Genomic DNA, 72,089 nt, shown 5'->3' on the forward strand with positions numbered 1-72,089 from the left:
ACCTACTTCCATCCCTCTCTCAGTTCCCCTGCAAAGCACTATTGATATCACCCTAAACAGGAAAAGGGTTTACTGTTCCTTGGGAATTTTGAATACAAATGGACTTTCTTTAAGCAATCCTAGTTTAATTAATACACCACAACACTATTGACTCTGATTCACTTAGAATCTCTTCAAACACTCCAGCTACTTTTATAGTATGCAAAGTGAAAATTCCTACTTAGGAATTGTAAGAACCACAGACACATAGGCTGATCCGAAAGCAGTCAAGCTTTATGATGCAGTGATTTAGCATTAAAGTGAACTTGCAGATACGCTCTGTTGAAGGGAAGGATCAAAGGACAGGACCAGGGTGATCTTTCTCCAGTTTTGTGCAAGACAGAGGCAGTTTATGCTTGCTGTCATAGTCCTTTCATTCTCAAAAAGTGTCCTCATCTGGATGATGAAATAGATGGTTATCTCATTTAATCATTCATTGAATTTGATGGTTTCTCAAGATATGGTAGAAGGAGAACTGAAGCAGAATCAAAATATCTAGCTTCAAATCTCTACTAACTGAGGAACATTAGGCAGTTTGCTTAACTTCTCTGTGGCTTTTTCTTTGTCCCAAAAATGGAGATAACAATCTGTACCTCACAGAATAGTCTAGATGTTTACATAATAACCATGTATGCAAGAGCACCACTGTAATGCTTGGCTAGTAGTGGACACAAAGTGTTTAGTTTGGTTGGTCTGAATCTACTGCCCATTACTGAGACTCAGGGCACTCATATGTTGATTCCTCTGACGTTCTGGGGAGAATATAAGTTGTTAATTCTTCTTCCTTGGACAGAGTTCCATGGTTGTTTAATTCACAGGACTCAGGACTGAGAGACCCAAGTTTCAGGTCTGCCACTGTCTCCCTATTTGACTGTGGGCACATCACTTTAGATTTCTAAGATCTCTCTCACTTTCAACAGTTATGAGGATTGGCTAAAATGGATACACTATAACATATTTGACTTCAGATTTTGATGAGGCATTCATTCATTCAACAATTTTTTTTTTTTTTTTGTAAAGAAGATCAGCCCTGTGCCAACATCTGCCAATCCTCCTCTTTCTTTTGCTGAGGAAGACTGGCCCTGGGCCAACATCCATGCCTATCTTCCTCCACATTATATGGGACACTGCCGCAGCATGGCTTGCCAAGTGGTGCATCGGTGCGCTTCCGGGATCCGAACCGGTGAACCCCGGGCCGCCGCAGCGGATTGCGCACACTCAACCGCTTGTGTCACCGGGCCGGCCCCTCAACAAATATTGTTTGAATGTCTGTTCAGTAAATACCTGTATGCCACATACATTCCAGTTACTGATATATCAAAAGTGAACCAAATAAATATGGAGCCTGCCTTAAAGGAACTGTCAGTCTGGCTGTCTTGCATTGTATTTTCTAAGCAATCCTGATAGATAGCCATCTCTCTTCTTATATATCAAAAGGAAAGAATATTTTAGATTTCTTCACCTAATCCCATATAGTAATTTCTAAATCTTTAAGTCTAACTAAGCCTCCTCTGGTTTATACTTACGTATTTTCCTTTCTGCTTTTTCTCAGTGGGAAAGGAGAAAATCTGTTCTTCTGACTGCATGAATATCTTCTATGTTATTAAAAATCTACCAGACTTTGTCAAGGCACTGTACAGTGAAAATACCATGTGGTTACCTTAAGTAACATAATGAACTCAACTATTAGGTTGCATCTTTTAATTTTCTTCATGCTAATATAAACTTTTGTATTTAGAGTCTGAGACTGATTTTGTAAGTGCTGTATTATAACATTTGCAAGGTGGTTCCAGTTAGAGTGAGAAATTCTGTTAGGCTGAAATATCAAAAATTGTGTGTGTCTGTGTGTTTGGGGGGAGGGAGGTTGCAGTAGTCACATTGGCCCTGCTGGGAATTTGGTTACTTTTGTGATGAACATGTGAGGACCTTACTGATAGGAAGGAATGGATATAAAATAGATCTGGGTATTGAGGCCATGAAAGAGCTCAAAGGAATGGGCTTATCAAGGGAAGAGTTAGGGGTGGAGAAAGAATCAGGCTTTGAGACAGATAACCAGGTGTAGCTGGGCTCCCACCATTGACCCGAGAACATAGTCTGGTTGCTCTTGGCTGCATTCTGATCAATCTTGCTGGGAGGAAGGGATTGTGTGCAGAGAGCCAGAGACCAACAAGGTTTATGAGATGATTCTCCAACTGGCTGAGGTAGTTGATTAGAGCAGAGGGGCTAGGCTCGACAAAAGATGAAATCTAACGTAGCTGTATTTTGAACTGCCAACAATTACCTACATTTATCAGACTGCAAAAGACATCAGATAATCTTGCTTATCCCCTTGCTTCCTGGCAAAATTGCACATTAATGATTCTGGGTGGAGGTGTGTCTCACATATCAAATGACTTGAGAACAAAAGCTCAGGTAGAGCTAAAGACAACTTTCCTTTGGATCTAGAATTCACTATATTATTTTCTCAATTCCAACCTGGTGCTACTTCTAGGGAGTGGACACAATTTTTCTATTATGTATTATTTAAATAATCGCAGAGATGTACATTTCTGAACAGGCAGGACAAATGTTTCATGGAAAGCAGCACAGTGGCTCCCCCCCGCCCTGCCTCGGGGTTCAGAGATATCCATGCTTCTCAGTTGTATGCATGAGGCAGTCACATTTTATGTGAGGAATAGGTTCATAAAGACCTTGCGTTTTTCAAAACTCACATAATTCAACGCTAATTTTCCTATTGTAATAAATCATAATGCAGGGGGATGTGTTCCCAGACTTCATAAATTTACCACAATTGTAGTATAATTTTACTTTTAAATATACTTTTTATGTATATCAAATAACATAAAAATAACACATGAATAAATAAACTATAAAACTTTGACCCTTTTCATAGCTTTTTGTCACATCTGATTTCACTCTGTGGCTTTTGATTTGGGGGGCACATTTAACAGCATCACTATTCAATGCATTTTGGGATGTTGTTATGGTATATAAAAACAATTATAGATTATAATAGCGCTGAACATTAAAATAATAGTACAATAGTCACAAAATCATTCAGGAATGTTCCTAGGCTACAAAGCCCCATGTGTTTCATGGGATACTTTCATTTCTGATATTTCTGCTTACCAGCCAAAGTGCTGCTGCCTTGTAGGAATGAAAGAGATGCTGTCTGTGGTCAACTTATTCAACTGCCAGCTTTGAAGGGATGTGATTCATGGATAGTTTTTAAAGTGTGTGTGTGTGTGTGTGTGTAGGGTTATATTACTTCAAATTTTTCATGTCGTTATATATAATATACAAGATGTAGTATATATAACATAAATGGTATAACTAAATTATACCATTTCAAGTTGGAATATTTCAGTTTTGTATAATAGAGACTATCTTATATCCATATCCAGTAATGGCTACCATGATTATTGATGTAATTTTAGAAAGGAATTTTTTGTATCCTCGAACAAAATATCTGATATATGTTCTTATATTAAACCATATTGCTATGGACTGAATTCTGTCCCCGCTCCCACATTTACATGATGAAGTCTTAATCCCCATGTGACTATATTGGAAATAGGGCCTGTAAGGAGGTGATTAAGATTAAGTGAGGTCATGAGGGTGAAGCCCTGATCTGACAGACAGGGCTGGTGTCCTTATAAAAGAGGAGGAGATATGAGAGATCTCTCTCTCTTTGTCCACTTGTGCACACAGAAGAGGTCCTGTGAGCACATGGTGAGAAAGCAGCTGTCTACAAGCCAAGAGAAGAGGCCTCAAAATGAAACCTACCTTCTAGTACCTTGATCTTGGACTTCTCAGCCTCCAGAATTGTGAGAAATAAATTCCTGTTGTATAAGCCCCTGGTCTATGGTATTTTGTTATGGCAGCCCAAGCAGACTAATACACATATCATCCTTTAATATTTTTGTTTAAGTTGAATACATTCAAGTTATTATTTAAGTTTTGGTTTTTTATAACTTAAAGTTAGTGCTTATATACATTAGATTGTACCTTTTCACTTAAAACCTATTATTTTTGCTTAATTTAATTAAATAAGTTGAATTATGAATTTAATCTTCATTTCTGGGGATTTGACTATTTATGTTTACTGAGTTTAGTGTTATGAGGATTCATTCAATCATTCATTTAGAAATATGATCAGGGTATGTAAGGAGCTGTGGTAGGCACCTGGCAATGGGAAGATAAAGAAGACATGATCTGTCTTTTACCAAAATTGTTTGTTGAATGACAGGGATAAGAAATGCACAGATAACAGCACTGTAAGGCAGACCATGGTGACTGGCAAGACAGGAAGGTTGAACAGAATGGAGCTAAGTGACGTACACTCTCTCTTTGCATTTGATCCCTGTCAGCTTTTCAGTTCTTTGCCAGGACCAAGATCTTTCCCTCCTCACAGAGTTTATATATGCTTTTCCTTTTCCCAGAATGCTCTTCCCTACCCCTAAACCTAACTCACTTGTGTATCTCAACTCAAGTATCACTTCCTTCAGGAAGTTTCTTTGAGACCCCTGGTTGTGGTGGAGTCTCCCTGTTTTATGATAGTATGTACTTATATTTCTGATACTTATCACAATTACTAGTGATGTTTTGGTAAATGTTTAACAAGCAGCTCTGTTGAGTAGGGGATGCCCTGATTTGTAGTGTTTACTGATTTCAGTGGTGTAAATGCTCCCAGCATGGTGATATCAAGCTACCAATGTGACATCATTGAATGCAGAATTGAGAAGATGCACAGTAGCAAACTGTTATATAGGATTTGCACCATAAAGATGCAAATATGTATTTAAGTAACTTCAAGAGCATAGAAAATAGTAAATTAATTAGGAAATGGTGAGCTTAATGTATTTATTACTTTTGTTTTTCATATAATTAATTGAAAGTTTATATAATTTAATTTTTAGTGTTGACTATGTTTAATGACTGGCTTGTAAAATTCTGAAAATTTAGCAAACAGCTCTGATAACTGGTAAAAGCTGGCTACCACACACCACTGACAATCGCATAATTATGTGTGTAATCAGTTATTAAATGTCTGTCTTCTCCGTGAGATGTGAGCATGTAAAGGCATGGACTGTGTTTGCCTTGCTCTATCAGTCATTTGGGGTAGGGGCAACAGAAGCCACCCAGGTGATCCAAATAGGAAGGGCTTTATGCAAGGAACTAGAGGCTTACACCACTCTAGAAGGTCGTGGAAGCAGATGATTGGGTGCTGTTGACTTGTAGGAACCTACCCAGAAGCTGTCTCCACAAATCTCCCAGTCTCAGTGGGAACTGCCTCTGCTGATCTTAGGGATTCTCAAGAATGAGACTTTTGCCCATGACTCTGCCTGCAACTGCCACCAGAGATGTCCAAATCCCAGTGGGCACCTCTCTTTGGCTGACACTAACCTGGTGCCATACTGGGAAGGGCATTCTGAAGAATCTGGTTTCAGGGTTCTCTGCAATGCAGAGAATCTGCAGAAGGGAGCAGAGATGATACCAAGTTGATGATAGACAATCTATCTCTCTTGCTCATTAACATATCACTAGCACCTAGAATATTCTCTTGCTCATAGGAGGTGCTCAGTACATGTTGGTTAAATGATTGAGGCCCAGGTGTTGAAAGTATATAACACAGCCATGATAAAGAGTAATGCACTTTAAAGAAAGGATTTATTTGAACATCTCACCCAATTATCCTTATCTAGTACCTGTAGAATTCAGATGAACCAACTTATGAAGTAGTATTCTGAAAGTCAATGTATAACTTAGTTGCTTGGAATTTAAAACATATTTCTGCCTATAAATGGTGATGAGGTCTCTAGACTGGTCCATAAAAGCCCATTTCACTCATAATGTTGTTAAAATATAGCACTAATAATGTAACAGCTTACCACCTTATAGAATACTCTGCGAAAAAACGTACTTCAAGTTCCAGTTCTGACACCAGATGCATATTTTCTGCTTTTGCATCTCTGGCAAGAAGTGTACGAATTCCTCCGCCCCAATTCCTGTTTACAGTTTACGCAACAAGAATAAGAACGTCTTGAAGTAGTTTCAGCTTTAGTCATAACAAGAAATGTTAAGTTTTGAGTGCCCTAGTAGTAGTAGACAGAAAATTCTGGATGGGGGAGGGAGTTCCACTAGGTATAATGGAAAAGTCAATTCTGTGTAAGGGACATTGAAAGCGCTTTATATTAGGATTTTTTGTATTATGATTATTTAATTAAGATAAGAGTTTTCATTGTAAAAGAATATAAGCTATACAGTTAAAATTAAATTAGGAGAATAAACTATATTAAATTTGCATAGAGATTTTCTTTAGTAAGTCTTACCAGGTGAGTGAACCATACCTTGGGGATATTAACTCTGGCAGTTCATAAAGGAATCACTTAGTAAGTTACTGGTATAATGAACTAAAAGATACTCTAAAGAATACTAAAAAGTGCTTTAAGTTTCTGGGGGCAGGGATCATGTCTTATTCATCGTGTTATCCTTCAAGGGTTAGCACCATGTTTAACAAAAAGGCGTCCAATGAATGTCATATGAAATAATGCAGGTTGTCAAAGAGATAAATTTGGAAAAGGAAGTATAAGTTAAAATAATCTAATCTAATCTAAGGACCCACGTAATAGTCCATTAGAAAAAATGAGTAAGAATTGTAGATTTAAAAATATACAATAAGAGGGAGTTTGAGTTTGAAAGTCATTAGTACTGTTCAACAAATAATTTGAGTTCTTGGCCCCTCACGATGAGGTGGTGCTGTGACTAGCTCTGGCCAATGAGTTGTTAGCGGACATGATGCTTCTAGATGACATTTCTAGTCTGGAGCATTTAATTCTAGTTTAAGACACTAGAACTCTCTTTTCCCCCTACTATGTGGACTGACAATATTCCAGATAGTGACCATTCTATCAGCCTGGGCCTCGTGTATTGAATACGTAGGATAAGAGAGAAATAAATAGTGTGACCATATAATTTTTCATTCAAACCAGAACACTTCTGAGATTTAGAGGAGGCTCTATTAATAATTTGGTTGAGACAAGAGGCATAAACTAGAACTGTCCTGAGCAAACAGGGACATATAGTCACTTAGAACTAATTCTTTGTTATTTTAAGCTACTAATATTGGGGTTGTTTTTTACTGCAGCGTAGTCTCCTATCCAGACTGGTACATGGAGTCAATACCAGAAGTAAAAGTGACATTCTCTTGTTTTGATTTATTGCCTTTAGATGAGTGCACACTATTATTTGGATTGCAAGTGACAGAAACTCAACTCAAACTCATTGAGGCAAAAACAAAGGAATTTAGCAGCACTTGGAATCCAAGAAATGTTATAAAATAAAACAATAGGAGGGTACAGATGGAGCCTGGCCTCAGGCACAACCAGAGCTGGGGGGTCCGTCGAATGCTGCCAGGCCCTTTGCTTCCACCTTCTGTCTCTACTTCTCTCTGTGTAGAGGCCTCACTGCTTCTCACTAAAGCCAAATTTCCTCCATAGAGGGGCAAACTATGGCCACGAGCAGCTCCTAAATTCTAAGTCTGACTGCTTCCATCACCAAGAAGGACAGACTTACAGGTGTTCTCTGAATCCAATTTCAAAAATCCAAGGCAAGGATTTTTGTTTGGCTCAGTTTTGGAAAGGTGTTGACCTCTTAACCAACCAGCTGAGACCAGGAGGTTGAGTCATTTAGGACCAAGGACCAATGTTCCCAGGGACAGGGCAGTGTCCCTGGGAAGTACATTGGGATAAGGAGAGGAACAGCTTTGAAAAGAAGAGTGGGGTGGTAGGAAGACAAAAAAACACTAGATGTTACTTCACATGTGCTCATGGATGTGGGCAGACACCACTAATAAGGCAGTTGCTCAGAGCTTTTCTGGAGGTATTGCTGGAATTTGTAAAAATTTATAACATTCTTTTTCTCTCCATATTCTCTTTTGTGATTCCTTTTGGATAAAAGCCTCACATTTGAAAATAGCTGGGTGGAAAAATGATGAGTTGTGGGGCCAAGGGACTGAGTATAGCTAACCGACCCACCTGGGCATTGAACCAGAAATTCTGCTCTCTGTAGAATTATTTTCTAATCAACCAGGCTGAGCTGTGGGAACATAAATGACATAATGACATTCCAGGTGACTTTTTAAAGCTGGCCATAAACTTCCATTATCTGCAATTAGCTAACTTAGTCCTTTAAAAAAAAAAACAAAACAACTAAAGAGTTAGAGTACATCATCTTAAGCCTGCCTTCAAGGGTCAGATTGCGGGGTCTGTGATTCGGTTCCTGGCTCCAGCACTGGGTTCATGCCCCACTGTCCTCCTCTCCTGAGCGCAGTGTCTCCCATATTTTCCATGTAAACTTGGGGGGTATAGTAGAAAGCCCACTCCCAACAAGGTTACCAGCCAAACTCTCCCACAGCTCTGAAGGTACCTATGATTAAGGGCTGTGTCATGATGAAAATAATTGCTTTAATTAGCCATTAAACAGGCTTCAGGGTCAACATGGCAATGGGTTTCTTTCTGTGTTTGATTTAGTAGAAGCAGTTAATGATTTTGTTTTTATTATCTTTACCCCCTGCTTCAGAATTATTTACTTAGCATGTGGAAGGCAACAGATATGTATTATTATAAAATCAATTTCATGCCTGACTAGACCATCTCTTCCACCTTTGTCATTACTCTTTGAGCTTTGGGTGTTATCTTGGGCTCATTTATGTTTACACAACTAGATGGCAATGGACCCTACCAATAATTATTTGGGGGAATTTGAGTCATACAGTAACAGGCAGTGCATTTTCAGAGAATTTCCATGTATTCGTTTTTTCCCTATTTCTATTGAAATTTCTAATGAATAGAAAAATGTTTCTAAAGTAAAAGTATCACATTTTCTCTAGTTACCTACATGATGTTAAGAATGGATATGTATTTAGAGTAAAGATTCAGTATGTAAAAGGACTGAAACACATCCATAAGCTATCATTTTGGTTAAAAGCATTCTTCTTTGAAATCTTTGTTTACTAAAGTTGTGTTCCTTTGTTTTCTCTAGCTTTTATGTAAGGCTCAAGGTGACAATCATGGCTTTTCTGAAATGTCAGTAGCTGTGAAGTTAAATAATCTAAATGCCAGTAACAGTCTTCTTTTTTTGTGTGTGGTGGTGGTGGTTCTGAATTAATTCCCAAGCATACATATTATTAGGTTTGCAAAGTTTCTTCATGCCTCTTTTTTTCTTTTTTTAAGGAAGATAAGCCCTGAGCTAACATCCAATGCCAATCCTCCTCTTTTTTTGGTGAGGAAGATTGGCCCTGGGCTAACATCCGTGCCCATCTTCCTCCACTTTATATGGGACGCTGTCACAGCATGGCTTGATAAGCGGTGCATCGGTGCACACCGGGGATCCCAACATGCGAACCCCGGGCCGCCAAAGCGGAGCGCGTGCACTTAACCGCTTGCACCACCACGCCGGCCCTTCTTCATGCCTGTTAAGCCCAGCCTGGATGTAGCCTTGTGGATGTGGGGTAGGAGTGAGTTGGCTTGCTTCCATTAGGATCAGCCGACGGTTCCGTCATGCCTTGTTGATCCCATCATGCCTGGATAGCCTCTGGCTGCCCTCAGTTGCTGGCAGGACCCAGAACACTACCCTGACTGGTACCCTGCTCCCAACAGGCCAGATATCTGGAACCATAAAGCCACTCTCTGATCCCATTGCCTAATCTTTCCCACCAATTAGCTTTAACCTTCAACACCCAGCAAACATTTATTGAGCACGTACCTAAACCTGGCCAGGAGCTCTATCTAGTTCAGCACCTTACTGGATGTGTGATGCTCAGAAAGTTTCCAACTTTCTGAGCCTTAGTTTCTATATTTAGAAAATGGGACTAATATAAATATTCACCGTATTTACCTCACAGTTGTTGTGAGGACTCAATATAGTAAAGCATGTGAAAATATCTTGTATAAGATGCTGTATAGAGGTTAGTTATTTCATTTCATTGGAGGTATACATCGAGATTTCTATCAAAAAATAATTTCTATAATCTTGATCAACCAATTTATTCTAGAAAATACTATACTGGTGTTATGGCTTAACATTTGGCATAGGTTACGTAGAAGGTTCTTATGCTTTTAAGTGTATCATAATCATCTGGGATGCTTTGTAGAGGTAGGTTCCTGGGTCTCATACCCAGAGATTCTGGTTTTAGGTTTGCCTTTGGGTTCAGAAACATGCGTTTTTAACAAACACTGTGGATTAGTTTCCTGGGGCTGCCAAAACAGGGTACCACAAACTGGGTGGCTTGAACAACAGAAATTTATTGTCTCACAGTCTGGAGGCTAGAAGTTTGAGATCAAGATGTTGGTAGAGTTGGTTCCTTCTGAGGGCTGTGAGGGAGAATCTGAAGAATAAGGTCTCTCTTTATAGCTTCTGGTGCTTTACTGGCAATGTTTGGTGTTCCTTGGCTTGTAGATATATTACCCCAATCTCTGTCTTTATGTTCACATGCCATTCTCCCTATGTGCACATGTCTCCAGATTTCCTCTTTTTATAAGGAGTCAGTTATATTGGATTAGGGCCTATCCTAATGACCTCATCTTAACTTGATCCTCTGTGAAGACTCTATAATGTCACATTCTGAGGTACTGGCAGACTTCAACATATGAATTTTAGACTTCAATATATGAATTTTGGGGGACACAATTCAACTTGTAACATACTATAAGTGATTCTGATCCAGATGTGTGTTGCATTCCGTTTTGAGAAACACTGGTCCTTAGGGATTGCTTCTGAGTAACTATGAAGGATGCATTATTGACACTTCTGTTAACTGTGAAAGCTGCTGGGCCACATTCTCAACCCTGCAACGGGGCTGTGATCCTGAGCAACTTAGCCCCGAGTCCACACTCAGAACCTCAGACTACTCAGATAGTTCTTCTTCTGAATTCTTCTTCTGAAATATTCTTCTGAATTATTTGGTAATTCCTCCCACAGCCCGATGTTTATTCCAGAACCTGCAGCTGCAGAACCTAAGTGTAGACCTTTCCAAAAATATCATCTCTCTACTTGATCCTCATAGATGAACTGCTCACATGAAAATCTGAGTATGTGGTAGCCAACCTAGGGCTTTCCTCACTACATCAGTTACCTCCATCCTTGAGCTGAGCCTGGGGCGCGAGTTCTGAAAGATGCCTAAAATAATCAAGGAATGCCTTACTCCCAGCTAGTATCTGTTTGGAGAACACTGCTTTGTAATTTGGAATTTATAATGAAATTACATTTTAGCTCTAATATTGCAGGGCATATTTTCAGCCATATTTACAATAAAATTAAAAAAAAATTATGAGTACTTTGGTCTAATATTTGAAAGTATTGTGTTCAGGATTGTGTTTTTCCTTATGTACTTCCTCATACCCCATGGCTGTGCCTGGGCCAGGTAACTATAGCCTTCTAGCCCAGTGCCTCAGGAGAGGGATGTTACAGTTGAGGGGAGATGACACATAGGCATTGGAAAATTGTGGAAGATATAACAGTTAGAGAGACTTGCCCATAAATGTATGAAAGAAACAGTAGATTTGGAAAAAATGCATTATGATATAAAACCAAGTTTTTCCCACCCCAGAAGTGATGTAGGTCCTATAGAATGGGAAGAGGAGGAAAGGATTGGGGAAGAATCAAGGTAGATGGGGGTAACTCTCCATGAGAAGGGGGCCTCTGATCCTTTTACCTCCTTCCTTAGGTTAAGTTATAATCCAAGACCCAAATATAGTCATTTTTATTTTTATGTCCGTATTTGCTTTTATATGGTAGTGGTTTAAATGCAATTTTATATTTGGTGTTCTACTTAACGATATATAGTGAATATTTTCCATGTTGTGATATTCTTCATATTTTAATTCCTAAAAAATAGACCATCAAGTGGTTTTACCCTAATTATGTTGTGAGCTACACCTATGTATTGCAGTGATTTTAATGAAACTACATGATGAAGGAAAAGAGCTAAGGGACACATTGGTAAGAGAGAAATTACCTATGAGTCTTTGTCTCCCTCCCCACTCTTGTTGGACAAACACTGCCAAGAGAGTGAGTCACCTACCCAGTTCTCTGTTCCTAAATCCCATTAGCCTCACAACTGGAATGGATGAAATGTCTACAGGTCTAATCCTGCTGCAACCTGGGGAAGATTTCACCACTCTTGCAAAAGCTCCTGTTTTGACATATTCAAATAACCTTTTTCCCTTTCTAGAATGTCCTTCCTACATCTCTCTACCCATCCAAACACTATCTCTTCATATTTCCAGGCCCCACACAAGTTCAACCTACCCGATGGAGCCTTCCTTGACTAGCTCAAGGGATCTAGCTTTCCCCTGAAGTCTTGCTTGAGTTTTATCCTCTGCTTTTGTCTTATCTCATCTGCTGTATAACTTGGTTGCAATCAGGGATCATGTGTTATCATTCTGGGTATTTTTCACCACTTCTGTTATAATGTGGAGCCTCGAGTAGATGCTCAGCAAATACCGTCTTTCAAAAAACACAAGTCTTCAGAAAGGTGACAGATTCTCCAAATGTCCCTGAAAGAGTGATGGTTAAGTATATTGTACTAATTAAATGGAGTATATGCATTCATTAAAATTATAACTGTGATGATTATATATCAACATGAAAATGTCACAAATTCTATTTTAAGTGAAGAAAATAGAACATAAAATCATATTTATACTATTATAATTACAGCTATGGAAAAACATGAATAAAGGCTAGGAGAGAATGCAAATATGAAGACAGTTATATTTAGGTGATAGACTAATGGGTAAGTTACTTTCCTTTAATTCCAGAATACTATTTTCATAATAATTGAAAAACATACAGCAATAGACTGTTTGGACTGTGGTCAGCTATGGAAAAAAGTACTTAGTTTCTGGGAATGGAAAATGAAATGACTTATGTAGAGACTTCAAGAACCTTCAGTGCATGGACTAATTCTGATAGCCTTGTGCTTTTAATTTTTCTTAAATAATAATGAATTACTTAATATAGGAGATATTCTAAAGACATGGCTACCATGTCTTAGGAGATCCCTCTTGGAATCTGCCATTTATATAATAAGCTCCATATTTCAATTTCCCCCCAAAAGTAGAACTGCCAGTAGGATGTCTGGAATTCAAGACCTACAACAATCTTAATGCTCTAAACTTGTTTTGTTCAGAAGCCTCATCTTTTAGGGGCTCTCGTATTTTGTTTGTACGACAAGAAACAGTTTCCCGTGTTTGAATCATCATGTCCTTTTCCCGTGTAACAGTGCCCTGTGGGGTTTTCATCAGGGAAGAAAAGGCAGCACACTGGAGTGAGATTTTGCTATGATTATCTCATCATCTCTTTTCATTTGCGTTGCCACTGGCAAAACTCTTTTTTAAAGAAGGTTCAGCAAAATGATTGGCAGTTGGTAAGTGGTTGATATTGAAAAGGAAAAGCCAAGAGCTAATTTGAAGTCTTTATATAATGTTCTTTGTTTAAAAAAATGAAGACAAAAAAATCCAAAATTAGAATACTAAAAACTAGAGCAGTCTTGCACCATACTGTTTTAATTGGCTATTACTCATGAGAAGAATCAATAATTTCTTTTGAAGTTTCACATCAACTGCTTAATTTTGATCAAGTCTTGTAATTAATCAGCTGTGAATAAAACGAATCAGCTGTAATTTTAACCTTAGTTTTTTTTTAATGGTTACAATGATGTAAGAAATAGGTTATCTAACCTTATTCAAAGCCTTATAAATGATTTTAGCTGTATTTAGGAGGAACTACAAGTTATCAATTTACTCATGAGTTTCAGTAATCACATTTTCAATACCTTTTCAGAACACATTTATTGAAATGTTAATGTAATTTTGTGTTCTTCAGGTATTTTACCTGTTTTACTTTAACCATCAAGTAATAATACAGTAGTACCCAGTATATTTCCAGCACTGTCCCAGGCACCATGGAGGCAGTGAAGTGAGTCGAAAGCAGCCTAGGGTATGGATTCTATTCTCAAAGACCTTACAACATAAACGGAGGAACAGACAGACTAGACATGCGTGAAACAATCAGAGAATAACTGACTTTCAAAGTGTCATGTTAACTGATTGTTTGTAGAGTAATTTCAGAAATGTAAGAAAGCTTGAGTAGTCTTTGAGCTCCTTGGAGGACATGGAACTTGAGTGGAGACTTGAGGGATGGTGTGGCTGAGACTGCTAGTGTTCCCCAATATCTGTTCTTCCCTTGTTAGGTAGGAATAGAATTTAGCTGCCCAGTTGACAGCTACACTTCTCAGGCCTCCGGCATCTACATGTGGCCATGGGACCAAGTTCTGTACAATGGGTTGTAAGTAGAACTGTGTGTGTAGTTTCTAGATCATGTGATTAAGCCGAAAAGTATGCCCACTCATTACTACTTTTTGTCAATCTTAGTGGGTGGGACACAGATAAAATAGCTAGGAGGTGGAGCAGCGATCTTGGGCCATGATATTGGAGGCATGTGAATATAGCAGATAACAAGATAGAAGAAGCCTGAGCCTCTGTCACTCACATCAAAGAGAGTCGTCATGCCAGCTGAGAATTTTATATGTAAGAGAAATAAACTAATATCTTGTTTTAGCCATTGTTATTTTGAGTCTTCCTGTTAGAGTAACCAACCCTATATCCCAACATAGATGGATAGAATTTAGATCAGCAGAAGAGTAGAGGGAGGCATTCCATGTAAGGAAACACCAGGAACAAGAAGCCCTGGATGAGGCTCATTCTCTACCTCAGAGTGTCTCCACTTATATTAAAGAGTGAATAGTTATTACTTATTTAACTTAGTTGTGGTCAGAGAATACACATGATGATTTTAATCCTTTAAAATTTATGAGACTTGCTTTATGCCCTAACATATGGTATATCCTGAAGTATGTTTCCTGTGTACTTGGGGAGAATGTCTATTCTGGTGGTGTTGTGTGGAGCGTTCTATAGATGTCTGTTAGGTCTAGTGTGTTTATAGTGTTCAAAATTTTCTGTGCCTTCATTTTTTATCTAGTTGTTCTATCCATTATTGAAAGTGGGATATTGAAGTCTCCAACTGTTATTGTTGAATTATCTATTTCTCCCTTCATTTCCGTCAGTTTTTGCTTCGTGTGTTTTGGGGCTCTGTTAAGTTTGTCTATGTTTATAATTTCTTATATTTTCATATAATTTCTAATAATTTCATATATTTTCTTCATGGATTGACTCTTTTATCATTGTAATATATCCTGCTTTGTTTGTAGTAACAATTTTTGTCTTAAAATCTATTTTATCCGATATTAGTAGTCATTCCAACTTTCTTTTGAAGTAAATCCTACTATATCAGTAATTACATTAAATGTAAATGGACTGAACACTCCAATTAAAGGCAAAGATTGTTTTTAGTTTTTAGTTTTCTATATGTCTTGTCGTTTTTGTTCCTCTATTCCTCCTTTACTGCCTTCTTTTGTGTTCAATAGACATTTTCTAGTGTACTATTTTAATTCCCTTGTCATTTCTTTTACTATATATTTTTGAATTATTTTCTTAGTGGTTGCCCTGGGGATTACAATTAACATAATAACTTATAACAATGTAGTTTGGATTAATACCAACTTAATATCAGTATTGTAAATCAACTTTACTTCTATATAGCTCCATTTCCCACTCCCTCTTTTGTGCTGTTCTCATTATATATGTATTTCTTTATGAAGTTGCATTTTAAATCAGATAGGAACAAGTGAAATATCACCAACAAAAATACATTTATGCTGTCTTTTATATTTACTTATATAGTTTCCTTTACCAGTATTCATTCTTTCTGTCTGTCTTTCTGTCTCTGCCTCTCTCTCTCTCTTTCTTTCTGTTACCCTCTAATGTCCTTCGTTTCAGCCTGAAGGGCTCCCTTTAGTGTTTCTTATAAGGTAGGTCTGCTAGTGATGAATCGTCTCAGTTTTTGTTAATCTGCAAATGCCTTAATTTCAACTTCATTTTTGAAGGATAGTTTTGTTGGACATAGAATGCTAGTTTGACAGTTTCTTTTTCTTTCAGTGCATTGAATATGTCATCCACTGCTTTTTAGCCTTCATGGTCTCTGATGAGAAACTGGCTATTAATCTTATTGAGGATCCCTTGTATGTGATGAGCTGCTTCTCAGTGCTTTCAAGATTCTATCTTTGTCTTTTGAATGTTTAATTATGATGTGTCTAGGTGTGAATCTCTTTGCATTTATCCTACTTGGAATTTCTTGTGTTTCTTGCGTGTGTAGATTAACGTTTTTCATTAAATTTGGGAAGTTTTGGGCAATTATTTCTTCAAATATTCTTTCTCTCTCTCCTTTCCTTTTGGGTCATACCATGTGCATATGTTGGTATGCTTGACAGTGTCCCACAGGTCTCTGAGACTCTGCTTCATTTTTCTTCATTCTTTGTCTGTTACTCAGACTGGATAATTTCAATTGACTTATCTTCAAGTTCACTGATTTGTTCTTCTTCCTGCTCAAATCTAATGTTGAGCCCCTCTAGTGAATTTTTCATTTCAGTTATTGTAGTTTTCAACCTCCAACATGTCTATTTGGTCCTTTTTCATAATTTCTATCTCTTTCATAATTTCTATCTCACCTTACTTGGGACATCATTCTCCTACTTTCCTTTATTTCTTTAGATATGGTTTCTTTTAGTTCTTGGACCGTATTTAAAATAGCTGATTTAAAGTCTTTGTAGTAAGTCCAACATGTGGCCTGCCTCAGAGACAGTTTCTATTGATTGATTTTTTTTCCTGTGTTTGCATCATACTTTCTTGTTTCTTTTCATGTCTCACAATTTTTTTGATGAAAATTAAACATTTTAAATATAATGGGAAAATCTGGAAATCATATTCCTTCCCCCTTCTTCAGGATTTGTTATCGTTACTGTTTGTTGTAGTAGTTTTTTGTTTGTTGTTTAGTGATTTTTCTGAACCAATTCTGTAAAGTCTATATTTTTTGTTTTATGTGACCTGTGAAGTTTCTTCTTAGTTTAGCAAATGATTAGACAGAGATTTTCTTAAATGCCTTGAACCAATGAGTCTCCTAGTCTTTGCCTAGGAGGTCCTTGTGCATGTTGGGGCACAGCTTCAACACTCAGCTAGGCAGTTTACAACTCTGTCTTAGTCTTCACTTCCTGCTCGCACAGAGCCTTCAGATGAGCCAGAAGAGACTCATGTGTCATTCCTGAGCACACATTCAGCCCTGGACATAGGCACAGCCCTACAAATGTTCATGGCCTTCTAGTTTCCCAGGAATATGTTGGAGCTTTTCAAAGCCCCCATGGATGTCTTATTCCCCAGAATTTCCTTTTAGGCTTTTTAGTTAGTCTATTATTTTCCCCAGCTGTTGTCTACCGCCTCAGGCTGCCACAAACTTGGACAATTTTCTGTAATTGCTATTGACAAACACCTTCAAGGGAAAAGTACTTTTGGGAAAAGTGTTTTTGCATTGGGTAAGCTTTGAGTCAGGTCAAATACAGAAAGACTTTCAAGTGGGATTTTCCAGAGAAGCACCACCCAGGTCAAATAATGACAATTCTTTGGGAATATGGCCTTGAAAGAGCTCCAGTTTCCCTCTGGTGGCTGCCAGCTGCTGATTTTCAACCCAAATGTGAGCTGGAGGGCAGGGGATGGCAAGTCAAAATGCCTCCATGTTCTTATTGATATTTAGCTGTTCTTCTTGAAGAAATGCTTCCCAGGTTCTTGCACGCATTTGGTTAATTTGCAGAGTTCTGAGAAAGGTTTCTTTTTTTTTTTTTTTTTGGTGAGAGAGATCAGCCCTGAGCTAACAATCCATGCCAATCCTCCTCTTTTTTTGCTGAGGAAGACTGGCCCTGAGCTAACATCTGTGCCCATCTTCCTCCACTTTATCTGGGATGCTGCCACAGCATGGCCTGACAAGCAGTGCGTCGGTGTGCTCCCAGGATCCGAACCTGGGCCACCAGCAGTGGAGCACACATGCTTAACTGCCATGCCATGGGGCTGGCCCTGAGAAAGTTGTTTTTGACAATTTTTGCCAATTTTCTCTTTGCTTTTATGGAGAGAGAATTTTTGGAGATCTTTACTTCTCCATTTTTGCTGATGTCACTCTCTCATCCATTTTTATGGCTTTTCCTGAGTATTACTTGTTATTGTTTGGGCACTTAGAGGTAGTTTTTAACAAGTTATTTGAAATCTCAGTGGAGGAATTTTACTTTTGCTCTTTACAATTATATTGGTTAGAGCATGTCGTGTTGTTGGTAGTAGTGTCTGTTGAACTAGGGAATACCAAAGTTGGATGCACAGTTAACGTATTTAAAAATTCAATTCTTATTGTTTACAAATATGTTTTATTAACATTCAAATGTAATTATTTAACTAATACTAATGTAGTGATTAATATGACTATTTACTCTTTTAACTACTTCACAAATATTGATGACTTTAATTTCCATAACCCTGTGAGGAAAGTACCATTATTAACCTCATTTGGCACCGAGAAAACAAAGTCACAGGTTAAGAAACTTGCCAAAATTCATATGGATAGTGAATGGCAGAAACGGAGTTCAAATCCAGGTAGTCAGGCTCCAGAGCTTTTGCCTTTAATCCTTATGCTATGCTGCCTCTCCAAATAGTTACGTTAATGATTATATTTAATTCATTTATTCTAGTATTTGTTGAGCATATATACTATATGCTAGGTAGTGTGGATTTGGAGATAGATATGGTTTCTATCATTATGGATCTTATAATTAAGGGGTAGGAGACTATAAACATTAAACAAATAATTATGCAAATTATAAACAATACAAAGGGTATATTTCAGGGTGTGTGAGAGCACCCTGAAAGTGTTATAAGGAAAATTTAATCTTGTTTAGAGGGGCCAGACAAGGCTTGTTTCAGAAAGTGAATTGCCAGTTTTAGAACTGAAAGCTGAGTAGGATTTATCTAGACCCTAGCCGTGGCCGTTCCTGCCAATGAGTTCTGCTGTTTCTGTTAGCCGCCCATCTGCTTTCTTCCCTGACTTCTCCTCCTTTCTTCTTTCTTGCCTTCTTTATCTCATAACTCCTCTTTTGTCTTTTGAATGCCACATAAAAAGGGTAGTCATTGGCATTCAATCAGTGTGTTTCTTTCATTCTGTGTCAAGCATAATTTGGTGGTGGTTGGAAATTCTCCATTGTGTCTTCAGTTGTTTGGTACATAGGGTTTCTTCTCAGTGTCATCTCATAAAACCATATTTTTGTGCCACTTTAACTTAATTTTTTAAAGATTATTCATATTTTACTTTTGTAAGAGATCTAATACATTTTGGAAAATTATTAAATTGTATAACGAATGGCGGGGGAATCACAACTCCCTAAAATGTTGTCAGTTTTTGCTCTTGTGGCTTCAATTGTTTGTGGACATAGCTTCTGGGTTTGTCAGTTCTTTGCCTTGGTGCCCTCAATCAGTAGCTTGACAATATATTACACTGGCTGGTTCTTATTGTCTGTCAACACGAAGCTTGTTTTGTGCACAGTATTAGCTCCTGGATGGTTCTGCAAAAGTGATGTGTCACTGAAATTTTCTTTTTTGACATGTCTCTTACCTGGTGGTTAATGGCTGTGATGAAACGTGTTTTCTTTGGGAAATGAACCATTTCATTTTGGCTGCATATTCTAGTCTTTGAAGATATATTTGCCAAAAATCGCCAATGAAACCTTTTGTTTTTCTGTCCACTTAAAAAATATCTACCATTTCTCCATTCTAGCTTTATTATTCCTATCAGTGAAGTGATGTGTAACTGTAATCTATCAGGAATTATATTGTAAATGGATTGATTGATTAACTTGAGGGACTCACTGTAAAGAGAGAAGAGGTGACAAATTCAGGATGTGTTCCATTCAACAGCAAATGAAATAGAAAAGTAGGTTTTCACTAAATTGTTTGAACAATCAGAGAGTTGTGGGAGAGTATATATTTTGTAATCAATATAAAATGAATTATACTTTTGTCTGTCTTGTATCACATAACACAAAACCTGCTAGATGTATTTTTAGCTGGAGAGTAACCTGGAGGATAGGTCTAGTATAGTCTATCTGAAAAGGGGCTTTGTGGCCTAAGCAAAATTTAGACTGGTGTACTTCAATATGATAGTTATTTTCTGAAGCAAGAGCTAATATTGAAATAGAATAAGAGGTCCACGTGACTGACAATCCAGAGAGACAAACCACACATATTCAGATACCATATCTTTATAAAACAAATGGTGGTTTCAATATAAGATTCAAATCAAAGTAACAAGTACAAGTGCTCTCAATTGTAGGTATAGTCATCCCTTGAAATCCATGGGGAATTGGTTCCAGGACCCCCCACAGATACCAAAATCCTCGGATGCTCAAGTCCCTTATATAAAATGATGTAGTATTTGCATATAGCCTACGCAGATCTTCCCATATACGTTAAATCATCTCTAGGTTACTTATAATACCTAATACAATGTAAATGCTATGTAAATAGCTGTTACACTATATTGTTTAGGGAATAATGACAAGAAAAAAAAGTCTGTATGTGTTCAGTACAGATGTGACCATCGTAGGCCTTTCAATCCGTGGTTGGTTGAATCCACGGATGTGGAACCTGGGGATATGGAGGGCCGACTGGATTGGTTTCTTTTTTTTTTTAATTTTTTGTTTATTGCAGTGACATTGGTTTATAACATTGTATTCTGATAGTACTGCTTCTCTTAAGGGCAGCTCTATTTAGCATACTCCAGTGTAGCAACAGGAATTTTTATCTTTAAGGATGGTTAATGCCTTGAGCTGTGTGAAGAAAACCAGCCAATTTCTCATAAATCTGAGTGTTGCAGTGGTGAGGAATAAAAACAAATGTGCATGCGTTTTTCAGTACCAACAAAAGAAAATAGGTAAAATTGCAATAAGAGTGATTTAGAGAACTATGAGGAGAAAGACCCATAGTAATATCACTCTAGCACTACAACAGAATTCTGAGGACCATTGTGAAATTTTGGTCCTGATGGCTTTAAAAATAGCATTAGTTGTCACCAGTCTGAAGTGGTTAAATTGCCTGCGTTCAGAAGCGCTTACTAGACATCATAAAATTACTGGAATTATATTTAGACAGAGACTTAGATTCTAGTTCTGGTTCTAGTAGTAGTTATACGATCATAAGCATATTTCCAAAAATGGAAAACAAAGGAGTTATATTGGATTCTCTCCAAGGTTACTTGGAGCTTTGAATTCTTTTGGACTTCCCTCATAAAGCCGTAAGTAACTATGGTCATCGTATTTTGGATAACTGTTGTTCTCATGGAAATTAAGATCATATCTAATCAATGCTACAGGAAAAGCTTAAGAAGATTTGTAATAAGAATCTTCTAGTGGGTCCATTTGGTGATATAGCTGGACTTATGACTTCTGGTTTTGATAATACTAATGTGAAGTTCTAAAATTCTGTGATAAGTGGGAAAAATCATTCGTTTTAATAAATTTTATAAATCCTTCAGATAGGTTAATCTCTGCTGTATTTTAATCTCCTAATTCTTCTCAGTAACTATTCTAGCCTCTTCAAAGTGCCTTCACACCTGCTTTGCACACCTAATCTGGTTTGCAAAAACAGGAACAAAGCATGCTGTGAGTCCTCACCCTGGGGCCAATTATGCATAGGCATGGGGAGATCTGAATAGTGTGGAAGGATGAGGTGACTCTTCTGGAGTCAGTATCCCATGGAAGAAAGAGAAAGTCAGTGGTCAGGAAGTCCAGTCAAGGTCAGATGGCCAGAAGGAGTCCGGCTGGATGTGCTTTGGCAGAAGCACAAACTAACAATAGGTGAAAGTCAATATTCAAGAAGTTGAGAAATAGTGACGTAGGTGAAGATCAGAGAAGATGTTTCAGGAGATACATCTATGCCTATTGAATATTGGGTCCACAGGACAGGGGAAAAGCTTGGTTTACTCAGTTAACCAATGAGGAATGCATGAGGTTTAGTGGGGTGAGCCAACTTACCCAATGGTTTTTCCCCATGCCATGGGATGCCAGGAATTAAACCTACATCTTCTGATCACAATATCTGTTTAGGTTCTCCTCTGCCTCTCAATGTCAGGATTAGGGAGCTCTCTGTATGTTAAAGAGTATATAAATTTCATGTAAAGTTTTTGTGAGAAACATGGGATCCATGGTTTGAAGATTCACTTTCTCGTGAGGCACCAGACCTGAAAGCAAGTTTGTGAAACAACGTGCAGGTTAGGATGTGTATCATGAAAACTGGAGGCGTATTTGTGGACTCAGGTTGCTTTCCATGCAAGCAGAGTGTTACAATTCAGGGTTTACACAAAGGGTTGTCGTGAGCATGAATTTTTAAAATGTGTTATTCTTTAATGCAAAATTGCAAATGAGGAACACATGTCTGGTTACCTGAGGGCATCATTGTTGGCTGGCTTATCCATTCACTCTACAGCTGTCCCTAGTTCCAAAAGTCCCTGAAGGATAACCTGGCTCAGCATCTCTTGAATATCTCTTTTTCACTGTGTTCCAGGCATCTGCTGTCCCAGACTCACCATTTGCGTCTCACGTTTCAGAGAGATGTTAGTGATGCTGGGTAGGTTTCTTTTTCCTTGAAGAAAAATGCAAGCAAATATTTGATCTATCAGTGTATTTATGTATTCGTTATTTGTGACATTTCCTCTCTTAAGTAACAAAGCATTCTTAAATACCCATCTGAATTAAATTATTTTTCTTCTTGCTCTACAAGCTGCTAAGTGAGTCCTTTTCAATTCTCCTATACCTGGTCTGTGCAAAAGCTGTTATGACTACAAAACATTATTTTCATTCTAGTTGAGGTTATGTTTCTTCACTTTTGAAAATGTTCGTTATGTAATATTTGAATATACAAAGTGTATGTAGCATAATAATAACAGGAACACCTGTGAATCCACCCGTTCAATTATGAATGAGAACAATACTGTTGTCTTATCTTGTCTTCTTTTCCTACTCCATCTCTGTACCTCCTTCACCCCTAGAGGTAACCAATGTCCTAAATTGCTTTTTAATTTTTACTTTTATCACGTAAATTTGAATCTCTAAACAATATACCATTTAGTTTCGTTCGTTTTATAGTCTCGAAATGGGTATTGATGTGTATAATTTTCTATGATTTGGTTTTTTTTCAGACAAAATGATGTTTTTGAGGAATTTCTGTGATTTGCTCCTTATAGAGCAGTGCTTTTTAAACTTTAACATAAACACAAATTATCTTGGGAACTTGTTAGAATCTGGATTCTGATTCAGTACATCTGTAGTGGGACCTGAGGCTCTGCATTTCTAACAGGCTCCCAGGTCTAGTTCGTGTTACTGGTTTGTGTCACACTTTGACTAGCAAAGTTATAGAGGGTATAGATTATTCACAATTAATAGATGGTGGCTTACTCTAAAATAAATAGTTTGTTTATTTAAGTTCAGGCATACCTTCCCGAAAACATACATTTTCATTATATTTATTTCTTCCCCCAAACCTTAGTGGGAAGATGGAGATTGTGAAAAGAATTATGGAGCTGGCTCCCTTTAACCTAAGAGCAATGATGAGCAATGTCCTTGTCTTAAAACCTCTTGGCTAATATTAAACCATGTTTCCCCCAGTTGATGCTTGGTTGGATGTTTCTCTATCACAGTTCCTGTAGAGAGAATACTGATCATGTTTTTTGGAAAATTGGGATTTTCAGGCAATGGTAATGTATGTTTGCTATGTATATCTTAATATATGACAGCTCTGAGACTGAATGTATGTTTTTACTTGTTAGTCTTGCACTTCACCACTGCATGAACCTTTGGCTTTGGTAAGGTCCTGATAGTATATGATAATAAACCTGTGAGGAAAGAACAGGAGGTTGGGTGACAGAACTTCGAGCACCACTTCAATGTGATTCAGCTGGAAGATCTACAACTCTGATATACCGATGATTTATCATCCTCATGTTCCCCAGCACATAAATTTCAAGGAGCAGTGACACTTCTGATCCTCTTAAAGATATGCTCTTTAGCAATAATTTTACTTTCAGAGAGTAAATTTAGAGTAAAACTAAAAGATACTTGTTCCTTAGTGCTATTTATTCTTCTTCGGAATTCACTATGTTAAACTATGAAACTATAATCAGCTTTCACTATAAGGGCCATTTAGCCTTTGAAAAAATGGAAAATATCACCACATATTACATGTTGTTTAATAAAGTGGTACAGAATAGGGAATTGCACTCTTAGGTTCTAGTAGTTGTCTGCCTTGGTGAGAGAAATTAGTGTTCTGAGGAGTAACTCGAATTACTTCACACAATATTTACCATTACTCTAAATAATGATGAATTTGATAGGTGTTTTGTGGATTTGAGAGTTTTTCTAGTTTGTTTGGAGATAAAAGAGTTGAAGTTTAATTAAAGGATAAGGTGTCTATTTTATTCGCCCTGAGCTAACATCCATTGCCAATCTTCCTCTTTTTGCTTGAGGAAGATTTGCCCTGAGCTAACATCTGTGCCAATCTTCCTCTGTTTTGTATGTGGGTTGCTGCCACAGCATGGCCGCCTACAGGTGGTGTAGGTCCACACCCAGGAACCAAACCTGGGCTACTGAAGCAGAGTGTGCCGAACTTAACCACTAGGCCATGAGGTGGCCCCCAAGAACGAGGTGTCTTTTAACTCTAAGTGACAGAAACTCATCTCAAATCAGTTTAAACCAAAAGGGGAATTGCTGTATTCATATGACTGGCAAATTCTTATGGTTCTTTAGCTTCAGGCATGGATAGATCCAGGCCTTAATCAAGTTATCAACTCCTGCTGTCCTCCTCTTTTCTGTGGCTCAGTTCTGTTTTCCTTGGTGTTGGCTTCATTCTTCCCAGGGAGTGGCCAAGTTGGCCACTCCACCTTGAGGCTGACATTGTCTGATATATGGCAATCTCACAGAGCAGAGTGAGTTGCTTTCTGGGTAGCTTAACCAGTTAGTTCTCTCCTTCTTATCCTTTATTTTAACCTCTCTCTCTTCTTCTCATTGAACTATTTAAGTCTTAATCCTTTAACCCTTAAATCACTCTCATTTAGAATGTCCTCCTATTTTCTCCCTACCTAAAATGATTGAAAGCTCTGGGTGTATGTGTGGGGGAGGTGGAGGCTTGTGGATGTAGCCATTTAAAATAATACCAAATAATATTTAACATGATGTAAAAATGTTCACAATACATTAAGTGAAACAGCAGATCCCCAAATTGCTATAGACTATATTTTTTAAAACACATATAAGTAGAATATCTAGATCAATATGATAAAAAGATAACAGGAAAGATATCCAGTAGGATATGATATACTCCAAAGACTTCACACTGATTACAGCTAAGTAAGTGTTCATTCCAAAAATTTAGTTTAGGATCCTTAAGTCTTTTCTCTTGGGCAATTCACGCTCCTCAGAAAAGGCCCCTTCACTCTCTTGATGGGAGATATGCTTATAGATGCTTGGCTCCATTGCCCTGGCAGCTGAGTGGAGAGGAAGACTCGGAGTTTTAACACTTAATTCTCTTGATTTCAGGACAGTACAAAAGCCTGTCTTTATGCCTGAGGAGAGATGGTATGTGTATGTGTGCATGTTGTGAGGAGGAGTTGCCAGACTGAGCTGTGTGAAGCAGGCAAGAGAGATCTGGGAGAGAAATCGAATCCCCCAGCTCCCATGGCAGCACCTCCTGGGCACAGCCTCTTCTCAGGAGGACCTCAGAGTACAAAGAGATTTTTGTGGCCAAGGCATCACAGTAGAAATTGACTCCAACAGTCATATTCCCTAATCCCCAACGTTTTCTCATAAAAGTAAATTAGATGAGCTTCTATATAACATCCTACAAGTCCCTGTCCAATTCCTAATTAAAAATCGAAATGAATCTTTTTAATTAAAGTGCACTTCCAGATGTTTAATATCTGTGAAATAAATCTGATTTACCTCATTTCAAGTAGCCTCAACCATAAAAATATACAGGAAAATCTTATATAATACCTTGAAATATTTTAATATTTGGCTATTTTAGGATCCTTAAGGAACATTATCTCTTCAGAGATATTTTAAGATCTTTAAAGAGCATTATCCACATATAGCTTAATGAAAGTCATTACTTAATATTGAGCTATATGTGGAAAGTAATTTAGCGAAAATTTCAAAATGGAATAATACCTAACATCAAATTTAAAGTAACATTGATGACTTATTTTATTTTTCTTTTCAGGGAATTTAAGAGTCTCTACTGAAAATCATTACAGTATTTTTTGTCCTCACAGAGACGAGTGTTCCTACTCTTCTCTTAATTTGATTCTTCTTGCCATTAATTTTTACGTTAGATATTGACATAAAATAGCAATCGTTAACAGGCATTGGATGTTGTGTTTGCCTTCCTTCCTAGCTCTTATTCCTTCCCTCTCCCTCTTCCTCTTTATTTTTTAATTCTTTACTTTCTTAGTGAGAAATGACAACAACTAACAATTTATTTAATGTTTACTATGTGCTAGGCTCTGTTTAAATCCTTTGCATGCACTAGATTGTCTAATTCTCACAGTAATCCTATGAGGAATGACGGTTATCTCCATTTTTCAGATGTTGAGGCTGAAGCTTCAAAGTTTAAGCAATTAGAAAGTTTTAAGTTTCGAGTGCTATGCTGCAGAGGTTCTCAAAATGTAGTCCCTGGACCAGCAGCATCAGCACAATTTGGAAACTTGTTAGAAATGCAAATTCTTAGGCATCCCCCTGGATTTACAGAATGAGAAACTTTGGGGGCGTGGGGCCTGCCAATCTGTGTTTTAACAAGTCCTTGGAGTGATTTTGATCCACGCTTAAGTTTGAGAACCACTGATGTCATTTTTCTCTGAACTCAATTTGAAAATTATGTTCTCTGTTGTCGACTTTTCCCTTTGTTATAGGTATATACATATGAATTTGTTCTTATGGGTTGTTTTACATTTTATTTTACCTTTTAAATTATAAAAAACTCGGGTTTAAATAGGTTTTTTATAGTTTATTATGGTGATTATTTAAAAAAAATTTGTATTTTGGACTAGATTATTCCAAATGTTACCAGCTAGAATCCAGCAATGCAGTAATGTATTAAAAAATATGCATGATGACCACCTAGGGTTAATTCTAGGAATATAAGGATGGATTGGGTATCTGGAAAACTATTAATATAATTTACTGCATCAACCCATTAAAGGAGAAAAATCCATACATTCTTTGAAAATGTTTCTGACAAATTTAGCAGCCATCCCTAATAAAAAATTAAGCAAAATGGGAAAAAAAGGAAAATACTATAGTATGATAAAGACTATTTACTAAGACCAATAGCAAACATCATCCTAAATAGTAAAACACTAAGTTCATATTCATTGAAATCAGGATAGAGAAAAGGATGCCTTCTTTCTCTTTTTATAAGTCTAGTTGCCATCAGTCACTGTACGAATGTGCCTTTTTACCCCTTTTACCCTCCCCCCACCCCTTTCCCTTCTGGTAACCACCAATCTATTCTCTGTATCTTTGTGTTTGTTGTTGTTGTTTGTTTATCTTTCACATATAAGTGCAATCATATAGTATTTGTCTTTCTTCGTCTGACTTATTTCACTTAGCATAATACCCTCAAAGTCCATCCATGTTGTTGCAAATGGCAAGATTTCATCTTTTTTTATGACTGAGTAGTATTCTGTTGTACATATATATACCACATCTTCTTTATCCATTCATCTGTTGATGGGCACTTAGGTTGTTTCCAAGTCTTGGCTATTGTGAGTAATGCTGCACTAAACATAGGAATGCAAATATCTTTAAAAATTAGTGTTTTTGTATCCTTTGGATAAATAGCAAGAAGTGGAATAGCAGGACCATATGGTAGTTCTATTTTAAATTTTTTTTCTTTTGTGAGGAAGATCAGCCCTGAGCTAACATCCGATGCCAATCCTCCTCTTTTTGCTGAGGAAGATTGGCCCTGGGCTAACATCGGTGCCCATCTTCCTCTCTTTTATATGGGACGCTGCCACAGCCTGGCTTGACAAGTGGTGCATTGGTGCGTGCATCGGTGCATGCCCAGGATCTGAACCTACAAACCCTGGGCCGCCAAAGTGGAGCGCACGCACTTAACCACTATGCCACTGGGCTGGCCCTTATTTTTAATTTTTTGAGTAATCTCCATACTGTTTTCCAGAGTGGCTGTACCAGTTGACATTCCCACCAGCAGTATATGAGGGTTTCCTTTTCCCACATCCTCTCCAATACTTGTTATTTCTTGTCTTTTTAATAATAGCCATTCTGACGGGCATGGGGTGATATCTCATTGTTGTTTTGATTTGCATTTCCCTTGTAATTGACGTTGAACATCTTTTCATGTGCCTGTTGGCCATCTGTATATCTTTGGAGAAATGCCTGTTCAGATCCTCTGTCCAATTATTTTATTTTATTTATTTATTTATTTATTTAGTGGGAAGATCAGCCCTGAGCTAACATCCATGCCAATCCTCCTCTTTTTGCTGAGGAAGACAGGCCCTGAGCTAACATCCGTGCCCATCTTCCTCCACTTTATATGGGACGCCGCCACAGCATGGCCTGACAAGTGGTGCATCAGTGCGCGCCTGTGATCCGAACCCAGGCCCCTAGCAGCAGAGCCCCTGCGCTTAACTGCTATGCCAGGGGGCGGGCCCTCTGTCCATTTCTTAATTGGATTGTTTGGGTTTTTTTTGTTGTTGAGTTGTATGAGTTCTTTATATATTTTTGGATATTAACCCATTATCTGATATATGATTTGCAAATATCTTCTCCTAATCAATATGTTGTCCTCTCATTTTGTTGATGCTTTCTTTTTCTGTGCAGAAGCTTCTTAGTTTGATATAGTCCCAAGTGTTTATTTTTGCTTTTGTTTCCCTTGCCTGAGGAGACATATTCAAAAAGATACTGCTAAGACTGATGTCAAAGAGTGTACTACCTATGTTTTCTTCTAGGATTTTTATGGTTTCAGATCTTATATTCAAGTCTTTAACCCATCTTGAATTAATTTTTGTGTATAGTGTAACATAATGGTCCACTTTCATTCTTCTGCATGTGGCTGTCCAGTTTTCCCAACACTATTTATTGAAGAGCCTTTCCTTTCTTCATTGTCTGTTCTCAGCTCCTTTGTCAAAAATTATCTGTCCATAAATGTGGGGCTTATTTCTGGGCTCTCGATTCTGTTCCATGGATCTATGTGTTTGTTTTCCTGTCTGTACCATAGTGTTTTGATTACTACAGCTTTGTAGTATACTTTGAAATCAGGGAGTGTGATGCCTCCAGCTTTATTCTTTTTTTCACAGCATTGCTTTGGCTATTCAGGGTCTTTGGTTGTTCCAAAAAAGGATGTCTTCTATTGCTGTTATTACTTAACCTTGTTTTGTAGGTTGAAGTAAATGCAAAAAGTCATGAAAATAAAATAATAGCTATAAATATAAAGAAAAAGTAAGATCTTTTTTTCCTGAAGATATTTTTTCTATACCTAGAAACCCTAAGATATGCTAGTAAAAGTGACTAGACTTGATGAGGGAACTTTATAAAGATCCTGATTATAAGAAAAACAGTAAAAATTTTTTATACTAAAAACCACTTAAAAATGGAAATAGTAAAAGTATCTCAGGCACAGGAATGACAAAAAATGTAAAATACTTAGGGATAATTTTACTAAGAATATCACATAATCCGTATGAATGAAATCATAAGGTAGTATTGAAGGATATAAAATAAGACATAAAGGACTAATATCCTATTCATAATATGTAAATTAAATGCAATTTCACTTAAAATTTCAAGTTATTTTTAGAATTAAATAAAAAAAACTTTCCAGGTTAGGAACAATAAATATTTGAGAAAAAATTAAAATATGAAAAAGAATAATGAAGAGTCATTTTTCTTACCAGATACCAAAACATACTATAAAACAACTGTAAAAACAACAATGTGGTGTGGAAATAGATGGGTAGACTAGACTAAGTATCCTGAAATAGATTTCAGTATATATGGAAACTTCATATATGATTAAGCTGACATTTTATTTCACTATGAAAAGCACGATTTATTTAATAAATTGTGCTCACACAACTGGAAATCACAATAAATTGGTACCATTACTTCATACATATATAAAATTAATTTCAGTTGAGTAAAAGATTTAAATTTAAAAATAAAATTCTAGAAGAAAATTAATAGTTCATGTGTTAACGTGCAGATTGTGGAGAACTTTCTAGCCAAGACAAGAAGTCTAGAAGCTATTAAAGAAAACACTTTGGCTACATAAAAATGAAAAATTTGAGTATGACAGAGGCTACAAAGACATAGGCCATAGCTTGAGAAGTTATTTCCAATGTATATGACATGTGAACATAATAATAATAATCAAAGATAATAGATTGGTGGTTACTGGAGGGAAAGGGGGGAGGAGGGAGGGTGAAAGGAATAAAAGGGCACGTGTGTACGGTGACGAATGGCAACTAGACTTTGGGTAGTGAACACAATGTAGTCTACACAGAATTCGAAATATAGTGATGAACACCTGAAATTTATATAGTGTTATAAATCAATGTTACCGCAATAAAAAATTAAAGAAAAAAATAATCAAAGAAGTCTGACAAGTTGATGGCTCTCTTAGCCCACTTTCCCAAGAAAGTAGAATCTGAGGCAGGATTAAAGTGCTAATGCTTTATTTGTGAGGTGCAGACCCAGGTTAGCAACGGTGAGGATTAAAGGAAGAGAAGCAAGGGAAGATGTGATGCGATTGAAGTGATGTGGTCAAAATAAGACACAGCAGGTTGCTTGCCAGGTGCATTTGCTCAGCATATGGGACTTCTCAGAGGAGCTGCAAGGAGAACACCGCTTGGAGAAGTCCGTGGGAGGGACGTGGGAGGGGGAATTTATCTGCCTAGATCCCTTCTGTGTCTTGTTTCCTATTGGTCAATGCTTGCCCAATGGGCGGTTAGCTTTGTGAGTGCGTCATTAGACCGCTTTCATGGCTCCTCCAGATGTCAATTCTCGAGTTCCTCATTGAGGAGTTGCGCTCTAGCCTGGAAGTAACAAAGGACCCAAAAACTCTGAGCATATAGCCGGTCAGCCCAGCACAGTAGTGACCAGGGGGATGGCCTGACACATGCAGAGCTAGTGACTGGCTGGACCCCAGTGCTGTTAGTGGGCTCTCAGAGGCGGGGATCTGAGGAGGAGCAGAAGATTTGTATCCAAAATGGTAGCAGAAAGGAATAAAAAGGCATTTCAAAGAAGTACAAATTCAAATGGGCGATTGACCTCCTCAGTAGATTTATTATTCAAGGCATCTGCCACAGTAAGAGGAGAGAGTCAAGAACTGCCCAAACCTCAGTTATTCATCTATTTTTCACATACCTCCTACTGCCACTGCTGTAGCTAATGCTACCATCATCTCTCTAATGCCTGGATTAGGAGGAAGTAGCCTTTGAATTGCCCTCCCTACTTCTACTCTCCCCCTACTCTGAGTCTATTCGCATTGAAGGAGCCAGAGTATCCCATTAAAATAGAAGTGAGAGCATGTCAATCCTCTGCTCAAAACCCCCCTATGACTTCCCATCTCCCTTAGAGAAAAAGCTAAAGTCCTTACAATGACCTGTAAAGCCCCATATAATGTGGGTTCCTTTGTCCTTCTAGATCCAGCCACATAACCTCCCCACTGTTCTTCTCACAGGCCAAGCACATTCTACCTCAGGGCCTTTGCACTTGCTAAATAATGTCCTCTTCCCAGCTATGTGCTTCACTTTTTCCCTTGCTTTCTTTCTCATCACCTATTCAAAAGTCATCTTTTCAGTGAGGACTTTCCTGATCACTCTTTACAAATTTTCAAACTCCTACCCGTGACATTTTATATCCCTCTATGTTTCCTATTTTTCTTTTATTTTTAACATTTACTAATATCACATACTATATATTTTACTTATTTATTTTGTTTACAATCTGTTTCTCTCATTGAAAGTGGGCCCTATGAAGGCCCTATGTGTTTCATTCACTACTGTATCCCCAGGCCTATAACAGTGTCTGGCATATAGTAGATGCTCAATAAATATTTGTTAAATGAATAAATGGTCATGATACAAGAATAAAGGCTAGATGCTGCCAGCTTTAGTCTTAGTTAGTGTTCATGACAAAGGTTAGTGGTTGTGTGAGGAGCTAGAAAGAGGCTCTCCTGACTTCTCAGCAGCCTTGGTGTGGCCCATGTATTGAGATATGATGGAAACTGTTATCTTCTTGAGTGTGGACTAGGAAATAAGAAAAATCAATGTGTTAGGGGGAAGGTAGAGAAATCTTCTTGGGAATTTAAAGTGTCTGATTGGGATTTAGTTTGATAATAAACTTTGTTCTTTGTAAAAACATTGATGGTCCTGACAAATGAATAAGATAAATGCATTTATTCAAAAAATTGTATTCTCAGAAGATAAAAAGTTTCTTGATCTAGTGATGAGAAGAGTTATTGAAATATTGCTTTGTGCTATGATGGAGCTTTCTGTTAATGACAAAACTGGAAAAAGAAATACTGCTAGGGAAATTAAAACAAAAACGTAATTGATTTTGAAAGGCTCATCTAGGTAGGATTCCATTCAAATGAAATTGATGTAAAAGAATGATCTGATTCACCATCCAGAAAGATGCCAGTGATTGTTTTTTTGGCAGAAAGCACATTCTTGTTCGTACCATTGAGTCTTTATTGAGTACATACTCTGTTTCATTTGTCAAACTGGTGTTCCATGGAAAGTTATATTGCAAGATGCTAAGAATTGTGCTACAATTTTTTTTTTGTGATTAAATATGTTTAGAAAATCTTGACTTCTGAGATTGTAAATATCTAAGAGGAGTTTTGAAATATAATTCCCATATCATGGCACACTTTTATTATAAAACACTTGTTAACTTATTTGAGAATGGTGTTCAATGTAAGCCAATATAGGACCACTGGCTTATAATGCTAATATGAAGTCATCAAAAGTCAGAGAAGTACACATGTATAATTTTAGCAAGTTTACGTTACTTTCAAGTGACATTTAATTTTGATATTTTTGGTATTCATTTAGTATTTCTACCTAAAAGGCAGTGATAGGCAGTTATTTTATTTTAACAAGGTAAATCTTGTTAAAGTAATTTTAATTTTAGTCCTCCTCCAAGCCATACATTGATTCATCATGGATTTAGGGGGTTATGTCTGTTCAAATGTTTGTTATTAAAAACAGCTATTTAAATTAAAAATGCTTTGTTAAAGCCAAACCGTTTTTGATTATTCAGGACATTTTTTAATCTACAGAAAGAAATATATGTATTTTAAATTCTTGCTTTTAGTTAAATTTCTGTTAAAAGTACAAAACTATATACAGAATACTTCAGCTAAATAAATAAAGTCAATAGATTGACAAATATTTATTGAGCTCGCCACTGTGCCAGACACCATATAGGCACTGGGGACCAAGAGAGATAAAATCTCTGTACCCAAGGCGAACTCATTCTAATGCAGAATTGAACTTGGTGAATAAATAGCAAGATTATTAGAATAACTTTAATCTGCTTCCTAATTATCAACTATAAAAGAAAAACAATTTTTCTGTTTTGTTCCATTTCAAATGATTTCAAATTTTAGAATGAAAATTCTAAAGAACTTAAAATATTTCGTATGCTAAACCTGAATTGCTGCTTTTATATGTTATATTATCATGTCCTAATTTTCAAGCCACAGGTTTATTTTACAACTAATGGATGATGACCTTCAGTGATAATGATGTCCTGCAGTTTCTCTTTAAAACTGAGAGAATGTAGAGATATTAAGAAGGTATGACACCCTTCTCCACCAAATCAAGATTTATATTATTAATAAAAGGTAATATAGATATTTATGAAGCAGTAGTGCCTTGAAATAGAGCAAGAACAACTTGTAAAATTATTAACCAATTAAGTTCCGTTAGGAGCCTAATCATTCAATATATTTTGGAGATTTTATGTAATAATTATTTGATATTTCTTCTGAAAAAAATAGCAAATCTAATAAGAGTTTCTGAAGGTCAGGGCTGCTAATAGTCTTCTGCTCCAGTACTGGTGCTTTTAGAGCTTTTCTATGATCTTATGCCTAATTTTTGAAGTACAGAGCAAGGGAACAACCCTTGGTAGATTTAGACACAACAGTTGGGTATATCCAACTTAACTTTTCACGGACTCCTTCAGGTATAGAGAGAGAGAGAGAGAAAGCATCATATTTTCATATAGTGATCTTAGATGACCTGATCTCTAGGTGACTCTCATAAGAAATTTCCATATGTGTACACACATACATGTACACATATAATGCATATAAGCTCACACCAGATAATACACACACATACACAGGTACATATGTACCCTTCACAGGTTTGCCTGTAGAGAGGTATTTATCCAGAGTCACTATGTTGTCATTAATGCAATATTTAAAAATATTAAATATTTTTCTTTAGCAATATTATGAAGACATGATTATCGGATATTCAGGTCACAACCAGCTGTTAAACTGTTTAGGATTAATTTTGATATCACCTTTGGAGAATATTGGTAAGAAAATAAACTGGATATTGTCCAGAAACCACTGTCTCCGTGATGCAGAATACTGGAGGCTGAGATGTAAGGTGTTCACAGGAAACTGAGGCCAACTTCATCTCATTAGAAATTCCCCACAGGGCCGGCCCTGTGGCTTAGTGGTTAAGTGCGCGCGCTCCGCTGCTGGCGGCTCAGGCCCGGATCCCGGGCGTGCACCGACGCACCGCTTCTCCGGCCATGCTGGGGCCGTGTCCCACATGTAGCAACTAGAAGGATGTGCAGCTATGACATACAACTATCTACTGGGGCTTTAGGGGAAAAAATAAATAAATCAAAAATTAAAAAAAAAAAAAAAAGAAATTCCCCACATTGAGGAAAGGGGGCGACAGAGGATATTAGCTGTCTATAAACTTTTCTTGGCATTTTCAGGAGTCTTGAGGTTGCATGGTGGTGGCAGTATCTTTAAATTATAGTTCAAAATATAAGATCTATTGTGGCTTAGGGAGCCAATAATGGCACTATTAACATCTAGAGGAATGGCATTACCTTTCTTGGGTTTTCAAACTTAAATGGATTTGGTAATGCTTGTTTTGGCATTTATTCCTTCTTGTCTGTAGGCAAGATTCTTTACAGTGAGAATTCTTTACAGAGAATTATATACATTATTCTAACATGAATGGTTATTTAGGGAACTGATATTATCATCATTATTTGTTACTAATACAATATTTAGGTTGGTTTCAGAACAGTTTCTATATAGGTATCTTGAACCCCTTCTGTTGATATTTCAGCAATATGTCTGTGCATTTATATTCCTAATTTATGGTATAAAGTAATAAATCAATGTGGCTGCAGTTACTACAATGTTATTTCTTGGTTTACAAGCAATACCTTAAGTGAAAATAAAAAAACAGAAACAAAAACGGTCATTTTCTTATCCCAGTGGAGTTAACCTAAATAGAACAATATAGATGGGTGAAGAAATTGGTGGAAATAGTATTCAAATTAGAGTTTGTGAAAGAAGACTGCAATTATAAGCTTATATACTTACATGAAATAGCCTAAAGGAGGTTGTTTTATTCTCTGACCATTTGTAGGGTAACTTTACTTTTCAGATTCTTTAGAAATACTCTGATGTTATGGACTGTATGTTTAAGGTAATAAAAATTTGGATGTTGGTAATCAAAGAGGGCTTTTTTTTCCCTAATTGAGGAGCATGTACTTATATGTTGTAAATACCACATAGAATGAAGGCATGTGATGGAAACCAGGCCTGATCCTTAATATCATTGCTGTGTTTCTTTGTAATTTAAATTTTCCTTTGTTAGTTGTGTGAATAGAATGAGAGTTATTTTAAAGGAGTCATAGCAAGAAACAAAACAATTGGATTTTTGTAATCAGTTGTTTTTTTAATAAATAGTATGTGGTTGTGGGGGAAGAGGGAGAATCCCCCTCTGCCCTTTCCCTTAAGGTTCTTATGGCTGGCCAAATAATTAACAAGACAGGTTAGCAGGAGAAAATAATACCAAGTTTAATAACATGTATACATGGGAGAAACCAGGGATATTGCATTTCTCAGCACAAAAGCAGAAATTCTCATCTTAAATACCGTGTTCAGCTAAAGACAAAGGAGGATGTTGGGGGTGGGGGGAGTCAGTTACAGGAGATTACCACTAAAGCACAGTAAACAAGAGTAAGGTTATTATGCAGACTTAAGGCCTCAATTTCCACATTGATAAGTTTCTAGAAATGAGGTCATTCCCCCTCTTCCCAATACAGAGAGGGAGATACCTTTACAAATGGAGATTTCCCTTATAAACGTAAATGTTTGTCTGGCAACTCCTCTCAGGGCCATCCAGAGAATGTGGCCGGAGAGACAGAACTTCCAATTAGATGGGCTTGTTGGTGCCTTTCCTATTGTAACATCTATTTTACATTATATTACAGCCATCAGACAGAAGATCTGTTCCAGGAAGGAGTTACTATGTCAAATTTTTTAGGCAGTTAGTGGGGGAGGTCAAATGTCCATAAGAGAAAACAATCAAGGTAAAGAGATATATTTCAGGGTGGCCAAATCTTGATCTCCCACATGGTTGAAACCAGGGTCGTGGTAACAATCACGAGAGGGTAATCAATGGACAGGCTTTACACTCCAGCTGTTTGACCAGATGGCCGTAGCCAGGTATTTTGTACCTTTTAAACAGGTTACATATAATAAGTAGAATGAAAATACTTCCATTTAAACCTTATTAATTTGATGATAATAATATCTCAAATATTTTCCTTTTTTAACAGAGATAATATATCTTTAATAGTTTATGTTCACTTAAGTTTTTTTTTTTTTAACAAAGAAAATACTCAATATCTGAACATAGAGGTGTTTTCCTTTTGTTCCCCCAAGTGTCGTCCTGATGTAGAAGTGGTTGCTGAAGAGAAGGCACGTTAACATAACAACAGTTGATGCAGTTGCAAATCTTTCTGTTTTAAGGCTCAAGGTTTTCCCCAAGGAGCAGTCCTGGCCCACAGTGCAGATGTTGAGCTCTCTTTAAAAAACAAATAATGCTGAGCCTGATACAGACGTTACCACCTTGCCCAGCACTTTGATTAACCTTTTATGATGTGTCTGCCTACGGAAATCTGGATGAGCGTGCTCCCGTGTGTCTTATTAAAAGCCCTCCAGGCTTTACTGAACTTTGTATTTATGCTTTTTGTTCTGTGGAAGGTTTTGGTGTTTAGTAAGTATAAAATGGAATGCACTAGCATGCGCTAACAAGGATATCTGATGTGAGCTGCTGGCTTGAGTTTGCAATGGGAACCATCATGGTTTGATTAGCTGAGTGTCATTAAAGAATGACTGTAGCTACACAAGTAGGAGAGGCTCTGATTTCCCATAAACAAACTGCTAATGGAGGACCTACTTTTCTTCCTTTGGAGACATGTTAATAGAATTTTCTGCTGTTATCAAATCCTTGGGATTGGGGTTCCAAGGGTGTGCCCATAGTTTGGTCTAGACCTGAGCCCTCGATACAGGAGCCAGCCAAATGTACTTATTTAAATTTAAATTTAAATAAAATTCAAAATTCGGTTTCTTAGTCACACTGGCCACATTTCAAGTGCTCAGTAGCTACATGTGGTTAGCGGCTACTGTATTGAATAATGTGAACGTAGAACATTTCCATCATTTCAGAAAGTCCTATTGTTACCGCTGTGGGAGATCAAGATTTGGCCATCCTAAAATATATCTCTTTACCTTGATTGTTTTCTCTGAGGGACATTTGACCTCTCCCATTAACTGCCTAAAGAATTTGACATGGTGGCTCCTTCCCGGAACAGATCTATCATGATGGCTATAAAGATAATGTAGGATAGAGGTTACAATAGCAAAGGCACCAAGCCTCTTTTATCAAAAACTCTGTCTCTCCCTGACCACATTATCTATAGATGACCCTGAAAAGAATTGTCCTCCTGCCCTCTGAAGTCCCAGGCCACTACCCACCCCCAACACGTTCCTCGCCTTTAGCTGCAATACTTAAGCAAGCAGCCTAGACAGAGGGACGAGTTGCTCATTTCTGAGTTTCTCCCATGTATACATGTTAATAAACTTGGTATTATTTTCTCCTGCTAACCTGTCTTGTTAATTATTTGGCCAGCCAGAAGACCCTTAAGGGAAAGGGCAGAGGGAGATTCTCCCTCTTCCCCCGACACCGCCCAAGGGCGGGAGTCATCTGCTCGCCGCAAGACATGCCAATAGTCAAGAGGCAAGGTGGTAGGAGAGAAAGGACTTTTTATTACAGCTTACTCGCGAGGGGGAAGATGGCCAACTAATGTCCAAAAGAACCATCTTACAGAACAAAGACTACAGGCTAGTTGTATATGGGACTGGTCTCCAGATGGGGGAGGCAGCTGGTCTCCGAGTGGTGGCATCTATCTGATCTCAGGGTGGGGGCATCCATCTGATTACCAGGTGGGGGCAGACGTCTGTTCTTAGTTCCTGCTAGTCTTTTGTTTTACTTGATATGCATCAGAGACTGGAGCAATGCCCTATACCCTGATCTTTCAGTTGTCATTGATGATGGCTATCAGCATAGACTCTCTGCCCGGGGGTCATCACATTCCTAAGGAGCTCAAAAGAACAAAGTTATCAACTTATAGCAGTTGGGAAGGGCCATAAAATCTACAGAGCTTGTCTGGGTTAGTTAATCAGAGGTCATTGAAAGTTACAATAGGGTTGCTTTTCTACAATATAGCTTCCTTTATGTCAACTTTGTGTTGAGCCGGTATCACTATTGGACAGCATTGCTCTGAACTGTAAATACCTGAATGACCCATATGCTATAGAATTCCATTTATACTCTATATTCTTAAAAGGATTTCTTCAATGGGCTTGTGATTCCTTTAAATTTATAGTATTAAAATAAAAAATATCTATCAACTTTTCCCTAGAGGAATGATCAGCTCCCATTCCTTCTAGCTTAACATTTGAATCCTTCAGTGAGAGTTTAGACTTAGAGATTTAAAAATGGATTCTTGGAATAGCTAATCTTTTTTAGATACCTAGATAACCCTCAAGAAAAGACTCCTGGAAGTCGATGGCAATCTGCGTTTCTTTGTGAACTGCAGAACTATGGAGAGAAAAGCTGGCACAAAATTCCCAGTGTTTAGAAAATATCAACATTTTCCAAGATATTTTTTTATTACAGAATTAATAAAATAATTTGCTATTTACATAGCTATTAGAGTGACTTTAAATGGCTAAGATCATGATTCCTTTACCCTGAAATTCCTTTTTTTGCCTACTTTGAGTGAATGGGTTCAAATATTTTCCAATTTGCATCTATTTATAATATGAAATGTCTTTAAGTTATATAGTTTCATTGAAATGTTTTACAAGGAACACTTTCGCTACTTTTGCTGGATCTACCCTTCTCCATATTCTAAACTGATTATGCTTTGTTTTATTAACACAATTAATTGAATATCCTCTTCTCTCACCTAGTTGATTGCATTAGCCTGCAAACTGGTCTTATTGTCTCCGGTTTATCCCCTCTCCTCTCTATCCTCAATGCCTCTACTAGGGTCATCTTCCTAAATGCACATTTGATCATGTTATGCTATATTCCCCTGGCTTGCTGTTGTAGGGGAGCAGAATTTACCATCTCAAGATGTGTCTCTTTGATGTGAGGATTATTTTGGGCTGGTTATTTTTAAAAAACTGCAGACATGGGAGAAACTCTGAAACCACGCAGAAGTTACCCTTTGTAAGAGACATTCACATTTGTCAGGGAAACCTCCATTTGTAAAGATGTCTCCCTCTCTGTACAAGGAAGAGGAGGATGACCTTATCTCTAGCAATTCTTATCAATGCGGAAGGCAAGAACTTAAATCTGCATAATAACCTTACTCTTGTTTACTGTGCTTTTCTGGTACTCTCCCAAAAATGACTCTCCCCACCCCCGACATCCTCCTTTGTCTTTAGCTGCAGATGGTATCTAAGTGGCAACCTCGGCCATTCTACTGAGTTACTCAGCTTTCCTGGGTTTTTCCCGTGTATGCATGTTATAAAGCTTGGTTTGATTTTCTTTGTTATTCTGTCTCATGTCAATTTAATTCTTAGGCCAGCCAGAAGGACCTAGAGGGTAGAGGAATTGTCTTCCTCTTCTACACTGTATTAAAGTCAGAGTTCTTAGCATTTTGTTCAATGGTTTATCATAGACTGGCTCCTATCTACCTTCTCAACTATATTTCCAACAAATGCTTTTTTAACTTTCCTCTTACTCTAACATATTCCTAATAAATCCACAAGTCTTTATAATCATACTCCCTTTCAGCATTGGATTGTAACTTCATCCATATCTACTTGCTTTCTGTAATGACCAACTTATTTTACTGTAAAAATTTAGGTTGTTTTCTTGACTTCCCTCTTTCTACCTCTAAATTTCTCTATAGTTCACCTGTTTTCTTTTTTTCCACTCTTCTCAGAGGAAGAAATAGCTCTTCTTCTATCAAATTAACTAAGCTGAAGCCAAACGCTGGATCCTTGCTCAAAAAACTTCAGTGGTTTTCCAATAGAGTGTAGGTTAAAGTAAATAAAATTCTTTGCTTGGTGTTCAAGGTGCACCATGATTTGGCCCAAATCTAGTTTGCCACTGTTAGTCCTCAGTGTTCCTTCTGTCAGTGATTCGTGCAAATGGAATTAATTCTCTATATTTTGCTGTGCTTACTTCCTGCCTGTCCTGATGCTCTTCTTCTAAGTGTCATGTTGCTCTCTCTCATCTGTAATAACCTTTGAGCATCTAGACAAAAGCTGTGTCCCAGACGAAGTCATTTCTAATCCCCCCAGTGTGCAATGCTCATGCCTGATCTGCATTCCTAGAACACTTTATCATCACTTCTACTGGCATTCCTAATCTTGCCTACTGGAGGAGGAGCTCCTTGGTAACAATTTATTGCTGATTCAGCTTCTCCTATTCTCCACAATGCCTACCACATAATCTTATATTCAGTACATGCTCAACAAATGTATTTTGAATGAATAAATGAATGGAATCACTTATTTCCAAGCTTAAACTTTTCATTCAACATTATTTACAAAGCTACACCTATTTTAAATGGAAATTTCTTAGAGACACCTGCTAATTTGGCTGTTCTATTAATGTAGTCTGGATTAGGATGGGGAAGTGATTAATTTCTTATTTTAGCTGGTTAGATATGATGTGTTTAGACAATTACTGAAATTCTCAAGTTAAATTTAAACATAGAGAGATACCTTGTTGAACAGCGGTTATTTCACGGATTCTTCTTTGGTGTGCTTAAATGCTAAGGTGTCAGGATTTTCCATAAAGAGGAAATAGAAAGTTTCAAATGAGGTGAACAGAGGTGTGTTTGCACTTGTATGACCATGAGTTTGCATGTGCACACACAAAACATGTAGTACATAGTGGGAGGAAGTAAGTATGACCATGGGTTTGCATGTGCACACACAAAACACGTAGTACATAGTGGGAGGAAGTAAATGGAGAAATGGAAATGGGAAAGGCAAAAAAACCTACAATTGCGGGTTATTAGCAGGCTTTATGCTAAGATGAGAGTTGTAAGGTACGTTTTCTCCTTAGGCTCATTGACAAAGAACACTAGCTCTCAGTTCAAACACAGGTTTGTATTTGTTCATTTCACGGAGGGTCCTCTAAGGCTGAGTGCTTTGCCCTCTTCTTGTGCACATTCTATGAATCCAGAGACATCTCTAATAGTCTGCTACCTAAGTCAAGACAAAGCAGCACCCAAATTGTTCTATAGTAATTGCAAAAATTTTTTATTACAGAACTCCATTTCAACTTTATAGATATTAGTTGACCTGTCACAAGGAACGAGGTTATCGTGTTTGACCTTTGTGTCCCCTACCAATTTTAAGGGCAGGAACTAACAGCTCAGCAGAAGTGAAGCTGAGTACCTATTCATTGTCATGGCAGCTTTAACTTCTACCAAACACCTGGAATTAAGTGGAAGAAATTTCATATTACAGGAAAAAAAAATGAAGATTAGCAACACCTATTGGAGATGAGGGAAAAGCAATATGCCTTTTCAACCAGTAAGTTCAATAATGGTAGAGAAAAATATATTTTGAAATATTTGAATTTTTAAGTAAGCTAGAAGTTTAACCGTACTAATTCACCCAACTCTCCTGTTTTAATAATTGTTTCTGATTTTTTTACCCCGGGGAAACTAGAAGTCCAGATGTCATGTTTCTTTGGGCTATTTCTTTTGGTAGGATAAACTCCTACTAAATTCCAAGCCTTAGTCCAGGCCCTGGGAAATTCAAAGACAAGCAAGATAGTCTCTTCTTGCCTGGAGTTTGCAATCTATTGGCTAAGGTAACCAAGTAAAGCAACAATGAAAATATGGCGACATAATGTAAATTTAGAATGTAAGACTCCATGAAGGTAGGATTGTGTCTGTCTTATTCAAGCTGCATTCCTTGGCATCTAGCACAATGCCTGTACGTAGCTGACGCTGAATAAATATGTGTTAGTTGTTATTTGGGATTTTTCAGAGAAGGAACTCAGAGAAGTGGTACCAGATCCTGTTCATGGAGTGCTTCCCGCAGATGGTGCCACCTGAGCAAAGTCTAGAAAGATATGTAAAAGTCACCATGCATAGAGAAAATGGCCACCAAATGGGACTGATTGTGAAGGGCATCCTAGGACCATGGAACAGAGTGAGGAAAGCACAATAACATGAGAAAGCACGCAGTGGTTGTTAGGTAGAGTGTCAAAGGGTAAGGCTATGGAGGCAGCAAGTCCAAATTATGAAAGGACTTGGGGAATAAGCTAGAAATTGCACTTTAGTATGAAGACTACCAGGAGCCCATGAAGCATTTAGCACAGTGGCATACTCAGGTTTGCATTGAAGAAAAAAATCACTGTGACATTGATATTTTGAAGGAAGATAGTAATGGGATAACCCAGACAAGACAACTAAAATATTCCAAATTGTGATATGAAGTCTCATCTATAGAAATTTCCAGAACTCTTAAGTTAGTGGGAGAGATTAGTCATTCTTTCATGAAAAAAAATTTAGAGAAAATGAATATTTAATTACGTATCTGGGGTCTTTTTATCAAGTCACTTTATGGTCTTAGATAAAAAAATATGTATACCTCAATCTGTTCACAAAATAATCATGTTTTCTCTATTAGGTTGCAAAACTAAAAATTAATTAATGATCAAAATGAATCATTTAATTTACTTTGAAAGATTTTTAATATTAGTAAAACTATAATGACTTCATGAGAAATATTTTTTAGAATGTTGATTAGACTATACTTTGCATAGATGTTGAAAAATATCAGAAGCACCATTACAAAGAAGTCAGTAAAGTCTAGTGTTCTAGAAGAAAGAGACACTTGCTTTTGCTATGCAGTGGTTCTCAAGAACACCTATGATTAACATTCTCTTCCAAATGGGAAAATTTCTGAGAATGAAAGAGGGCGCAGTTAATTATTATACTGGATAAGAGGTGTTAACTGAGGTAGTCCCTGGCCAAACCAAGATGTGCGGTCATCTCTAAGAACAAAGCATATGACATTGGAAATAAATATTGTATCTGATATATTTATTCACAATGTTAACTTTTAATCCTTCTTCAATATGCAAATTAAATTAAAAAAAACATAAATCAACTCACTATAAAATTTGCTTTTACAGTAAGACCTTGGTCTGAAACACTTTAGTAAGAAGAAAGAACAAAGGAAAAAGAAAGTTTATTGGTTATCTTGCACTCGAACCCTAAGTAATAAGATGAACTGGAAATGATTTTCAGGTCCTGATGGACTGATCCAAATGTACAGGTTATAGATGGGTAATGTGGGGGTAGCAAAGTGCAATGGAAAGAGCTTTGGCCTATCAGCCAAAGACTTGACTTCTGCGTCTGGATCTGTCTTTCTCTAAATTTGTGACCATGAGACAATATTTAACCCCTCTGAACCTCGGTATTTTCCTTGCCTTTCAAGGGAGAGCTGAAATGCACAAAATAAGAAATAATTTTCCAAAATTAGGAAAAATGTCCAGTCTTTAATGCATGTTAAATTATAATATGATAGCATATTAAGCATATCAAATTAGCCAAAATCAGAAAAAGAAAGAACATCATAAGATTGCATGGCAATGGGTATTGCAGTTCACTGGTGATGGAGGTGTAAGTTGATAAATCCACCCAAGAGAGCAATCTGGCAATATGTATCAAAAACTACAAAATTAAAAAAATATGTTTTTCATGCTTTTTGACTTCACAATTTCCTTTCTAGGAATTTACCATAGGGAAGTAATCAGATTGTCATATGGAAATTTATGCACAAGGAGATTCCATTGTCTAGTTATTTATAATAGCATAGCAACTGGAAAAGAATGTCTAGTATTAAGGGACTGATTAAATAACTTATGGTATATGCAGCTGATGATAAAATTATGTAGCCTTTTAGAATTATACTCTTGAAGATTATTTAAGGATGTGAGTAAATGCTTATGAGAAGTTAGATAAATGGTTCACAAAATTGCATATGTAGTGTGATAGTTACTTTACAGGAAAATACATGTGTAATGTGAAAAAAATGTGAAATTTATACATATGAGATTTATACATAATGACTAGAAGGATAAATACCAAAACGTTAACAGTAGCAATCTCAGTGTAGAGAATAGAAGTGACTTTTGCTTTCTTCTTTATTCTTTTTGTTTAGAAATTCTCTTCAATGAAATGTTGTGTATTTTACAAAGGCAATCATTGCTATATAATAATTTGATTACAAGAAAAGTTGCTAAACTAGATAATCTGTAGTGCTAACTCTTTTTCTAAGGTTCTATAAGCCTATAATTTTGTCTGAGAACAGGGGTTGGCAATCTACAGCCCTCAGACCTAATCTGGCCCACTACCTGATTTTGTAAATGAACTTTTATTGGAACACAACCATGCCCATTCATTTACATATTACTTATGACTATTTTGGTGCTACAAAGGTAGAGTTGAGTAGTTATGATAGAGACTATATGACCCACAATGCCTAAAATATTCATTATCTGGCCCTTTACAGTAAAAGTTTTCTGACCACTACTCTGGAATGTTGAATTGGAAATTTCCATCTGGAATGTTGAGTTAGAAATTTCTATCATTTAAAAAATACACTAATTCTGTTAAAATATAGTTTAATACTATTATTTCAGATACATTTTGATGCCTAAAATTCTATAAAGATCTATGCTCTATTTTAATAATTTTGTGAATATTAAATTCACAGGGCCAGGAAAGAGCAAGATCTAACTTCACTCTTTTATTGAAGAATCAGAGAACTTTATATCTAGAGGGGGCCTTAGAGAACTGGGCCAACTCTCATTCTTCTGTGTTGTGACCTTAATGGCTGCACACGGTCATTTCCAATCTAGTCGTATGGGAAGGAAATGGGGCTATCGTTGCTTTTTCGAAAAATGGTTAGCCCACTTTCCAACTGAGGGTGAAATGCTGCATTCGTTTCAATAACAAATACTTATTGCATGAGCCATGCTGTGGCCTTGTGGGGATGAGTGAAGAATTCTTGACCTTGAGGAGCATAAACAAACAAAACGGAGAGGGAAACGCAGTCTGGATAAGGGCGAAAGCCTGTATGGCACTGGAAGGATATCTGAGAACTGAGAAAATATGGTGGTATGTAGGAATTTGAAAAAATGATAAATCTGTGAAAGAATTGAGTTAGGGTTTTGCACTTATTTTCGCCATGATTTTTTATCACTTTGTTTTGTAACGTTTTATCAGATTCTCATGAGATTTTAATGAATAGACCTAGGAAGATTTAGCTTAAAAATGTAATTTGCAGCTTTCAAATATATTCAACTTTGGTGCATGTTTTCTACCTAATGCAGATTCCATTTTAATTGGCATTTATATTACTATTTAGTCATTGATGAATTATATTCCTTAGTGGATTATTTTGAGGGTGGAGTTGCATCTCATCTAGAATAAACAGCAAAGGGCTTTAGAGTCTCTTCTGGTTCTAGATATTTTCTCTCTAATTCTCCATTTAGATTTTTATTTGATTTAAAATGCCTTTCTTTGCATCAGAGACATGATTAGACCTAAGGAGCATTTAATTATTTGTTATACATTAGTGCCAAGGTCTAATCAAGTGATCATCTAATGGAGACCTGCCTTAGTTAATGGGGCTGATGATGGTGGGAGAGTGGAAGATTGATCATTTTGGAACCAAGGATGTCTTTGGAGGGCACTGTGAACTCATTGATTGCCTGGGAAGAGGACAGAGAATAAGATATATGGGTTGGAAGTCTTCAAAACTTAATTACATGACAGTCACCACTGGATGTTTTTCTAATAATTTTCCTGCTCTGAATTTTCCATGTTTACACATTTATTGATTTATCAAGAGATCAGAGGTATCTAATAATTTCTCTGAAATTAATTCTCAAGGATATTGTGTACCTGGATCTTGTTATGGCTGGAAAACCTAATGGCTTTTTTATTTGGAAAAAAAATTTTATGGGAACACTATTGACAATGATAAACTTGGTTGTCAAATATTATCGTTCGTATTTGCTTGATATATTTATAAATATTTCTGAAAAATTTATCCCCTAAGTAAACATCTAGTTTTAAGGTACTTCATGAATGTTTTAATTTTTATATTTATGAACAGTATACTTTGATAGCAAATTTTTGTTGAAAAACAAAGAACACATAAAATGCATCATTTATGGAGTTTTCTAACTTGCATAATTCTTTATTCTTCTCATCAAATTTTAGACAACTGTATTTGCAGAAATTATACAATTTATGCTTTAGCATCGGTACAGATTATACTGTGTAAATATACATATTGCATATGGAATTTTTGTAATATATATGAAAACGAAAATAATGTAAGATCTTTTACATGATCATATTTATATAAAATAATATATAACTGATTTTAGAATCTAATACCAAATCTCATGTAAATAATACCTAATTTAATATCCTTAGCAATTGTTATACATAAAAATAATTATTAGTGGTTTGTACTGCAATCTACATGTACCCCACAAGAATATACATAATATACCTTGGACATTTTTCCTAATTGATTCAAGATTGGTTTGTTCCATGCCTTGCTATGAATTGTTATCTAGTTCATGGTTTATTATTCCCTCTTAGTGAAAATGAGTTCGAATGATTTTTGCTTCAAATGATCTGTATGAAGGTGAGTTAAATACTGTTCCTCTTAGAGCAAAAGTGCTCGTTGGTAGTTTCTCCTTTCCAGGAGCACCGCAAGAGTCCCGTTGACTGCTGGTGAGGGACTTTTCTCTTTGAGTCAGTTTCTTCTTTCAGGAAGCTTGTCTGCTTCCTCTGCACATATGCCCTTCTTTCTTCTGTGTGCAAGTCGATAGCTTCTTTTTGTGTTCCAGGATTTCCATCAGGAAGTGTTTAACCCAAATAAATAAGCTCTTCACTTTTAGGAGAAAATATATTTACCTCCCTATAAAACTGGGTTCTAGATGATAAGAAATCTTTACCTTAACAAATGATTGTCATCATCATCATTTATACCAAGCAGCTTTTGCAAGTGCCTTATTTGGAGCTTGTCCTGGGTTGGGTACAGAGTAGACAGGACACATTGATTCAAATAAATACAGGGAAGATGCAGACAGTTCAATCAATGTTAAAATAAAAAATGCATACATCAAATAGATGATTTAATAGCATTATAACTGCCAGGGGAATAATTATATGGGAAAGAGTGGTAGTAAGCCATAAATTTTCTGTTAATCTTATACATTCAATTAACCTGGAAAGGCTTTAAGAAAGAGGAAGAGTTTTAAGATATGCTTCAATGAAAGAAAGTGCTCTCTCTAATATCATATCTTAGGTAGCAAATTACTATTTCACTGTTTTGCCTGCATTTGTTATCTTTGGCAATTATTTAGACACGTAGACATAACGAATCTTCAAAACTGAGGGAGTGATGTCCATATATTTCTGCAAACAATAGGAGTAATTATTAAATCTTATTCCCTGGAAAAATTGAAAAAAAAGCTTATCTCACTAGAAGTTGGTAATATCCTAATTGCGGACATTATGGAACACTATCGACAGTTATTTTTTTAATGCTACTTTTTGTTTTTACATGTGTGCAATGAGTCTGTTAAAAACACCCACCAAAGTATACTTACTAATATAGTACATTAGATGTGTTTGAGATTATTTCTGAGGATGAGGTGTCCATTAATTTTGTTCTTTTGATTGATTTACTGTGACATAGGAAATGTTTTAATTTATTGTTTTGAGTTATTCAAAGTTCCTAATAATAAGATAGCTCCTTCAATGGGCAGTATGTATAATATGAATATTCATGATGCAGAGTGGGATTTAATAAAATAAAATTTATTACCAAGAACAAACTCCTACTTTATATACATATTTTCTTAATATACTCTATATGTGCTATTGCAAGAATGCTATAATTTGCTTTTTGAAATTACAGTTCTCCACGATGAGAGGGAAGCTTGATTTGATTAATTATGCTTACAAGCTGTTAGAGAGGGGGAAAAAAAAGAAAACTGTTTTGACTTTTTAGTTTTTGCATAATTGCTGCTTTTTGGATTCACATTACTTCCATCAGTTGTTGAGAAATGAAGAACTAATTTATTTTAAAGAGAGAGATAAGATGAAGAGTCGAGGGTATCAAGACCGAGAAGTAATGGCATTTAACTACTACTTTAATATGGTGATCAGTAAGATTAGAGAAAGCATTTATTAAAATGTTAGTGTAGCACTTTATAGACACTTTTCAATTTTTAAGAAGATAGTTATTCTTATATTTAGGGGACTGATTTCTTAGATCATTTTCATTTTACTTAACTGACATTAGACGTTACAATAAAAGGAATACAATCGATGCCTTATATACTGCTTTGTGAAAGCATTTCTGATGATCTTCGAATTTGGTATTCATTATCCTACGAGAAGAGTAATTGAGATTCATTTCAGTTCTTCTTATTCAAATAATTATAATTAGGCAGAAAATATTTATTGCTGGTACCAAGACAATGCTGTAGATGTGAGGCATTAGGAAAACAGAAAATACGGGCAACCCAATATCCAAGATAAGGCATCTGAGTTGTAGACAGCTTAAAAATTAATATAAAGGTCATTAAAATAATCAGCATTGTTTCCTCTTCTCTTTCTGTAATTAATTAGTAGGTATTGCATCAGGCGGCAGACATATGTAAAAGATAGTGCAAGACATTAACTTCGGGAAGTTAGAGGCTAAGGTAATTTCTGAGGTGCCATTTTCATTCTTGTTTCCATTTCCATTCCATTCCTATTTTCTTCCTGTACACTCTTACGTCTGGGACCCAGCAAGAACCCCTCTCAACAGCCATGTTTGGTTAAGATTAGCTTGTTCTTTTCAAGTTCACAGCTTCATAAATATGCATCTATTCTAGGAAGTGAAGATTCTGTCCGTGACAATTTTGCTGTCTTGTGGCCTGCATAATATAGTCCGTTACAATAGCAAAATTGCATACATATGTTGACTGAAGAGAGTTTTACTGATAGGAACCCAAGGAATTTGTGGGAAAGATTAGGAAAATTAACCTTTGTCTAGAGGGAAGGAAAGAAAAATTATATTTGTCATGTTTCCTCTATATTTGTACAAAATATTTACACAGTCTTCAACTGTGGAAAAACTAATTCAAAATATTTTCTAAGTTAATTTTCTGGTCAAATATACACTTGGCATAGTTTTCAAATATTTATTTTCCTCAAATTTTATTCTAATATTGTTCTAGGTTAGGCACTGGGATGGCATAGCACTTTGACCTATTTTTAATTTAGCGTTCATCACCTTCTGGTTTTATTGTTTGTTTTTCTCAGTTACACATTTTGAGGGAGGGGGCATCTATTTTAGCATCTGCTTGGTTCCATGCTGAGCATGGCACATAGATAGTGCTCAATAAATACTATCTAATTGGAAGATGATAGTCACCATCGATGATGATCAAAATGACTGGAGGCTTCATTTTTAACTGTATAAAAATGTAAATGTAACATTTTAAAAGGTTGATGCTGATTTATTAGAAATATTTCATTGAATTCCTGTTCTGAGTAAGGTTAGTTTATTTAGCAGCAAAATTTTCACATATGCGAGGGTACTTAAACCAAGTTCTATAGCTAACTGAGGTTCCGTAGATGGGTTTAATACAGACTCTTTGAAATAGTTTGCAAAATGTTGCATGCATGTGTGTTTTTCTGGAGAGAGGATCAAAGCTTTTACTGGATTCTCAAAGAAGTCTGTGGCTTAAACAAGATTAAAAATGACTGAGTTAAAGAGTAGTTGTTTTGGTGAAAAGTCCAGAGTTTGTCAATCACATATTCTCTTTGTGCTTTATCATTTGAATTAAATTTTGATAAAAAATTAAATAAGAACTTATGTTCCTAATCAACTCTGCATTCACTGTTTTAAAATTTAAAAACACATTAATGTCTTTATTTTTAACCATAGTAACAGACTTTAAATGAGAGGAATATTGTTAGAGAAAATCAATAGTGAAAAATATTAAGTGGGAAAGTAGATTACAAAACTTATGTGCAGTAGTATATAGTATGTAATTAAATATACTTCAGATAAATAAAATGTTTCTAAATGCATAAAATAAGGAAAGATATCCTTGAATTATCTGCAGTGATTGTTCCTGGGTGGTAGATCTTAGAAGATTTTATTTTCTTCTTTCTGCTATTAAAATCTGTATTTTTAAAATCTGCTCTTCAAATATATATTAAAAAAATATGCCCCTTCCATCATATGAGGACACCGAGAGAAATGGGCAGTCTGCAGCCTGAAACAGGGCTTTCATCAGAACCTGACCATGCTGGCACTCTGAGCTTGAACTTCCAGCCTCCAGAATTGTGAGAAATACATTTCTGTTGTTTATAAGCCCCTTCTCTCCCCAATATATACATATATATAGTGACCAGTACTCAGAAGTTCTTTCTCTTTGAAGTTGTTCTTTGCATTTTGTCAGGCTGATTATCTTTCTTCAAACATTTAAATATAAACACAAACATATACATATACACATGCGTACATATACATATATGTATATACACATATACCCAACAGAGAGAGCAGTCTTCTTCAGTGACATTAGAATAATTTAAACATCATTGAAATGAAATTTTGTTTATCATTGTGTTGTGAGGACCCTATGCTTCCATTGTCAATGAATCTATCCTTTGCTTGAAAGTCCTAGGATTGCAGCAGGCTGAAGGGATGTCTCCACTTTTTGGGTACAGATAGGAAATTGGAAGGATTCAGAATATAGATGAGCTGGAGAAAACGAGTTAACTCTTCCAGCCAGTGATGAAAGAAATGGGAGGTGCCCATGTTATCCCTACAATTAACAAGGACAATGAAGGGAGGTTTGTGGCTGCCTCCCTTTCTCCCCTCCCCCTCTTTACACACACACACGCGCACACACACACACATGCACACAAAAACATGTGCACACCTATATTCACACACTCTCCACATTGCATAAGACATTTTTTTGAGTTCTTCCCTTTTGAGTTCTTTTTCCTTACAGGGTTACCTTTGATATTCACTTAACTATAGTTCACTTATAAAAATATTTTTGTTTTGTTGGAAGCTAGAGGGTTCCTGGCAATTATGGCAATTATTATGTTGTTTTGTGCTGCACCTACCCTTCCCAGTATGAACTAAGTGGATCCCTATAACCACCCCTCACCAAAAGAAAAAAAAAAAAAAAAACCCTCAAAATCATGTAATCAGATTTATAAGTGGAAATTCAAAAATATTTTTACCTTAGGTCCAGATAACTCTAACGAAGCCAAGAAGACAAATAAACGAAAAGTATCCTAATGAGTAAATTTGATGACTAGTTTTCACATTTGACACTAAGGTGTAACATACCACCATATTATGTATCACATTTATGAAAGGAATTCAAGTATCTAACTCTAGCTCGTTGTCAGGGATTGCCAGAGAAGGTAGATTTGTGAGGCTTAATGACGAACCTTGGTAATGTTGATATCCTATCTGTTCTCTCATTTCTGTCCTCTCATTTCACCTGCCACAGCCTCTGTAACTGTGGATGCCAGAATACACGTATCTCTCAAGTCATCAACACACGTGAAATTTAAACTTTGGCACTCTGGGGGGACACTTTCCAGAAGTCTTAAACGAAGAGGACAAGGTAGGAGATGAAGTTGGTCAAAGCAAAGAGGCCACCGCTCCACCCCTTCTTTGCTGCTACCACCGGAGTTGTCACAGGAAACACAGGAAACATGGGTTTAAAGCAGGTGGAAATGGTGATTCATTTCTCGGCTGGAAGGAATCCATCACCCGTCTTGTTAAAAGTAAACTGGCTTTTCTTTGAGAAACCACACTCTCTCTTCTGCACACATATCATATATTTGAGGTCCATATATTTGAGGTGGACATGATTCAGGCCTGCCCAAATACAACATTTTGCAATGTCCTGTCCAGAGTAATTGATTCAGAGATGGCACGTGAGATACAGTGAGGTTTTTCTGGGACTGTGTAAATCCAGGGAAGATGTGGGTCTGTGGATCCTGGCAACCATCTAACCCCGAAGTAGAACTTGAGAATAAAGCCAGTGTGGAGGAGGGGGGCGCTTCACGATGGAGAGGGAGTGTGTTCTGGGTGTACTGTTTGAGCCCCTAAATAAATCTCTGTTGGCCTTTTCATTTTCATCAACCAGTAACTTCCTTTTTTTTGTTTAATCCACTTTGAGTTGTTTTTTTTTTGTCATCTACAACACAAAGATTCCCAGCTGGTACAACACATATCCCCTCCCGAAAAGCACACACATTCTGTATTAGCTGGAGAGTAAAATAGAGCTTCCTAGTTCTCCATCCAGCACATTACAACCTGACTCGACACTGCCTTTCAACTTCTTTGGCTTTTTTTCTGTTAATTCTTAAATTGGATGCTTAGCCCAATAATATTCAGCCCTTTTCTTTTTTTTTTTTTTTTTTTTTTGGTGAGGAAGATTCACCCTGAGCTAACATCTGCTACCAATCTTCCTCTTTTTGTATGTGACCTGCCACCACAACATAGCCACTGATAGATGAGTGGTCTAGGTCCACACCTGGGAACCGAACCAGTCTGCTGAAGTGGAGCATGCTGAACTAAACCACTAGGCCTCCAGGGCTGGCCCAGCCCTTCCTTTCTAATACAAACATTTACGTTTATAAATTTCTTTCTAAGTAATGATTTAGTTGGATTTATCAGGTTTTGATATGTAATATTTTCCAGGTTCCATTACAGTTCATTATTTGTCCTGTGAGTTATTTATATATTTAAAAAATCACCAAGCATGATATTTTATTCTAGTTTTCTTTCTTATTGGTTTTTCACTTGATTACATTATTGTGGTTAGAGAATGTGAGATGTATAATATCCATCACTTGAAATATGTACTGACTTATTTTATGGCCTGGTATTTGATCAGTATTTATAAATGTTCCACAGATGTATGTGTATAAATTATGTGTATAAATTATATTAAGTTTATAAATTTCATTCAAATTGTTTTATATCTGTTTTAGTTTACTTGTAGCTGTTCTTGTTCTATGTCGTCAGTTAGTTACTGAATGATCTCTGTTAAAAATCTCCCGATACTATATTGAATCTTTCAAGTTCTTTCTTTAGTTCTGTCAAATATTGCTTTATTTATTTGGAATTTATGTTATTAGCTGTATACAAGTTTAAAATTATTACATCTTCCTGGAGGATTGAATCTTTTAGCATTATGTACTTATTTTCATTTTCACTAAAATTTCTTATTGCCTTCAAATGTAAATACATTTTAAGTTAATATAAGTTGGTATAAACAACAATATCACTTTCCTTTTGGGTAGTATTTGCCTATAGACTGCTTTCAGTCTAGGTTACTGGGAACTGGAAAGTGCCTTAGGATAGTTGCTGAATTGAGAGCCTGCTTACCTCCTTGGATTTTTGGTTTCTATTATCTTCCTAGGATTTCCTTTGTTTTCTTACTGTCTTGCAAGCTCAGCCATGCACTAGAATGGATTATTATTATTATTATTTTTGCAGGGGAAGATTCGCCCTAAGCTAACATCTGTTGCCAATATTCCTCCTTTTTTCTTCTTTTTTTCCCCCTCAAAGCCCAGTACATAGTTGTGTATAGTTCTAACTTCTTCTGGTTCTTCTATGTGAGCCGCTGCCACAGCATGGCTACTGACAGGTGAGTGGTGTGGTTCCATGCCCAGGAACTGAACCTGGGCCGGAGAAGCAGAGCACATGGAACTTAGCCATCAGGGCTAGCTCAAGAATGGATTTTTTTAAAAAGAATTTTATCCAACATTTTTAGGAAGTTTATTTTATCTGCTATGTTGTGAGAAACAGAAATTCTCCTCCATTGTCTGCCCATTTAAATCCTTATCATTCTTAAGGGCTCTAAAGCTGCCTCTTTAGAGAGCTCTTCTGTCAGACAAAATTAACCATCCCTTTCTCTGGATTTCCCCATATTATTTATACCTCCATTTAGCACTGATTTCATTCAGTCATAGTCAGTTCTCATTTATATATGAATATGCTCATGCAGTTCTCCATTTCCTCCCCACAATGTCCTCCCTCTTTCTGCCCATCTTCCTAGGTGCCAGAGATTCTTCGCAAGTCTGGTACAAATTTATGTGCTGCATGATGGTTTCAAATATTCTGCTCCTAGCTGATGTATTCCCTTTCTGAACTCCTATTACTTTCTTACCTTGTGTCACAGAAATAGCACCTTATGGTTCATAATCTTGCCTTGTTTTCTAATTTTATGATGTTCCCAGAAGGACGTCAATATATTCTTATTCTACCCCACCCAGACGTCAATTGGAGTCTCCTTGTCTCTTTAGTTGTAGATAAGATTGACTTGAACCGCCACTGCATGCGAAGCATGTGTCCAAAACCCTCCCCAAGATTTTTGGCCTTTTCCAGGCTGAAGTACAAGTGTGGTTCTCAGGTTGACCTCTGTTTCCAATCTCCTGTTTTCAGAGGTTTAGCGGTTTATGGGTCATATTTACGTGCCATGCTTGCTGTTTTTGTTCTCCTCACATCAACCCAGATATGAAATTCATTCTCTTATTTAATTTCCAGAAGGAAAACCACTCACACAAGGCAGTTATTGTTTATAACACATTTTACTACGATGTTGGGAGATTTGTATCCAACAATGTAAATAAATTTAACTTTATTATTTTCCATACCTTTTCTTAAAAATCACTCATCTATCCCATCATCAGGAATACTTTTCCTGAGTACCTTTACCCCAAATGTTGCTCCAGCCTTACGTCAACTTCCTGGCTCCTCTCTTTTTCCCAACTCTTCTCCTAATACCCCCAATTTATGATTCTTTCTAATGCTAAGTATTAGAAAAAATTTAACCTTCACTTCTGCAGATCCACACTCTCAGATTTTCACCAGTCCATCGATTAACCTATCAAGATATTTTCCCAAACCCAAGTCTCTGGGGCAGCTGTTGAGGATAGCATTTTCATTCACTTCTGCTCTAACAAACATATCTTCTTCTAGCAGCTCAAGGCTAGCTTTACGCTTTCTTGCAAACCTTCCTTTAGCAATGTGGTCACTAGGAGGTAAGAACCAGGGTGGCAAGATGCAGCTGTTGCTAGCTATTTCTGGTGGTATGATTGAGCAGGAGAAAAGAACTATACAGCAAAAATTTTTTTTAGCATTTTCTCAGTTGGCTCTACCTGTTTTCTGAATCCTAATGCTGTATTTTTTGTTGTTGTTGTTCTAAGCATTCCAAGATAAGAAAAACTGGAGTAGATCCACAAGAAATGGCTTTTTTTGGAGGGGGGATGTCAGGGTGGGGTGCAGAGGAAGATGAAGAAAGAGAGAAATGGAGAACTATATACTTCATGTCTTTGACGTCATGTGAATCAACATTGCTGGGTTCAACAGACTGGGCCCAGTCATCTAATGCTTATTCTATTCCAAAGAGGTAAATCAGTCTACAGTAGTCCTCTCTTATCCACAGGGGCTATATTCCAAGACCCCCAATAGATCCCTGAACCAAAGATAGTACCACACCATACATATACTACGTTTTTTTCTATGCATACATACCTATGATAAAGTTTAATTTATAAATTAGGCACAGTAGGAGATTAACGATGACTAATAATAAGGTAGAACAATTAATGTACTGTAATAAAAGTTACCATAGATCTTAGCAACCTCAGCATAGGATTTTTTTTCTTTCCTTGTTAAATTGAGAACTTTTACCTCTTCACTTAAAGAAAGCACTTTATGGCTTCTCTTTGGCATATCTGAATTGCCAGCATCATTATTCTTGTGTTTTGGGGCCACTGTTAAGTAAAATAAGGGCTCCTTGAACACAAGCACTGTGTTACCCAGACAATCAATCTGATAACCTAGGTGGCTACTAAGTGACTAGGGCGGGTAGCATATATAGTGTGGATCCTCTGGACAAAGGGATGATTCACATCCCCAGTGGGACAGAGCAGGAGGGCACGAGGTTTCATCACACTACTTAGAATGGTGCACAATTTACAACTTATGAATTATTTATTTTTCGAATTTTCTATTTAATATTTTCAGACCATACTTGACCACGAGTAACTGAAGCTTTGGAAAGCAAAACTGCAGATAAGGGGGGACTACTGTATACATCTTTGGATGGGGTAGATATTTTGTGTGAAAAATAAACTAACATCATAAACAATAGCTACACTCATCAACATGGATGAATTTCAAAAACATATTGTGGAATGAAAAAAAATATCTCAGAAGAGAGTATAATTAGTGTTATTCCATTTAAGTAAAGTATAAGAACAGGTAAAATCAAACTATGAATTGTTTAAGGTTATATACAAAAGTAGTAAAAATAATTTTAAGATGTATGGGAATGTTCTGCTTCTTGGTCTGAGAGTCAGATGCAAGTATTTGATTTTATTACTGTTCCTTAAACTATACAATTACATTTATACATTTTCACATACTCTTTCATATGTATATTTCAAAGTATCATAAATACATAAATTAGGCAACAAAAGCCAAAAACAAATAAAATACATCAATAATACACAAATGTCAACAAAGCAGAATGTATCAGAAATTCTTAAATTTCTGAAGTCTAGCATTAAATCTGTCTGTGGATGAACAAATCTTATCTAAATGTATTTGACCTTGGGAAAAAATAAAGTACGATTGCTACTAAACAAGAAGTCTTTCTTCTTGCTGAATATATCAACTGTAGAGGAGAAAATCAGTGACTCATATCATACTACACTCAGTGTCTGCACAGAGGATTTAGATTAATTATTCCTGGGAGGTTCAGACATATTTCTCTAAGATCTTGACAACTGATATCGGTTGGTTATGACCCAAGCCATTACAAAGAAAAAGAAAGAAACAGACCATTATCATTTCTGTGGAAATAGAAAAGTTTAAATATAGCCAATTATTATTAATAGTTTCAGAATAAATAAGAATAAACATAACACGTTATTTAACCTGATGGCTAGGGATCTATTACTTGAAGTGTAAGAATATGCTTTTAAACACTTTATTTACATTCAGAATTATAACTCTGCCATAGTTTGCATTTAGGTTTTTATTTTATTTATTTATGTATTTATTTTTTGTGAGGAAGATCGGCCCTGAGCTAACACCTGCCAATCCTCCTCTTTTTTTTTGCTGAGGAAGACTGGCCCTGGACTAACATCCATGCCCATCTTCCTCTACTTTATATGGGACGCCGCCACAACGTGGCTTGAGAAGCGGTGCGTCGGTGCACGCCAGGGATCCGAACTGGCAAACTCTGGGCTGCTGCAGCGGAGCGCATGCACTTAACTACTTGTGCCACAGGGCTGGCCCCCTGCATTTAGGTTTTTAGGTAAGATACTCTTTCAGAAATTAAACATGAAAAAAATCCGACAAATCTTTCTATACAGAAAGTTTCAAAGCTCATGGTGAAATTAAAGCTTTCATAATATAGGGTAATTTCCCAATGTGTATGCTTTAATTTCTTTTCTTTTTACTTGATTTTCCTTGTCACCCAATATAACAAATGAAAATGCCATTTTGTTTATAAAGGACTATTTGTGTTCATCATATGAATATGTATTTTCACAGACTTAGTATCTTTCAGCTGAGCATATTTGTATTCCTCTGAATTTTCAATGGCAAGCTGGCTAGTCCTTTGAATAGGTAAAATAGATACCCAAGAGAGATGTGACTTTTTCCAAGCGGTGTATGAAGTCAGTGGGTTTTCTTTATAATAAAACCATGTTCCCTTTTTTCCTTTTGTAAGAAAACGAGGAGTTGACACCATTGTGGAACAAGCCAGACATACTTCAGCACTTGGCTTCTTTCCAGAACCCTGGAGTGCTCACTTCTGGTTGTATTTTTAAAATCATCGTTATTGTGTTAATATTTACAATTTGTATTGAATACATATTTGGAGCACATATATGTGATAAGTGCTGTTTTGTTTTCTTAAACTAGAACTTGAGGATCACTATAGGAATAAGATTATACACACACACCCTATTGGTGTGTGTGTGTGAGTGTGTGTGGGTATGTGAGTATGATTGCGAGTGTGTGCAAGTCTCTCCTTAAGAAAGAACCAAAAAAGAATAGTCAAATATAGAAAAAAACAATTTCGTTAGGTTCCAAGCTATCGTAGAGTGCTCATCTCCATTGCTTTCTTGGGTTTTCTCCAAATACAATTTATTTATCATGGATTTGGAGCATCTGGGAAGAAGTGTAGTTCGATCAATGGAGAGAGTCTTTGTCCATCCAAAACCATAAGGCCACCCTTCAGGGGAGAAGCCCATTATTCAGAACTGACCGTTTGGCCTCTTCTCCCCTAAATGATGAGAAAATTGCAAGTCACATCCAGTTTGTTAGTTTTATTTCAATTATGATAATTTTAGCTGAAAGCTAAATTAGAGCTTAATTTTAGTCACAGCCAACAGGAGCAGATGCTACTTTTCTGGCTTCTGGACATTTCTTCTCCTCATATGAACAAACACGCCTACCCCCTTCTCTTTTTTCCCAACTTTCTATATTATATATAAAGCAACATGGAAAAAATGGACAGGCATTCTTAAGTCACAAAGAATCACTCTTTAGATATTGGTTACCTGTGAAGTCCAAGTTCTAATGATGATATTGAAAGAAAAAACAATTTTTGGCATACAGATATTCACAAAGGATAATGTTAATTCCAGCTTAGTATTTGTCCTTCACTTTTTAAAATAATAGCTTTATTGAGATATACCATACAATTCATCCATTGAAAGTATATAGTTCATTTGTTTTTAGTTCTTCACAGAGTTGTACAATCATCACCACAATCAATTTTAGAACATTTTCATCAACCCAAAAAGAAACCCCGTGTCCATTAGCAGTCGCTCTCCATTTCCCTCCAACCTCCCCCATCACTTGACAACCACTCATCTACTTTCTGTCTCGATGGATTTGCCTATTATAGACTTTTCATATAAACGGAATAAAAAATATGTAATCTTTTGTAACTAGCTTCCTTATCCATGTTTTCAAGGTTCATCCATGTTGTAGCATGTATTGATACTTCATTTTATTGTCGAATAATGTTCCTCTGTATGGAGATACCGCAGTTTATCCACTCATCGGTTGATGAATGTTTAGGTTGTTTGTATGTTTTGGCTATTATCAATAATGCTGCTATGAACATTCATGTACATATTTTTACAGGGGTGTTTGTTTTCTTTTCTCTTGGGTATATACCTAGAAATGGAATTGCAAGTCATATGGGAACTCTATGTTTCATCTTTTGAGGAACTGCCAGACTGTTTCCTACAGCAGCTGCACCATTTTCCACTCCCAACAGCAGTGTATGAGGGTTCCAGTCGCTCCATGTCCTTTGCTTTTAATTGGGTTTTTATTGTTGAGCCACACTAGAATAAAAATCTACCTTTAGCCTCAACATTACAATGTCAACACCAGAAGCAATAATTATCAAACTTGTTAGGACTTTTGCAGGTACATTTTAAGATTTGGTTTTATGGACTTGAGAACAGTCTTTCTATAACTTTTTGCTGGGAGTCAGAAATTTTACCAATACCAGAGCTCTCTGACATTGGAAAAACAAGATTTATGCCTCAGAAAGTGCTTTCCTTTGTTCTCTGAGGACATCGGATATGAGTCTGTGGTTTTGGCTTCTAATGAGGTTTGCCGTGAGTGCTTCAATGGCAAGGGCGGCGGGGTTTTTGGTTACTCCTCAAATGACTCCTTTTGAAAAGAAAGAAATCTATTGGAGAACCCCATGACATCATGTCTTGGTGCTGTGTATTGGAGAATTAATATGCAGCTTCATGTGGAACCCTCCTTCTTTTGTCCTGAAAAGTCACTCTCATGCCTACATGAACACTTTGATCTTTTACTTACTGTTTTCTTAGCAAGATGCTTGTCTTATGTTCTTCCCCTTTGGATTCTGCAATTGTTGTTTACTTCTCATTCATAGCTCCAAGTACATTTGAATGTGTTTTTTGACCAAAAGGGGACTGTTGGAGGAAGAGATTCCAGACCTTCACAGTGCTTTGTGTTATATTGTCTCCCACCCCAAAGTTTTCATTGAGATGTGGGAACATTCAGTTCTAGTTTTACTCACTCTTCACAATTGTGCATAGCAGTGTTGTTATGGAAATAGGCAGTGCTGAGGCATAAATGTATACAGAGAGCTGACAAAGAAACACAGAAAGTTTGAAGATGGGCCGTTTTATCTTTGAGATTGGGTTGAGCTTCATCACAATGCTGATTCCCATTTTGATTTTTCTCTGGCATTAGAGTGTTTTATTTATTTTTATTCATGATGGCATTTGAGCTGACTTTTACTTGCCTGGCCCAGGAGCTAGTTGGAGGGTTTCAGGCTGGTCCCAGCATCCCAGAGTCAGGGAAGAGCGAGGATGCTGGGATCCCGATTTCCCAGAGTGAGTGGGATCTTGGATCAATCTGTTGTCTAAAACCTTTGATGCCTTGGTGATCCTGCTGCCTCTGTGCTGAGGCCCATCATGGCAGGTCAGTTTGGCACTGATGATGGTCCCTACCAGACTGATGTTTACCTCACTCCTTTGGATCCTATAATATAGATTTTTGACCCCTTCCTGGGGCTGGGGTATGCAGCAAGGACCATTTCCTTGGTCTAGGTCCTATTTTTTCCATGATTACTTCTTCTCATCTTTTCCTGGTTATGATGAGTAATCAGCATTCTTTTTTGGGCACTGTCTAGTAAATTCAACTTTTTTAAAAAGAAATATACGGTTGTTTTCTTTTGGCTTTCTTATTTAATGCAATAGAATACTAAGAAAAAAATGTTCTTCAATCCCTCTACTTTGAATCTTCTAGCGGCCGCTTCACTCTGTTCCAGAGACACTGGCCTCCTTGCTGTTCCTGGAACACAAACTCTCCTCAGGGTCTTTCCTCTTCCTATTCCTTCTGCTGAGAGTGTTTGCTCCCAGCATCCTTTCTGTCTTCACTCAGCATCACCTTCTCTGAAGAATCTACTTCAAGCTGCAATCTGCTGCCTTCTGGCACTTTCTATTTTCCTTCCTTCTTTATTTTGTATAGCATTTATAACCACCTAACATGCTGTATATTTTACATCTTAATTTGTTTATTTTCTATGCCCTTCCCCAGTAGAATATAAATGTCATAAGGGCAGGGATTTTTGTCCATTTCATTCAACATCAAAAACAGTGCCTGGCCTCATAAGAACTCAATAAATATTTGCCACATGAATACCATTTGGATTTAAATTGGGTCTTCTTTCTTGTAACCTACCTCTTTCCATAAAGGATGTGAGGTGACAAGTCTCCTTTAAGTGAACCACACTGAGAAACTGAGGGATATGTAATCAATCCTCTGTGCCTCTTTGCTTGCCACAAAGAATTGCAGCAGTAGAGGGTAGAAAGCTAGATGCCAGGAGGAAACTGACAGAGGCCCCTGTTGAGCACGAATAGGCTGACAGAAGTTGCAGAAACTCCTCCTTTAGACATCTTCAAAAGCTTTATTATGTGGCTAGTAGCTTCACCAATAGGATTGATGGCCTCATAAATATCTTTAGGATAGGGGCATAAAGTACCCTTTTACTTAATTTTGGTAAATTAAAGAATTCTAAGGGAAATGATTGCCAGTGCTGTGGGATTTCATGATATTTGGTTAGTACCTGTTATGGGTTGAATCGTGTCCCCCTCCCAAAAGATATATTGGAATCCTAACCCTCAGTACGTGTGAATGTGACCTTATTTGGAAATCGATTTTTTGCAGATGATCAGGTTAAGATGAGATCATTAGGACCTTAATCTAATGACTGTGTCTTTCTAGAAAGGGGAAATCTGAACACAGAGGCACATACAGAGGGAAGATGATGTGAAGACACAAGAACACCATCTACAATCCGAGGAATGCCTGAGGCTACCAGAAACTAGGAGAGAGGGCTGAAAGGGATTCTCCCTTAGCCTGCAGAAGAAGCTAATTCTGCCAACACCTTTAAAGTCATGCATCACTTAACGGGGCTATGTTCTGAGAAATGTGTCGTTGGGTGATCTCATGGTTGCACGAACATCATAGGGTGTACTTACACAAATCTAGATGAGATAGCCTACTACACACCTAGGGTATATGGTACTAATCTTATGGGACCACCATTGTATATGTTTCTTTCATTGACTGAAAGGTCGTTAGGTGGCACATGACTATATTTCAGATTTCCAGGCTCCAGAATTGTGAGACAATAAATTTCTGTTGTTTAAGCCACATAGTCTGTGGTACTTTGCTATGGCACCCCTAGAAAACTAATAACATTACCTTATTTTAATTTTATTACTCTATAGCTTGGGTATATTATTTTAGGACTGGTAATTTATTTAAATCCCAGAGCTTTGGATTTCAATTATCTAGAGAAAATTTCCATCAGTCACTTATTCACTAGTAAAATCATGGGTGTATGGTAACATTCTCAGACATTTAATGAAAAGTATGTTTTACTGCTTTTTTAAATGCATCATTTAGAGGGCTGACTTTACAAATAAAAGGACAGATTATGTTTAGTGCTAGGCTTTAAGAAGTATTTTTGATAAATATTGCTTTACAAATGCAACTCAGATAAATGATACCCCTTCAGAGTTTTCCGAGGTAAGGTAATATTTTTACACAATCTTAAAAATTTAACATTAACTACTGGGACTATGAAAGGAGTCTGGAAGTAAGGGTTATTCTTTGAGGGGCTAAATTTGGTCATTTAAATTGGTTGAGAAAGTTTTTAAGACTTTGTGAAATTTGTTTAAATTGACAGACTTTAATGTTAGTAAGAAGTGGTTTTGTATGTTAAAATCTTTTCCCTTCCGTATTCATTATGCATCATAAGATATGGTAATATATACACAAAACTGTATTTTTAAAATGCTTAATTTAGTTTGAAATTATTGTAAGAAAGAAAATATCTAAGAAGAGATCAGTGGCTTAAAATTCCATAGTGATAATGAACTTGGAGGGAACCTTGTATACTAAGTGGATTATAGACTAGAGACAATGGGAAAACTATACTCAAGTAATAATATTGAATATCATCCAATTTACTCTATTCATGAAGATCCATAATTTTAAACACATCTGATGTATTTGATTACTTTCTTTCATGTTTCAGGTGTCTTTTCCCCAAGTTTTCTATCATAATTTTAAATTTTGTTACTCTTAAAGGTACATGACGGTTTTGTATAATACATCACAGTACTGAAGGTCTGCGTATACATGGCTCTTGCAGACTTTGTAAATTTTGGATCTTAGTTCCAGCTCTAGTTTTACTACCAACTAACTGGTGACCTTGAGGAAGTCTCTTCACCTTTTTGATTTCACTTTTGTCATCTATAAAACTCTAACAATCTGTTTAATTTGCCTCTTGACAGTCTTTGTGGAGCCTGACGAAGTTTAGATACATCATTCTTTCTCCCGAGGATTTAGAGTGTGCCTGGCACCATTTAAAATGTCCTCTTGTTTTAGGTGGGCGTTCTGTCTTGCTCTGCTACTGGCTGTAGTTTCCCTTAATAGTTAGAGGCCCTCTTTGGACATCTCATTTGAAAACATTCTGCTCCATCTGTGAGAATTTGGAGAATGCCACTATGTCTTAAGGGATTGCAACAAAACAAAATTGAAGGCTTTTCACATTTTGTGCAGGGGATTGCTTAGTATCTCAAATATGCATTGACTTCGTAGTTGCCCATTTATATGTTCTGTCAGTGCCACATAAGTCAACATTTATTTGACATCTACTTGAGCAAAGGAAATGGAAATGCAGGCGCATTGCTGGTACTTATTTTGGGTCATCCGCTTATATTTAGGACCATAATTGCATGTATGACAGCTGAGCTCAGAATCAAAGCAGAGGAGGCTTTCTGCAAAGATTCCGTGTTTATAATTCAGGGTAAAGGGTGCAGGGCGGCTTCCGCTGAATACTTGCGTCCTTTCTTGGCAGATCATTAAGCTAAAGTGATAACTGTAGATTGTCTACTGTTAAGACTTGTGGTAAAGGTCAGGTACAAGCAAAGAAAAGGTGACCTGGGGGGAGGGGAACAGCCTGGGTGCCAAGTCTCTCCTCTCTTCTTGGAGGTCCGTGGTACTGGACTGGACTGAGGGCTTCGGGGAAGCCTGTAGCTTTCCCCAGCTGCTGACAAGCTTTTGGAGTAACAGTAGTTCTGGGATTTGCAGAAGAAATTGTCAGGGATGGAAGCCTTCATTATGTCTGGAGTAGAAGGATGCAGTATGTCATTATAAGTAAATTCTGTAAGATGTGGATTTGGGGGTAGTCACTTTATAAAGTTTAAAGATTCTTTTGATGGTGTAACAGAGCACATTGACCCTCGGATAGATGAAGGCTGAACTCTTTGTTGCTTACAGCTCCAAAGAAGAGCAGGCTGCCAGGCAGGGCTACACAGGGGGTTGTTCCCAGGGACAGGATAACAACGACATGGAGCTGCAGGGGGCAGCTTATGCATGGCAAGTGGAGTGGAGTTAGCTAGGTTTCATGGGTTCTCTGTGAATTCGATAATTTGAATAATTCTGTGGGCTCAGGGCCATCCCAACTGTCCCTAGTTGTCTGGTACCTGGCCCTGGAGCAATTAGGGCAGGTGCATCGTAGCCCAAGATGTGAGAGCCTGATAAGGGAAATGGCTGGGATATGGGCTTAATTAGCTGGGCAAGAAGGAGAGTTGACTGGCCTCTAGCCAGTGTCTCAAAATTGGATCAAAACAGCATTTAAAAAATCCCCAAAACTATATTACAGTAGGTATAAGTTCTTTATAGTTGTTCAAGTACCTACTTGATGCTTCATGGCTCTGTCATGTGTTGGTGAGTGGCAGGGGAGGACAGGTATTCAAGGAACTCAAAGACCTTAGAAAGCACCACCCAACACCACCCAAAACTTGTGTGCATATTGGCCAGTGGACAGCTCTGGGCATCTTGATGTCCCATGGGGGCTGAGGATCTTGTTGATGTGAGAGAGTGTTGGTTGTTGCTAATTGGGGGTGGTTGGTGCAGGAGGTGTCATATGCTTATTGAGGGCCATCCCCATAAGCAGGAGAGCCTTGCGACTGTTCCAACCAATAAGATAGAAACCATATTCAGAGTACGCTGTCACAGGAACACTTGCAGGTTTAAAGACATTGAAAAGTCTCTGGAGTCACCCAGGCCTGTTTTTGAACAGGGGGTGTCCTAAGTGATGGTATATTTACCATAAATACCATACCACACATTCAATCAGTGGATTGAACAGACCTCAGTGATCAGCCTGGGTGGTATTGTGGCCCCAGTGACATGCTTGACTGCTGTGCCAACTGAGCAGCGCAATAGCTTGTCCCAATAGCACGAGCCTCCCTTTTCATCCCTTGTGTCTTTGTTTCTCTGGTACCACTGTAAATAGGACTCTACTTACTGCCCACACCAGCTCCCTTTTAGCTACAGCTGGGTGAAGATTTCCATGGTGATTCTAACTTCCGGAATAAGGCATCTATGAGGGAGCAGTTTGGGCTGGTACTCATGGCCCCAGTCAACTAAGTTGCTGCCTACAGAGCATAGTTTTATAAATCAGATGGGGATTGGTATAATGCTTCTCTCTAGATTTATTTCCCCCAGCATCTTTGATAGAGTCTTCTTTGATAGGATATTAATGGCTTGCATAATTGACTCTCTTGTTTTTTTTCAAAAGATGTATAGAAAACAAAGAAAAATACTCCTTGCGTGTATGTCAGAGGTAGAATAATCTCTTCTTTGATCAGGCTCACGCTGTCTTATAGACTTGGGCTTTCTTTAGATTATTGGTGCCTGGGAAGTAATAAACCTAAGTGTTTGACATTTTAAAACTCTGTGAGTTCTGGTTAGTTTATTACCATTTTCTTAGTTATTTGTGCTTTGAATGTCATAAATTATTGCACCCCAAGCATCTGGTAATAAGCTAAAAGTTTTGACTAATTGGTAATGATATATTTTTGGTTATTAATCACATTTTAGTAATTATTTTTATATTGAAATATTCCAATTTATTTTTAGTATATTTAAATATATGCTTTTAAAAAAGACAACTAGTTCTATAAGACTTATAACAGGAAAGTAATTCCTTTTCATCCTCTGTTCACCTGATTCCCCACTCTGCAGAGACAACTACTTTGAATTCTTTGAGCTTCTTCTGCTATTTGCCTCCATGTTTCTAATATCACGATTTTTCAGTTTTAGATTATTATCTACTGACCTACTGGTTGTTATGGGCTGAATTGTGCCCTCACAAAATTTGTGTATTGAAGCCCTAACCTCCAATACGTCAGAGTGTGGCTATATTTAGAGACAGGGCCTTTAAAGAGGTGATTAAGTCAAAATGAAGCCGTTAGGGTGGACCCTAATCCAATCTGACTGGTGTCCTTATAAGAAGAGGAGATTAGGACAGGAACATTCACAAAGGGAAGACCATGTGGAGACACCTGAAGAAACTGGCCATCTACAAGCCAAGGAGAGAGGCTTTGGAATGAAACCAACCCTGCTGACACCCTGATCTCAGACTTCTAGCCTCCACAACTGTGAGGAAATAAATTTCTGTTGTTTAAGCCTCCCAGCCTGTGGTATTTGTTATGGCAGCCCGAGTAGGAAAAACACACTCCTCTTGTGTTTCTGCTTTACTCTCACACTACCACACTCACAACACTTCTGACGCCAAATGTGTGGCTTTTTTTTTTTTACCACCCCAAGCAATTCTCTGTGACACTGTGTATCTCTTCATCTGGCTGTTCATCTATATCCTTTATCATATTTAGTAAATGTAAGGAAATGTTTCCCTGAGTTCTGTGAGCTGGCAAACAGTCAAATCCAAGGAGGGGGGTCATGAAGTCTCCATAAATATCTCAAAAGTACAAGGTTTAGAGAGCTTCTGGGTTGGTGAACACATTCACATTCATTGGTGAAGACACACCCCACCTCCACAGGGACAGAAGCTGGAAGGGTCTCGAGCACAGGAGCTTTATTGTGTAGGCGTTATGGATCATTAAGTCAATCTCCAGTCCCTCTCCCCTTCCCAGAGCATGAAGGGCGAGGTGGAAAATTCTAAGCATCTAATCATGGCTTGGTCTTTCTGGTGACCAGCCCCCATCCTGAAGCTCATTAGAACAAGATACTCCTATCAGGAAATTCCAAGGGATTCAGGAGCTCTGTGTCAGGAACTGGGGTCAAAGACCAAATATTAGCACACAAGATGCTCCTAGTGCTTTTATCACTTAGGAAATTACAAGGGTTTTAGGAGCTCTGCCAGGAACCAGGAGCAGAGGCCAATATATGTTTTCTTATGTCACATAGCTCTAGAAAATTGATATACTGTTATAGAAGAAAGATAAGATTTTAGCCTTACGTCTTCATCCTGAATTTACATGTACAAACGTTTAAAGTTATTATTGTAATATTATTAAGTCAATCTTTGGGATTGTACTATTTTAAAAACTATTACTCACAGATCAGCCAAGAAACATAGTATAATTACGTAACCTTTTGTTCTTCCTGAAATTAATAGTTGTCTCATTTCTCCTTTGATCAGTTTTCTATGACCAGTCATTACATTATTCTCAATTCTGACAGAAGTATGAATCTCTTCTCAGTACATCCAAACATATGAAATAATTGATCAGTTTTATTTTTCTCTTGAAGAAATTTCTTCTGGATTTTACTGTCAGCTTCATTTCAGAGTCTCTGTGCTCCATTATGCCAGCAATTCCCATGACCTATCACTTATCGTGAATCCCTTATTTCCTTGATTCCCTTTTTCTAAGTTTACTTCCTCATTTTGGTGGGACACATCCTCTAGTATCATCCTGAGAAAGGGTTCATGGGATATAAAATTTTCTTCTACTCTAACTTGGAAAACACGTTTTGATTGTTTCTAGTTTCCAATGGTGATATTGAGGTATCTGAGGATGTTCTCATTTCTGATCCTATGTTGTGACCTCACCTCTTCTCACTTGGAACATTGTAGTTCCCAGTGTTCTGATATTTCATGATGAGGTGCAATAGATGACGAATTAGATAATGTGCATTAGATGATGTGCGTAGGGGTAGGTATTTTTTCATTCTTTTACCTAGGCATTCAATGAGTTCTCTCATTTTGGAAATTCATCTTCTAGAATCTGGAACAATAAAAAAATCTTCTTCTTTGTTAATTTCTCCTTCTCCATTTTCTCTTTTTTTCTGGAGCATATGTTTTTGCAAGTAGGAATTTCTGGATGATTACCTAATTTCCTTATAATTTCCCCCTCTTTTTCAATTTTTTGACTTATTTTTCTGGAGGATTTCCTCAACTTTATTTTCCAACCCTTTAGTTAATTTTTTAATTTGTGCTATCAAATTTTAATTTTTAAGAATTCTTTTCTGTTGGGGACATCAGACCACTGGGAACACTTGTTTCCTGAATATTTTTATAATCTCCTTTCTCTTTTTTATAGATGCGATACCTTTTCTTATGCCTCTAGGGATATTTATAATAGAATTTTACAGATTTATTCTTCATTATCTTTGCTACCTCTAGGTTCCTGTTTTATTTTGATTACTTTGGGCCTCAGTTTTTTTACGGGCATTCCTTAAATGTTTGGCGGTCTTTGGCTGAAATTGCTATCTAAGGGTGAGACATGAAAAGGCTAATTGGAAAACTTAAAAGTGACTGATGAGCCATGCTGTTGGGGGACTGCCAACTTTCAGGATGTGTAGGTCTTTTTCTCTTGGGTTGTCAGTTCACAGGGGAGGTACATGCATGGCTGCAGTATTCTGGGAGCTAGTGAGGGAAGAGAACTTTGGGGCTGCCCAGAGTTCTTTGTAGATTTTCACATCTCCCTGGTTTTCGGGGTACAGTACTTACCGGAGTTCAGAGCCCTTCTCTTTCAATACCTCCAGAGTAATCTGCCAGTTTTCTGCTGAAGCATGAGAGAGGCAGTCACCTGTCCAGGAAGAGTTGGAGAGAGAGGATCTGGAGACCTGATATTACCAATATCTGTCAGCTGTCCGTATGGTTCCCTGTCCATATAGTTCCCTACTTTCAGAGATTTCTGGTGCTTCTAATTCCTGGGGTTATGGGGTATGAAATCTCCAGCTTTAGGGCTGCCTCCTGCCAGCTTAGGTGTCAGCTTCGTAGGTGTCAGTTACTCTAGTGTTTCTCTCTTCAACTCTTTAGTTGCAGGCTACATTACTGGTACCCCTTTCTTGTTATGTAGCAGGATTCAGGAGGGAATGGCGGTACCTGTATGGGTTCCATCTACATTTCTGGAGGAACGTTATTATGTTGAAATTCTCTTTGAAAACAAGGCTCCTTGCTTTTGGGGTCTTGGATAGTCAAGGGGTAGGGAGTGGCCCTTTATTTCTGGGTTCAAAAATGGGTGATTTTTGTTATGTGTTTGCAAAACAGGCAGTTAAACTGCTGCCTGTTGTACCTTGGGATCTAGATGTTGTGCCTGCCAAGGCTAGGGCTTTAGGGAAATAGTAGGAAAACTCAGGATGCTGAGTGTGCTGGCTCCTCTATGGAGCCTTTGGTGAAACCTACAAGAAAGAGAAAAGATGGAGCTGAAGGTGATCTATTTTAAAAAAAAAAGAGGCACAAGAATAATTAGTTTTTTGAAAAGATACCATCTTTGGCTAGGGCCCGAAATCTGTGTCAGTTGATTAAAAAGCCACATTCTCTCCCTAAAGCAAGCAGAGGCAGGGACGTGGATGTTTAACGGGAATCGAAATGAGCCTGAGCTGTCAGGATCTCCCAAATCCTCTCTTTAAGCATGTGGACCTGCAAGGTGATCAGGCCTGAGGGAAAAGAAGGCATTCTGGGGGTCCTTCCCTGCCCAAGGCTATGGTTTCTGATTGCCTCAAAGTAGAGGCCTCTAAACTGAAAGACAAAGGATGGGCAGGGCCCAAAGCCTGTGGTAGGGAGACTGCAGTTCCCAGAAGTAAAGATTATCTAGGCATCAACTAGACCAAGAGTTTATTAAGTTATTGAAGAGGTGGCTTGCCAAAGAAACTCACATATGACTTTTCATCTCCTAAAACAATCCTCAGCTCTCCCCTCACCACCCCTCTTCAATTTGAACTAACAATGGGTTACTATTCAAATCTTGAAAAGGGGTTTCTTAATAGTCATCTCATGTGTGGATTTGGAGGACAGTGGAAAAGGATGATGCTCCTTGTGGGTATAACCACAGACTCTGGAAGAGAAAGGATCAAGAACGTCTTTCCAGAGAGCAGAATTGTGGTTGACAAGTTTGCTGATGAAGAACAAACTCTCATATTCAGGACAGGAGTCCTAGCTCTTTCTGTCCAGCGGGGTATGATGAATAATGTGGACCACAAAGCTCTGTGCAGTGTTTTACAGTCTCCCTTTTTATGAATTAGTTTTTCTTTTTTCTTTTAAAAATTGCTGTTATTATGTCCTTGTTGGCTATTGTATATTGAGTATGTTGGAAAAAGATCATTTATCATTAAGCCACGTGTTGCTAAATCACAGAGAACTCTGTCAGGATCTAAGAAGTAGACAACATGTCACCCGGAGGTCCTGGACTTGGAGCTGGTTGCAGAAACAAATTCAGTGTGTGAAAATAAAAAGCAGCACAATCCAAAAGACACCATACACGTTAGGGGGCAGCTGGTGGTTGATTCAGGGCAGAGGATTTGGAAGGAGATGGACCAGGGTACAAACCTAAGCTCTGTCATTTACCTTGTGTACCCTTGGGCGTGTTAACTTCTCTAAGCTGTATTTTCTTCAAATATAAAGTGAAGATGATAATAATCCCTACTTCATAAGGATGATGTGAAGATCGTATGGGGTAGCGTATGTGAAGCGCCTAGCAGATTACCTGGCACAGAGGGACCAAGCAGTCAGTGTTAGCTAGGTTGATTTGATTCTGACAACAAATCTGCAGAGGCAGGCACACTGCTGCCCTAGGTACTGAGATGTGCAGAAATAGGTGGGCACGGCTGGGGTCCTTGGAATCAGTCTAAGGTTTCCTAAGCATGCCAACACTTCTCCCATGGTGTTTTGTTTACGTGTCTGTTTCTCAGATCAAATGCTGTACTCTGCCTGCACATCACAGTGCATTTTATAACTCTGGTCTCATGGCCTAACACAGTGCTGTGTAATAGATGTTCAGTGAAATTTTTTTTTTAACATTTTATTTTTTTTTAGTTTCTTTTTTGTTTTCTTGAGGAAGATTGGCCCTGCTGTAACATCTGTTGCTAATCTTCCTCCTTTTTTTTTCTTTTTTCTCCCCAAAGCCCCAATACATAGTTACATAGTTGTATATCATAGTTGTAGAGTTATAGCTCTTCTATATGGGACACCACCTC

Source organism: Diceros bicornis, chromosome 9, assembly GCF_020826845.1.
Source record: "Diceros bicornis minor isolate mBicDic1 chromosome 9, mDicBic1.mat.cur, whole genome shotgun sequence".
Classification (NCBI taxonomy): Eukaryota; Metazoa; Chordata; class Mammalia; order Perissodactyla; family Rhinocerotidae; genus Diceros; species Diceros bicornis.